This window comes from Haliotis rufescens, unplaced genomic scaffold (genome assembly GCF_023055435.1).
Source record: "Haliotis rufescens isolate VD_foot unplaced genomic scaffold, xgHalRufe1.0.p SCAF_108, whole genome shotgun sequence".
In the NCBI taxonomy this organism is placed as follows: Eukaryota; Metazoa; Mollusca; class Gastropoda; order Lepetellida; family Haliotidae; genus Haliotis; species Haliotis rufescens.
The window spans coordinates 512,429-584,517 of NW_025963789.1; the positions used below are offsets into that span (position 1 = coordinate 512,429).

General features: G+C 40.8%; 1 protein-coding gene across 1 annotated transcript; it reads left to right on the plus strand.

Annotated features, from left to right (window-relative positions):
• Positions 1-16,471: 16,471 nt before the first annotated feature.
• Positions 16,472-45,012, plus strand: LOC124143376. The gene is made up of 16 exons (XM_046512334.2): positions 16,472-17,563; positions 29,696-30,312; positions 30,935-31,100; positions 31,375-31,719; positions 32,111-32,515; positions 32,638-32,816; positions 33,386-33,548; positions 35,409-35,482; positions 35,858-35,876; positions 36,803-36,912; positions 38,474-38,608; positions 41,509-41,715; positions 42,382-42,488; positions 42,783-42,924; positions 43,182-43,342; positions 43,649-45,012. The coding sequence occupies exons 1-16, from the start codon at positions 16,894-16,896 to the stop codon at positions 44,532-44,534; spliced, it is 4,386 nt and encodes a 1,461-aa protein (XP_046368290.2). The 5' UTR covers positions 16,472-16,893; the 3' UTR covers positions 44,535-45,012.
• Positions 45,013-72,089: the final 27,077 nt, after the last annotated feature.

A 72,089-nucleotide genomic window follows, 5' to 3' on the forward strand; every position in this document is an offset into this window, starting at 1 on the left:
ACATGCTTGACCGTGATTCTTTCATCACAAGGGACGCAGAATGGAGGATCTTCACCTTTTAAAATATATTCATGAGTATAACGTGAATGGCCAATACGACATCGTCTTAATATGACCTCTTCAAATCTGGACTGACAACCCAAGTAGGTATAACCGATATTCGCTTTTATTGCATGTAATTTATTTATACCAACTTGGGTGTCCCACTTCTTCTGCATTAGATCTCTGATGTAAGATCTAATGACAGGTTTATAATCACTGTATGGTAAAAGAAGTGGTGTCACAGATTTGTTGAGTGCTGCTTTTGCGGCAGCATCAGCCAGTGTGTTACCAACAATCCCAACATGGCTTGGTAACCAACAAAAAACGATGTCATATTGGCCAGTCGCAAGATCATTAAATAACTCAAGAATTTCAATTAAAAATGGATGTTTACATGACATATTTTTAATAGCCTGAAGGCACGAAAGTGAATCTGAAAAAATAATGAAGTCTTTATATTTTGATTTCTTCTTGATATATTGTAGTGCTGTTAAAATTGCGTGCGCTTCTGCTGTGAATATGGAACTATTATCGGGTAAACGTGAAGATACTGTTCTGGATCCAATGACGGTGGCACTAGCAACTGCGCCACCATCCTTGGATCCATCTGTAAATATAGATTTATATGTGTCATAAGTGTTTCGTAATTGATTGTATTCTTGTTCATAAATAAGTGGATTTGTATCAGATTTCTTAAGTTTTGTTAATGTGAGGTCTACAGTTGGTCTTACCATCTGCCAAGGAGGCGATGAAAAAAGTTTTGTGGGAGCTATATCCTGAAAGGTAATGTTCGCAGCAGAAACGACTGATTTAATTCTTATTCCTAGTGGTGGAACAAGAGATGTTTTCTTATTGTAAATATCTTCGTAAAGAGGATTAAATACGCAATTAAAGGCTGGATTTGACTGATTAGAATATAATTTAGTGATGTATTGTAATGATAGTTTCAGACGGCGTTGTTTAAGAGAAGGCTCATCCGCCTCAACAGACAGACTTGGAATAGGAGAAGTGCGAAAGGCTCCAAGGCAAAGCCTCAGTCCTTGGTGATGGATAGTATCAAGTTTTTTTAAATTACTTTTACATGCTCCACCATAGACGATGGAGCCGTAATCAAGTTTTGAACGGATCAGTGACCTGTATAAGTGTAGGAGGGTTGTCTGATCCCCTCCCCACTTGGAATTGGATACAACTTTCAATAAATCAAGCGCCTTCAGGCATTTAGCTTTAAGTGATTGAATGTGTGGTAAGAAAGTTAAATGGCTATCAAAGATGAGTCCCAAGAATTTGGCCTCCTTTACAACTTTGATAGGGGTGCCATTCAAAAATAATTCAGGGTCTTTATGCGGCTTATATTTTCTGCAGAAGTGTATACAGTTAGTTTTAGACATAGAAAATTTGAACCCGTTTTCTAGAGACCACTTATGAATTTTATTGAGACAGATTTGTAACTGCCTCTCTATGGTATGCATATTTTTACCACAACAAGATGCATTAAAATCATCCACGAACAGTGATCCATCCACTGAATTACTTAAAACCTTGGACAGACTATTAATTTTAATACTAAACAAGGTGACAGACAAAATACTGCCTTGTGGGACACCCTGATCCTGATTATAATGGTCAGACAGGGTGGAACCCACTCGGACTTGAAATTGTCTGTCTGTTAAAAATTGTGATATAAAATGAGGCAAACGGCCTCTCAAACCAAAATCATGTAAATCCTTTAGAATGCCATGCTTCCAAGTAGTATCGTAGGCTTTCTCAAGATCAAAGAAAATTGATACTACGTGTTGTTTGTTGACAATAGCATTTTTCACAAAGGATTCTAATCGTACTAAAAGGTCGATAGTACTTCTATTTTTTCGGAAACCACATTGGATATTTGTTAATAGATTATTGGTTTCCAGATACCAAATTAATCTATTATTAACCATTCGTTCCATGGTTTTACATACGCAGCTTGTTAAGGATATAGGTCGATAGTTCGAGGGATCTGTATGATCCCGGCCAGGCTTCGGTATTGGGACTACAATGGCATTATGCCATGAAGTAGGAAAATTCCCTGATGTCCATATTTGGTCAAATATATCTAAAAGTGTCTCCAGACAAGATTCTGGTAAATGTTTTAAAAGCTGGTAATGAATGTTATCAGCTCCTGTTGCTGTGTCATGAGCTTGCCCAAGGGCGGTATGTAGCTCATGTAATGAGAAGACTTCATTATAGTCTTCACCATTATCAGAAGTGAAATTAACTTTTATCTTTTCCTGTTGTTTCTTAAATTTTTGAAACTCCGGGACATAGTTATATGTTGAAGAATGTTTTGCTAACGTTTCTCCAAGTTTATTGGCAATATCTGTTTTATCCGTTAATAACGTGTCACCTTCCTTAAGATGGTGAACAGACGATCTTGAACCTTTGCCTTTTATTTTCTGCACCATATTCCACACCTTGGATATTGGCGTGCGGGAATTTATTTTGGAGACATAGTTCCTCCAAGACGTACGCTTATTTTGTTTAAAAGCACGTCGTGCCTTGGCATTTGTAATTTTGACTCGATCTAGATTATGGACTGTAGGATGGCGGCGGAAATACTTTTCCGCCTTCTTCCTATATTTTCGTGCCTGTTTGCATTCGTTGTTAAACCATGGTTTACGAATATGAGGAATTGCAGAGGACTGTGGAATTGCTTCATCAGCAATTTCATGCAGCATGTCCGAAAACAACTGTATCGGATCTTGAACATGTTGAAAAATGGCAGGTGTTAATTTTTCAGTGGATAATAATTCATATAAAGACCAATCAGCCTTAGTAAAATTCCACCGAGTTGGTGGACGATCAGTAGGGTTAACAGTTTTAAGGATGGTAGGGAAATGGTCACTCCCACAAAGGTCATCATGAACTGACCATTCAAATTCGTTGTAAAGATCTGAATCTGTGATGGAGAGATCCAGTGCTGAATATGTTCCTGTAGCATGATGTAAATAAGTGTTTGAATCGTCATTAAAAAGGCAGAGATTCTTGTCCGAAATAAAGTCTTCGAGCACTTTTCCCTTTCTGTTTGTAGTTGGACTTCCCCATAGAGGGTTATGCCCATTTAGATCGCCCATGATGATACAGGGCTTTGGTAATTGATCATAAAGATTCTGAAGATCAGCCTGCTGAAGAGTAGTCGAAGGAGGAATATATAAGGAGCACAAAGTAAGTGCAATGTGCAAGGTAAGTCGGACAGCTACAGCTTGAAGATTTGTATTGAGGGGAACAGAGCTATGGATGATACCTTGCCTGATCAATAAAGTAGAGCCTCCAGTAGCTTTATCACCAGGAGGTGAAAACGAATGATAGCAATTATATTGCCGTAAATCAAATATATCGGTGTGCTTAAGATAAGTCTCTTGGAGACACACTGCTGATGGTGTAAAGTCCTGAATGAGCAATTGTATCTCATTAAAAATTTTCCTGAGTCCTCTGCAATTCCACTGAATCAAATGAGGCGTTTGAGTCATGGCGGCTCAATGGGTGACCTCACACGCGAGCGTGAAGAACTCCTAACACTGGCCTCTGAAGACAGAGTTACCTCCATATCCAAAGGTCCAAAGGAGTTATGGACAGGCACCTCTGAAGGAGAGGGTGTCCTAAGATGTTGTCTATTAAGTTTTTTTCTTTCCGTCTTTGAAATGTGAACATTTCCTGGTTTTTCAATTTCTGGTAAACATTGTGAATCAGTCTGTGATTCTGAAGATGATGTAGTGGGCTGACAATCTGATTTCTTGGGCTGAATGACAGATGTTGTTTCTACTGGTTGATCAGAGTGAACCCAGGTCAACGCAGTCTGACATTCGATTGATGAAGTGGAAACAGAGCGTGACACTGCAGCAGAATAAGTTGTAGTTGAAGTTAACTGGTTATGGACTTGGTTACTGACTTGCTTCTTGGCTTCCAGATATGAAATATTGTTGGTGTGTTTCAGTTTCAATATCTGTGACTCAGTTTTCCATACAGGACAGGACTTTGACCAAGCTTCATGTTGGCCACTACAGTTGATACACTTGGCATCTGCCCTACATTCTGTGCTGTCATGTTTACCACCACAACGCTGGCAAACATGAGGTCGATCACAAGACTTGGAACCATGGCCAAACCTTTGGCAAGTATAACATCGGAGTGGATTGGGGACATACACCTCCACCCCGATGTTAACATAACCAGTTTTAATTGAACGAGGAATGGTAGTTCGATCAAAAGTGAACAGATAGGTGTTCAGGGGAGTGATAACACCATTGATTTTTTTTGTAAAACGTTTTACAGCTGTCACTGCTTGATCCTTCAACTCTGTTACGATATCTTGTTCTGACATGTCAGAAAGGCATCGAGCTCTGTCACGAACAATGCCTCGACTGGAGTTTAAAGTCTTATGTGCTGAAACAGCAACCTCAACATTAGCAAACTGACTGATGGACAATAGATTCAGAGATTGCTGCTTCTTCACGCATTCAACAAGAATGGAACCACTACAGAGTCGCGTTACATTTTTTACTTCTCCACAATGTCCGTTAATAGCTTTTGAGATAGCGAATGGGTTGAGTTTTATAGGTTGTTTGTCAGCAGCCTCGATCACCAGGAATCGGGCCCATGAATCATATTTGTTGGGAATGTTCCCAGAATCAACATCTTCAAGACGTCGTTTTTTGTCATTGCGAATTGAACCAGGGTAGACATAGTGAAAGAAAGGTGTTTCAGCATACCTGCTCCCCACCCACCATGGAGTGTCAACAAGGACAGTGTTGTAGCGCATCGGATGTCCAGCATGCAAACACCAGGGATACAGGGATGTAATACTCCAGCAAATATGACTTGAATAGCTATATTTATCTACCAGATGTAGTGCCAGGCAGGTTCAGTCCATGACAAGAAACTGGAGACATACAGAATACAGAGGTCAACATCACCAGATTGGCCCATGAGTCACCGCCTTCTGGCGTAAGACTCTAGGCAATTTATTCCATCAAAAATTGGTAATTCATACAAAGTATGCTTGGCCAAGTCCAAAATATCCATTATAATACAACACAGGAGTGCATATACAATATTACGCACAGGGCCTGGCATGACCAGCCGATTGATAAGACCGGGCCCATCTTACCACCCGTCTAGGCGAAGTAAGGGTCGAAGTAGTGTGTTGGGCAAAGGAACACAGTTCCAGGAACCAGTGCCCTCAACTACCAGACTCCCGTCCTCCGCCGACACAGGGACGCAACCCACGGCAAACGGGCTGCCCACTTTGGTCGCCTCTTACGACCACCAATGGGGTGCTGTGGAAATATTCTACCCCGGTTCCACACGGGGGAAGAGCTATTAGCGCTACCCAGCACTCACCACGAGGAGGTTGCTCTTCACGAGTGCCCTGAAACTAGAGTGTTTATTAAAGTTAAAAACTATGCATGAATGTTCCCTGCTTTGGTGTCTCTCGTGGGTTTGGTTTGGTTTCGTTTGTTGTGATTAATATCATGAGCATCGATCCACGCAATTGGGATCGATGACATGTATTAACCAAGTCAGCGAGCCTGACCACCCGATCCCGTTAGTCGCCTTTTACGACAAGCATAGTCGCCTTTTACGGCAAGCATGGGTTGCAGGAGACCTATTCTACCCCGGAATCTTCACGGGTCCTCGTGGGATAGTGATCACATAAGTTCTATCAGATTCAATACAGAGTAGCCACAGCAATAATAAACTACTCAAAGAAGATAAAGAATAGCCAATTCTTTGAAATTATTGCAGTTAGTATGTCATGTCTTTTGAGTAGTATACCAGGAAAACATTAACAGCATTATATTTCAAAGATTTTTTGGATACTGGTATATCTGAGGAAAATAAAGATATTCATTCATGAACTCCACTGCAATGAATAATGCACAGATGTGAAACACTTGCTTATTGTAAATCATGTCGCTTATTGGAACTTAGACGTGTGTTACCGTAATCCAACATTTGGGTTCAGCACACGACCATTGGTAGTTTATAAGCGACCCGTGAAGGTCCGGTGTAGAGTAGGTCTTCAGCAACCCATGCTTGCCGTAAAAGGCGACTAACGGGATCGGGTGGTCAGGCTCGTTGACTTGGTTGATGCGTGTCATCGGTACCAATGCATTGCGTGGATCGATGCTTATGTTGTCAATCACTTGATTGTCTGGTCCAGACTCGATTATTTACAGACCGCCGTCATATAGCTGGAATATTGCTGAGTGCGGCGTTAAACAACAAACCAAACCAAAAAAACAAAAACATTTGGGTTCAGCACACGACCATGCTAATATGAAGTTACCTTAAACAGCATAGAAGTGGAATTTATTTTAAGAATATGTATAGTCTACAATAGCCAGTGTGAATACTTATTGGCTTTGAATATTATTAGGAGCCTTTTCTACTGCGTTACAAAATTCATTTCTGGTTAGGTAAGTATTGTATGAATGCTGTGCAGTTCTTCAAGCTTCTTCCTCTTAATTGCCATGTTTTCATCATGCATTTTTTAAATGCAGCTAGTCTTGCCTCCTCTTCTTTTCTTTTGAAACCACATGGGTGGGGTTGAGTTTCGTTCACCTGTTTTTCTAATGGCTTTGGAGTGAGTGAGTGAGTTAATGCTTTACGTCACATCGGCAATATTTCAGCCATATCGTGACGAGAAGTTATGCATTTGTAACACATATATTGAAACTAAATTTGGTTGGTTGGTTGGTTCTTTTACGCCGCACTCAGCAATATTCCAGATATATGACGGCGGTCTGTAAATAATCGAGTCTGGACCAGACAATCCAGTAATTGACATCATGAGCATCGATCCACGCAATTGGGATCGATGACATGCATCAAACCAAGTCAGCGAGCCTGACCACCCGATCCCGTTAGTCGCCTTTTACGACAAGCATAGTCGCCTTTTACGGCAAGCATGGGTTGAAACTAAATAAAACATGTCTTTGGAGGAGTAAGTGGGTCTGATTTAAATACAACTGTGTGTGGTATTGTTTGCTGACTTGCATTTTCTTTAAGCTCTGAGCTTAGCTTTTGGGAATCCGACAACCTGGTGCTCTTAAGTGCCCGGGGAAATATGTCATGATCATTTTTCAACAAATCAAACATCTGATCAAAATATTTCCACTTACTCCTGGAATTGTTACGTTCAGCATCCGAAAACAGAACTTTATATTCAAACTCGGGCATTTCACTAGCTATGATACTCCAAACAGATGTTTTCTTCACAGGTTTGTTAAACTTGTCTTTGTTATCCCTATACTTCATTAAATCAAAGCATAACACCAAATTTGAAGTAAAATACTGGTATTTTGTTTGTTTGTTATTTAACTCAGCACTCAGCAATATTGCAGCTATTGACCTTTTTCACACTTCGCTACTTCCGGTTTGAAAGCGAGGCTTGGAGAGCAGAAGGTGAAGGCTGGATAGCACATGAAACACATGGAGATGTCAACAAGGCATGCAATCGGGACAAACTGTGACAATTTAACCATCCAGGTACATTTATCGTAAGTATTGAACATTATTCTTATTGACAAACTATTCTACTGTTATCTTGTCTCCTTACCGATATAAATTTGAGTCTGGCCGTTCTGTTGTGATTTCAATTTAAAATATCCATGACCACCTGGTAACTCTCAGTGCAGTTTATGGTAGCTGAACAGACTTAATACAAATTCTACTGAAATCTTGTAAAAAATAATTCATTGTTTACACACCATTAAGCCAAACTATTTATTGTGAGTTTAAATAACTTTGCAGGTTGTATTTGAAGTCGAAATATTGACCTTTTGACCATATCTAGATATATGTCAGAAACTAACTAAATTGATATGTTGATATAATGTATCAAATTGTAACCTACTGAGAATTTACAATCGTAACAAATCAGAAGTTTGCATCAGTTGTGTATTTGATGTAAATTGTAATGGACTCAAATGCATTCCAATAAAATATTAGACCTCTAGATCTACTTGTGCTGTTGGGATTGTGAACAGTTGTTATTTTGATTGTCAATGTTGACAGATTAGATAGCATGAGGTGTAATATTTCAACTGAATTATTACATAAAGGGTGTGTAAATATTTAAAGTAAAGTACAGTTTGATCTGCAATTTTGGTAACAATTAATATTTCTACCAAAATGATATTTACTTTACTGTACCAATTTAATCATGTCATGAAATGAACAAAAACCTAACTAATAATGTCCAGTAAATGTTCAATCTACATGTGATCTTTATATAATTTACAGAAACAGATAACTCTTTAACAGTTTGTATTCAAATATTTCAAATGCATAAATTGATATTGACATTACTAAAAACTTAAAGTATAAAAAGAATTATTTTTAATTCCCATGCGTATTGCAATCATAACTCATTTATTCCCTTGTTTAATTGTGAAACCCATCTGGTTTTATGTCCACAAACATGTTTTGAAACTTTTAAAACAAAAAGATATTTTTGGGTGCAAGCAATTGCCATGTATTATTGATTATTAATCATATCAATATAAACTGAAGTACAAAAGAAAGTACACCCCAATATTCTGACAGTAAAAGAAGACAGGGCAAACTTTATTGTGATTGTAATGTTTAATGTCATTGTTGAGTCATTTTCAAACATGTTTAGAATGGTTTTAAAGATTTGTGGCCACATAAAACTTTTCAGTTGACAATAACGTCCATAGGCGGTCACTCATCAAAAATCACACTTGTAGAAATGATGACAGTCCCAGGTATGAAGGCCATGCGAGTGGTCTCAGTACCTCGTATGACCCCCATTTGAGTTAATGCAAGCCAGGACACGCCTTCTCATGGAAAAGGTCAACCGTCGGATGACGTCATTAGGGATCCGCTGCCACTCTTCTCGCAGAGCCTGTTCCAGCTGTGGTATGGTGGTTGGTGGCTGTGCACGTCGTCGCAACTGTCTACCGAGATGGTCCCACAGCTGTTCAATGGGTGACAAGTCCGGAGAGCGTGACGGCCAAGGCAAAAGCTGAATGTTCTGACGGTTCAAGAAGTCCATAGTGAGTCTAGCGGTGTGTGGTCGGGCGTTATCTTGCTGAAAAAGAAACCCCTGCCTTTGCCCCTGCACGAAGGGGATCACCACCGGCTGTAACACTTGGTCCCTGTACCTCTGGGCTGTCAGGGTCTGGTGGAGAATGACCAAATCCGTCTTCTGTTCGCCGCAAATGCCTCCCCAAACCATAACGCTGCCCCCGCCAAAAGGATGAACTTGTTGGACACATGCTCCAGCCAGTCGCTCGCCTCTACGTCGGTAGACTCTCACTCTACCGTCAGCATGGTAGAGGTTGAATCGACTTTCATCGGTAAAGAGGACTCGTGACCAGTCACGACGTTGCCAGCGTCTGACTCTTCTTGCCCAGCGAAGACGGCTGATACGGTGTTGAGCAGTCAAGGTCATCCCACGGAATGGTCGATAAGCCCGGATACCGGCAGCTCGTAGTCGTCTCATGACTGTGTTCCTGCTGATGTGGTGACCTAACGCTGTTGATGCCATGGTGAGGAACCTGTTGCGCAGGTGTAATGTGCGTATGTACCGGTCTTCTGCAGGGGTCGTCACTCTCGGTCTCCCTCTTCTTGGGCGGTCGGATGTCTGGCCAGTCTGGTTGACACGACGAAGGAGTCTGATAATGGTTTGCCTGGTGCAGCCAAGGGTCCTTGCGATGTGACTGTTCGACGCCCCCACTTGAGACATTCCCACGGCTCTCTCTCGCTCTGCTGCTGTTAAACGTGGCATTTGTCTTGTGTTTTTTTCGTTGAATGTGTAATGAACGATAGAATCCACTGCCTTTTATGCTGTTTCTACGCACATTGCACGTGCAAATGGAGAAAATTGCCATTTTCACAATGTGGGCTTTTGTTGCCTATTATAATGTCAAGGTTACGTTTCTGCGATATGCTCTCAATGGTTTTGTTCATTACATTACGATAGCGCCAAAAATGTAACAACTGTTTCAACCATATGCGTAATATATGATATTTTAGGGGTGTGTACTTTCTTTTGTACTTCAGTTATATATAAGAATATAGTTGTGCTTACTGTGTCATTTTGCAATAATTATATTGTTATGATGTAATATTTTACTATTGTTAACAATCTTTAGAACTTTAGTTTATTTCACTCACGTCAAGTGGTGTGATCATTTTGATATTTTTTTATAATTCAATCAAAACGAGAAAAATAAAAAAATATAAATACATAGAAGAAATTTGTTTTCCTTGTCAAATTACGATGATAGCATGAATTTATCTCATGCTCCTTGTATAGCATGCTCCTTGTGAAAATTCATTCTATTTCTTCTTCGAATGTACCTTATATGATGATTTTAGGGAGACATTACTGACAGCTTTCGATAATCTTGGAGGACAAAATACTCTACATAGTATTCTTTTTGGTGATTCAAACTTAGATGTTTTCCTGAATACAAAAATATTCTTGTCTGTACACAAATTTATAGAAACGACTAACAGATTCAGTAGCTAGCATATTATTGTTTCCAAACTGTTAATCATTAATATTGTTAAATCTATATTCAACACTAAAATGTATAATATTAGGATATGTATGAGATACACACTGTCTTCACTTTCCAGCACATTGTACATATCCTTCATATGAGCACTGTATATATATTGCGCACTATGTTTCCACAATGTGAAGCTTCAACTGTAAATTGTTCATTTTCATTATGCAATATTATGTATAACTGTATATAGGGAGAAGGCGGTAATAAGTGCTGCCCTTTGTCTTTTTGGACAATAAAATATGTTTAATAATATTTCATCTTGTGATCTGACAAAGTTAATATTTTCAAGTCAAAATATCAACTTTAGTAAACCACATGAAGAGATAAATATTGCATTTGACAAAATAAATTCAAGTCTTATATTTTCTTTGTGATCTTCATGACCTTACTCAGAAAACCATAGTGTCAATGAGACAGACTGACTGTAGGTGTGACAAAACGTGATATTTCACCTGATTTTAATAAAAATCTTATTTTTTTCACTCTAGCGAAAGTATGTTTTCAGCATGGTCATGATTAAATACATACCGGTAATACAAATATCAAAACGTGTTTCATTAAAACAAGAGTGAATTTCTGTGTGACATTGATATAAAGAGCTGTAGTACACTGTCATTAAATTGATGCATCTGTTGAGTTTACCCTTTACACAGAATATACTGTTTGAGTTGTCGACATATCATATGAATTGATGTCTTCAAGATTGTTCTAAAGTACATGTAGCATGTAATGTTACACACTGTGATTAATTTTCCTTAAACTTCTGTATTTCAGAAGAATGTTGTTTTCTAAATAAGCAATATTTTGAGAGAAGGTGAATATGCATTGTTTATAAAAAATGTTATCGAAGTAGGAATATTATTACAATATAATAGAATTATTCATTTCAGGCCAGCGAGTCAACACAATGAAGTACTAGTATCCCGTGACGGATGTCTGGAGGAGCTTTCTGCTGACAGTAACACAATGGTTACAATGTGCATCCTGTCAAAGGACGAGGAAGTGAAAAGCCATATTCATTCAATCAACAAATGTGGTTCCTGTCACATTTCTCGTAAATAGGACGAGGAACTGAAAAGCCTTATTCACTCACAAATCAACATGGCCAATATTTATCGGACACTGAAAAAGCACATTGTACCATTTGTTTACAAGCAAGAAAATTATTTTCTCCTGGATTAGGTGCTTTTGACTGACAAAGACACCCAGTCCATGTTAAGTTTTGAAAACTTATATTCTGAGAAATAAGGATATGAAAGTTTTGGTTTGTTTTTCTTTGTCAAATATGAGAAATCCAGATTGTTCCATCAACATAATTTGTACCGTTACATATATTTTATCTTGGCTTGATTACCAATTGAAGTTGATTCCTTTTTATCTTTTGTTATTTTATCTGTACTCATATCTGATCAAGACATTTTCAAACTATTCAGGATAAATGTATTAGTAGCTTCCTTTTGATATACAATTACCTTTCATCATACAGGATTAGGTGAGGGTGTTCAAGAAGTTGGTAGTTGTATCAATTCTTATATTTCTTCAATTTCATGCATTATTTATATTTATCAATTTTTAGTTTCCTTTTAACTTATCTTAAACAGTTCACACATTATTACTTTTGTAGTGCACGGTGCAATCTCAATCGGCAATAATCAGTTAAGTAAGTGATGTTTGAAGAACAAGTAAAGTATCATCTGTCATTGTACACACTGAATAGGGTTATCGCCCCTTCTGAATATTTATTTTGACACACGAATTATTTTCATAATTAACCTTGTAATATGTTAAAATGAAAATCATAGCAGAAAAGTGTCTTTTGTCAACTGGACTCATGGCAAAACGATAGTGCGTTGTGCAGCAAACACCACTATGAAACGTGAAATAAACATGATCTCAATCTTGATCTAGAGTTCGCCAAGCCACGCATTGACTGAGCAATTTTGCAAAAGTACACTGACGTGTTTCATGTTATGCGGTTTATATACGATAGAAAACTTCTGTCATTGAATGTACTGTCACATTGTACCTATATGCCGACGAGGTTATGATAAAACAATCTATTTCTGAAATACGTATCTCGAAATGCACCTTTCGATTCACTTCCGGGATCCTGACAGCAAAATGCTAATTCCAGTGTATAACAGGCATATTTTAGTTGGACCTCATGATTTAATGTGAAATATCTTCTGTATGATATACAGAGGATACCACTTTGAAATGTCCAACATGCTGTCTATTCCCTATGAGCTGGTGCGACTCTCACTGCATGGAGCTATGCTCTCCAAGCCTCGTTTTCGATCCAAGATGGCGAAAGTGTGAAAAAGGTCAATAGGATGACGGTCTGTAAGTTATCCAGTATGGACCAGACAATCCAGTGACTGACAACATGTGCATCGATCTTTGCAATTGATTTGTTTGTTTGTTGTTTGTTGTTTGTTTGTTGCTTAACGCCGCACTGAAGATCTTAACATTGGGAGACGTCGGACAGGCGAGTGTGTGACCTTCCCAACTTTGAAATGTCACCAAATAAAAGTATAAGAGGTAATACAAATAAACTCAAATGCAGTGTACGATGTAAAATGGATGCTTGCACTTCTTTTCTTTGTTTGTTTGTTGTTTAACGCCGCACTCGGCAATATTCCAGCTATATGACGGCGGCCTGTAAATAATAGGAGGAAGAGGATCGGGTGGTCAGGCCCGCTGACACAGTTGATGCATGCTTTTTTGTTTGTTGTTTAAAGCCGCACTCAGCAATATTCCAGCTATATGACGGCGGTCTGTCAATAATCGAGTCTGGACCAGACAATCCAGTGATTGACATCATGAGCATCGATCCAAGCAATTGCATGTCATCGTATCTTAATTGCAAAGAAACCCGTGAGGATCGGGGTAGAATAGGTCTTCAGCAACCCATGCTTGCCGTAAAAGGTGACTATGCTTGTCGTAAGAGGCGACTAACGGGATCGGGTGGTCAGGCTCGCTGACTTGGTTGATGCATGTCATCGGTCCCAATTGCGTGGATCGATGCTCATGTTGTCAATCACTGGATTGTCTGGTCCAGACTCTATTATTTACAGACCGCCGTCATATATCTGGAATATCGCTGAGTGAGGCGTTAAACAACAAACCAAATATCCATCTCCATATGTTGCCATGTAGATACCTCCATATGATACTTGGTACTCTGGAACTTTTTGACAATGAGAGAGAATAAAATGGTGATCGAAAACTGAACGAGTCTGGTTACCTGCTCGCAACGAAATCGTACTGTAGCTATAAACAACGGAGCGATGAAGATGCGAGTCGTAATTAGTTACAATGCCTGTTTAATATATCTATTCCCGTTTGGATTCCGGTTTTGAATAGGACCCCAATAATCCATGATTGTTCTAGTTCTAGCACCTGCCTAAGGGGCGACAAAATGAAGGTTGATAGTGTGTCATTGTACCCCGATCCGAACGAGGTTGTGGGACGTGGCTTATAATACCAAACACTGGTTTGTATGACTTATAATCCATTCTTTTCAGTATGATATGGAAACAAATTTACTTTAGATCTAGGTGTTTTCTATTTGGGTACTCGCTTAATAATTTAATTACTTATATCTGTAGCCTGAGATATTTCCGAGCCGACGTTACACATGTGGACATTTAATTTACAGTTTTTCCTAATTTTTAGACAATTATACAAAATATGTTATCTTCGGACAAACTATAGACAATATTGAATATAGTTCCAGTTTTGACTGTGTTTTAATGTGGAACATTGCTGTTTTCGCTGAAGCAAAGGCGACAATTGGACACAAGCATTCCTGGAGGTACAATCAGGAATGTTGGATCATTGAGGAATACGCCAAATAAACCATGGGCTGTGAATTATGTTCACGTAAGTACAGTTGTTAAATTGCATTGCCAACCATGTTGTTGGTTTTTTGGCTTTAAATGAATGCTTATAATGTATCGGTATGTATGTATTGTAGTCTGTGCTCGTGTCACATACACTTAGCTTTAGCCAAGATATTATACAGGCTTTATCTAGGTTTTTTTGTTTGTATGTTTGTTTGTTGTTTAACGCCGCACTCAGCAATATTCCAGCTATATGACGGCGGTCTGTAAATAATCGAGTCTGGACCAGACAATCCAGTGATTGACATCATGAGCATCGATCCAAGCAATTGCATGTCATCGTATCTTAATTGCAAAGAAACCCGTGAGGATCGGGGTAGAATAGGTCTTCAGCAACCCATGCTTGCAGTAAAAGATGACTATGCTTGTCGTAAGAGGCGACTAACGGGATCGGGTGGTCAGGCTCGCTGACTTGGTTGATGCATTTCATCGTATCCAAAATGCGTGGATCGATGCTCATGATGTCAATCACTGGATTGTCTGGATTTATTTACAGGCCGCCGTCATATAGCTGGAATATTGCCGAGTGTGGCGTTAAACAACAAACAATTGGGATTGATGACATGTATCAACCAAGTTAGCGAGCCTGACCACCCGATCCTGTTAGTCGCCTTTTACGACAAGCATAGTCGCAATTTACGTCTGTATGTATGTATCTAGATGTTACATACACGAAACTTATGCTCGGTGTTTCATACACGAGGGGGCGGTCGGGTAGCCTAGTGGTTAAAGCGTTCGCTCGCCACGCCGAAAACCCGGGTTCGATTCCCGACATGGGTACAATATGTGAAGCCCATTTCTGGTGTCCCCCGCCGTGATATTGCTTGAATATTGCTAAAAGCGGCGTAAAACCATACTCACTCACTCACTCATACACGAGGCTTATGTAAACGGATGTTGTAAATCAGATAGTAAAAAACACAGCTGTACAAAACTACGATTTTGACTGAGCCAGAATCTTCCCGATACCAACATTATTATGCACAGGAATTCAGCGTTTGCGGTATTTATTCATTGGCGCTTCACACATCCCAAAGTCGCCGGTCTGATGAATAGAATGAGTTCTCTGTATACCATACCCTTGTGGTCGTCCGTCCCACCTACCAAGATATGTATTCTGATACCATGACAAGGCGCATACCAGTCGAAAGGTCTCAAATCATTACTTTCCCATTGAACCGGTTTCCTTTGTAACCACACGATGAGTCAAAGGCTACCATCGGTCATTTAAATTCGTACAGTGTGAGTGTAACGTCGCGCGCTAAAAATTACTATATGAATTAAGGAAATGCAATGTATAGGTCCCAAAATATATTTATGTATATCCCTTTGGCATAATATTTCACAATCTGTCACAGTTAGTCACACAGTGTGAGAGCAAAGCCTTTGGGGTACTGTGTTTACTGAGAATTTCTATCACTGTTATAAATTAATGAAACTTTGCCAGATGCACCCTCTAGAAACACATATACCATTTGTTATCATTTTGTTTTGTTTCACTGTTCGGAATTAGGAGCAAAGAAATACATGAAATATTTCCATCAAATATCGTACATCCCACATTTCGTTCATTGTAGAAGATACTTGTAACACACAGTAGATCATTATTCTTCAATATTATATGTTCAGGCACAAGAAATGCATGATTGCATGTTTGCCGTTCGTGCTTTCTTAATTTTCCTGAATATGCTGTCGCGTTTCTCTGATCATGACCTTCACAGCAACCCAGAAGGAAATGGGAAGAGCCAGTGGGGTGAATGACCAATAATATTTCGTAAGAAAAGCGAATCACGTGATAGTTAAAACTAGAATTGTGGATTACCACATTTCAACCAATGAAAGTAGTTTGCACTAAAACAATGCAAACTGTCAACGATATATCAAAGCGACCGGAACTTAGGAGCGGAGGTCGGCATCAAACCGTATCCGAGGCGGACATTAACTCTTTCAATCTCTCTGTGCCCCTCACTCGGAGATTCCCAGTGTGACAGGTTTAGTCACGTACTTCTCCATGCGACAGGTGGCTGCATGGTTGTATGTGTAACTTTGAAGACCGATATTTATTCATACATCGGATGTTACATCAGTTTTACTTGTTATTTCAAGATTGTGACAGTTGGATGACATGAATACTTTCTGACACATTGAAGTGGTACAGGTTAAAAGGCGAATCTTCAAGGGTCGTGGCTATGCATTTCTTAAAGGCCTAGTATATGTATGGATGAACCTGCTACTCTGTTGTGGACATACATATATGTTTATTAAAGAAGCCTTGTGTCTCGTGGCGATGGTGAATACATGGACTGTTGTCATCAAAAGAGAATATTGTGTACAGTGTGAATACAAATGATTCTACTCCTAAGATGTCGGACGCTCGCGTACATATAGTCACATGCTTGAACGTTGACTGTGAAATACAGTATGCTCGTATGTGTGAGGATCTGGAGACCCGGGGGGTCGTGTGTGTCATGGAAGGGAGGGGGGATTATGGCATCGGGTCTACTTTTGTGAAGAGGTTCAAGGAAATGGTGGACAGCACCCTTGTGACAATAGTACACCTGTGCCCTGACATGATCAGCCGCCTATTGAGTTTAACTGACGTTCTCCGAGATCACCAAACTCAGAAATATTTATTCATACACGTCAAATCTACGCCGAAAGAAGTTCCGGACGTTTACAAAGAAGTTACAAAGATGCTCCTCGTGAATAATTCATACTATAACAAGATCATTGACAAGGTTGTGGAGATTGTCCAACAGCCTCCTAGCTGTGTGTCGGCCGCTACTGAACTGGCCCACACGTCTGCTATAGAATTGTCGTCTGCTACTGAACTGGCCCACACGTCTGCTTCAGATTTGTCGTCTGCTACAAGGAAGGAGGATGGTTATGATTCTGACTCTGGTACTTATTCCAACCCACCGCTTGGAGAGCCTGACGTCTTTGTCAGTCATGTAGAAAATCAGCAGTGTAGAGACACCGGGGTTTACTTTCTGTCCAGCAAGATACAGTACAAGCCTCACCATCTCCTGAAATGTGAGTACATGTGAATATCACGTAAATATGAGTTTGTTTTAATTGACATTCTATGAACTAGATTACGGGATTAGCGAGAATGGTGTACTTCAAAATGAAGCTCACGTCTTGGAAGCATCCGAGGTACAGATAGACGAAATAGTACGATGAATATTATGTTGATTATACATGTCGTTTTATTCCCGTTCCACTCCAAAAGGCTTATGATGAAGGGGTTTCCTCGTCCATATTTGTTTTAATTAGAAACAGCCTCGCAAACCATTTCTATAAGGCATGTGTGGACATGTTCACGTGTTGTTGTGTTTTACAATTTACAGTTCACCTTTTCGCGAACATCTGATATCATAACTATTAGAAAATGCTTCATAAATAAAGCGACAGCACCCTTTCCATAGAAAGTTCTGCATAAGTTGAAGTCGATTGTGCGATGTTTATAAATCACTATAATATAGAGTGAGTGTGTGAGTATGGTTTTACGCCGATTTAGCAATATTCCAGCAATATCACGGCGGGGGACACCAGAAATGGACTTCACACGTCGGGAATCGAACCCGGGTCTTCGGTGTGACGAGCGAACGCTTTAACCACTAGGCTACCCGACCGCCTCTATAATATAGAGATGACACCGGGTGTTCGCGAATCGGCGAGCGTATCCTGCCCCACCAGTGGAACCCGTCACAAACACATGCAAAGACAAGTCACTTGTTCACCTGAAAAAAAACAAGGGAACATATAGTACATGTCAACATGGGAATAGCATGGGACATCATTTTGTTCACTGATGCGTCAAATTTGGAAATGTGCTTCACAAACCACGTCTTTCATTAAACATTTTGAAAGCTTAACTGAGGCCTTGAATGTCAAGTCATTTATTCCGTATAAATGGCCATGAGGCCAACAGTACAACATATGTAAACTATGGGACAATATAATGATACGGCGCCACTAACATGATTCTATTTTATTTCACATTACATTCATATTATTTCTTATTTTAAAGACTTTATCAAGGAAAATACAGAGCTTAAGTAACTTATCATAATCAACCATGTTCAACAAGTTGATAAATTTGTACATATTTTGTTGATAATAATAATAAGTTGGAAGATATTTAACACGTAAATGGTTATAAGCCGGACATACCAACACGACATGGAGTTCATCTTCAACTTGTGCGTTACAATAATGACAAGATGTATCTGGTGTTTGATACCAGAATTGTTTCGTAAGAATTTACACTGAAACCATGAATATTACAACGTAGCTTTGTCAGGCATCTACGTAAACCTGCATTATTGATAAATAAGTATTTCTCGGGATTGTAGTGATGTTTAATCATTGAGTAGAATTTTAAGTATCTTATATATATGGATATTTCATGGCTCCACTCTTGGAAATAAACATCTTTACATCGTTGCTGAAATAATTCTAAGAAGTAGTTTCTGTTATCAATTGACTGGGCTACCCACACATAACCAAAACCATATTTGCAAAGCAGTTTCCGTACTTTCGAGACCCAGTTTTCATCACCCGATTCATCTAATCTTTTTAACATTTCATAACACTTCTTGGTGTATCCTAGTGTTGGTTGACGGAGAAGCCTGATCCAAAATGCAAGTAATCTGACATTTGCAAATAAACATAGCGGATAACGCCCGCACTCAGCTTTGTTTGGGGATCTGGAGCCAATTTGTAAAACATTTTTACAAAAGTTTGTGTGGATTTTTTCAATAGATTTTCGGAATTCCCAATCCCATAGTTCTGCGCCATATAACAAAATTGGCTTAATTTTACCGTCAAATAGTTTGAAGGCAGCATTACCCGGTAGGTTTTTAAATCTATACATAAAGCGTTTGATTAGGAATACTGCTTTTTCAGCCAGTTGGGATAATGTCTCACACGCTTTCGTTAACATGTTCCTGCACGAGAAGACAATACCTAGATATTTATATTATGACGTTACTTCTATTTTTTCCCCATTTATAAACCATTTCTCATATTTAGATAAGGTCCCACCTTTTTTGAAAACTACAATTTTCGTTTTCTTAGAATGTATTTTTAATCCCAATTTCTCACAGTAGGTGCTTAAAATATCTATTTTCTTTTGAAGATTTAAAACAGTATTTGCAAATATTGCTATATCATCTGCGAAAAGCAGTATAGACAATGCTTTAAGAGATTCATCAATAAATATTCCACTGGCATCGGATGTTAATATATCATTTACAAGTTCATCAATGTACATTATAAAAAGTACCGGTGACAATATGCACCCCTGTCGCACTCCACATGCTGTATTTAATACATCAGTCATTGTTTGCTTATTGTACCTTACAGATGCCTTTACATTCTGATATATCCCATTTAGCAAATTATACACTTTTCCATGGATACCTCTTTGTAATAATAATTGTAGCACGGGTTGCAAGCGGTACCTTTGATCCTACCCGTGCTGTATCATGGTAGTAAGAGCACGGTTTGTTAAAGATTATTACCATTGGCTGATGCCAAGATCAGCAAGCCCCGCCTACTGGCTTGAGAAATTTCAAATTTACGAGAATGTTTCTTCAGTGTTGTACAGTGTTCAAGAGTAATAACGTAAATAAACCAAAAAACAATAGAAATGTTTATAACTTTATTAAAAGATTACAATGTAACTGTCAAACATAAAAACAACTGGACACAGAACGCATTTTGCTAAATTCGGAAAATTAATAGTTGAAATTATTAATGTGCCTTTGAAAATTCCAAAGGTTACACTTGATTTAACAATTAGATTAAAAGTTAAAAACGTTTCGAAGGCAGAAAGCATGTGACGTCATATTAACGTCATATTATACGTCACTAAATTTTACACAAACTCGCGCAATTTTGGAATGACCGTCGCAACCCGTGCTACAAGTCACTTACAACACACCCACCTACTCGTTGTTTGGGCAGTAAGAGCACGGATTGGCATGGCATTTGATTGACAGACAAAAGGATCACCTCGGGGCTCCGCCCCTCGGTCCTTTTGTCTGTCAATCAAATGCCATGCCAAACCGTGCTCTTACTGCCCAAACAACTCGTCTTGGTGTGTTGTAACTATAACATACATTTATTCCTGTCAACAGAGTCAAATGCTTTATGGAAGTCAAGAAATATGCAGTAAAATTTACACCTCTTCGTTCTTATATACTTATGAATTACTGAATGTAAGATAAAGGCGTGATCACTAGTGGTAAAACCTTCCCTCAAGCCCATCTGCGCTTTAGAAATAAGATCTTGTGTATCTATCCAGAACTTAATTCTATCATTTATGATAGTTAAAAACACTTTACTGATAACGTCAAGTATTGTTATTCCTCTATAGTTTCCTGGGTCAGTTTTAGCGTCTGCCTTATAAAGCGGTACTATTGACCCTACATTCCAAGATGATGGAAATGATCCGGTTTCAAGGATTTTATTAAATAACTTATTCAATAACGGTAGAATAATAGTGCATACTTCGGCAGGAATACCATCTTCCCCTAGTGCCTTGTCATTTTTTAGGCTCTTGATCGCCCATAACATTTCCTGCTGTGTAATAATGGATGCCAATTCATTATCACTTTCACTACAATATTTACACTCCTCAATATTGTGGTCTGAGAGAAAGTCAATTACATGATCGTTACACTCAGTAATAGATCTTATTTCTGGGTTAAGAAGTTGTTTTAAGTATTCATACCAAGATTGTGGCTCAATATCCTGTCTCATCAAGAATATTTTGACAGTAGCCCTTTATAGTTTTCCAGAATCTAGTGCAATTTTTATCTTTAGCGGCGTCAATAATATCCTCAAGTAGCATTTGTTCATATATTATCTTTTTGTCGTTACAAACTCTTTGGGATTCTTTCTTAGCATCAAGGTATTTTTGACAGTGTTGTTTGTCTTCCTAAATTGAATTGCCTTTACTGTTGCACAGGGCCACGGATAGCCATACTATACTGACTGTACTCTTTTTTTAATGTAATCAGTACAGTCAGTATAGTACGGCTATCCGTGGCCCTGTGGACTGTTGTAACCTTGATCAAACAACTTCTGAGTAAGAGCATGCCCGATTGTATCTCAAAAGTTGTGAAATATAAACACCAAAGGCTGGAGCTCCTGGAACATTACTCGACATAAAGGGTTAGCTGATTATTGGAAAGTATGTTTGAATATTTGTTTCTCAGTAATTATTATTGGCCTAGTCAGTGAATAGCCGATGCGTGTGATTAATGAATAAGCTGTGTAACATATTAAGTAAATTGTTCTGTGAGTACATATTAGTTTTATTGGAAATGGAATAAATCGGGTAATACCATTTAATTAACCCGTTCAGATCCTTGCAAGATTAGGTCTTCAGCAACCCATGTTTGCCGTAAAAGGTATGCTGGTCGTAAGAGGCCACTAACGGGATCGGGTGGTCAGGCTCTCTGACTTGGTTGCATCTTCCCGAGGCAAGAGAGTTAACTGACTTTAAAAGTCCAGTTTCCACCCTTGCCGAACTAGGCTGGCATTCCTGAGCTCGATGGTGGGGCCACCAGTGGCCTCTACGAGTCATGTCCCTTCTATGCCTCTCCTATAAACCAATCACCTCCACCTCTCGTATCACTTGCATTTGCATCAAACAACATGGCGGCGCCAAGTCAAGACGATCTGATCGACAATCAAGATCTGTACTGTGATAAAACGGGTCTTACATCGCGAAGTGCATCAAATCACGTGAGCATCTTGATTAAAAACTTTTGACGACGAGTTGGCTATGCACATGCTGTGCAAATCCTGCAATCTCCCCAACTCTGCGTGACAGTTTACGAACCGGATTTCGATTTCGGTGCGCGACTCGTTAGTCCAGCCAAAATCTAACTCCTTAATACCAGTCTAGTTCGGCAAGGATGGAAACTTGACTTTTATTGTCAGTTAACTCCCTTGTCTCGGAAAGATGACTTGGTTGATGCATGTCATCTTATCCCAATTGCGTGGATCGATGCTCATGATGTCAATCACTGGATTGTCTGGTCCATTATTTACAGGCCGCCGTCATATAGCTGGAATAGTTACAGCCTATATGATATGATATTTAACAATACGGTAATTATTTCATATATATATATACTACCCGTGAAGATTCCGGGGTAGAATAAGTCTTCAGCAACCCATGCTTGGCGTCAGACCCAACTCAATCGCTCACTAATAGGTAAAAGGCGACTAACGGGATCGGGTGGTCAGGCTCGCTGACTTGGTTGATGCATGTCATCGATCCCAATTACGTGGATCGATGCTCATGATATTAATCACTGGATTGTCTGGTCCAGACTCGATTATTTACAGACCGCCGTCATATAGCTGAAATATTGCTGAGTGCGGCGTTAAACAACAAACCAACCAACCAAATCATATATATACATGCTCAATCACGATGTAGAAGCTGCATTTCTCTTGGACATTCCACGTAATTGGGATCGATGACATGCATCAACCAAGTCAGTGAGCCTGACCATCCGATCCCGTTAGTCGCCTCTTTCGACAAGCATAGTCGCCATTTACGGCAAACATGGGTTATTGTATGAAGAATGCCGAAGAGAAATCCAAATTCAACATCCCGATTGAGCATGTGGACAACAGGATACATAATGTAATTTGACCTCCTTTCCGAATATGGCGTGCTCACGGACGGAAGTACACGGGATGTTCAGAGGAAGAGTTTCATCGATGTTGGCTCGTGAATATCAATGAGTCATGGAAGTAATCAGAATTCTCAAATTCCTGTACGACGAATTCAGGGATGTATGTACATGTAGGTATGAAATTTGTATGGTGCATTAGGCAAACGTGCGATGTGGCGTTTTTCACGTTTCATCCTGAAACACAGTAAACGATTCTAAGGTTATTTGACACATTCTCGAATTATTATTGGTATCTTGATAAAGCTCAGACACTCGTGATCACGAATGGGATATTTTTGTAATTGAATTCTGTCCGAGTTACCCGATATTTAGATTGCAAAGCAAAATACAATGTGAAGTGTTTTTTAAAATGTGAAATATCGCGATATTTTCAGTGTACCTAATTTTCCGATGTCGTTTACAAGTCGATTATTTGGGTTCGGCTGCTGCTGATGATATCACAGAACAGAATTTCACACTGTAAAGTTTAACTATTTGCCTGATGCAGCTACAGTTCGCATTGCATTTGATTTCAAAATTAGAGAACAAGAGCAAGGACATATATGTCCCTGTGGCATCCAGTGGATAAAGAACATAAAACATTGTACACAAGTTAGTTGGGTATAATTAATACCATTACCAATGTTGGCTGCCATGTATCAGCAGTTGTAGTTAACTATATAAGTTGAGTGAGTGAGTAAGTTGGGTTTAACGCCGCTTTTAACAGTATTACAGTTATATCGCGGCGTGTCAGCTTAATGTGGGAGGAAAGCCCGAAGTGATGCAGGTCTCAGGCGTTTACCACTTCGGTGAAACCCACGAGCACGGGTATGGTGCTGACAAACCTAGAAACATAATCGGGTCGAACCGGGATTCGAACCCACAATCATAGGTTTCTGACGTGCCCAAGGGACGCAACTCTTCACAGCGAATCGCGGCGCCTTAGACGACTGGGCCAACCGTGCCCCCCTATGGAAGTTGAACATCAAGTAGAAAGTCCGACTTCAAATGAATGTTTGTAAACACAATTAGCCTTTGGGGTATAATCAGACCACATGTCGTCGATATATATTTCTCACCATGTGTGTGTTCAACTTGTATCCTTAATTGTTAAGCTTTGTTTATTGCTTAGCGTTAATTTCTCCTTTAGCTCAGTTATCTTTTCTTTGTCAACGCCCCTTTAGGCAATCGGGATGCCTGTGTATATTCCTTTTTCGACTTCTCACGTGTGTATATTCACGTCTACTCGCTCTTCAGAACTTGTTAACAATTACGAGTCGGCTTTTCTGTGTGTGGGTCGTTACGCTATCGTGGGCGGCGTTAACGTTAGGTAATCACCGTGACAAGGGCGAAAATTGGGGGCTCGTCCGGGATGTTATGGTACTTTTGTTAGGACCAGGTTCCCGTTGTTTGGAAATCACTGTATTTTGGTTTGGTTTGTTGTTTTACGTCGCACTCAGCAATTTTCCAGCTATATGACGGCGGTCTGTAAAATAATCGAGTCTGGACCAGACAATCCAGTGATTGATATCATGAGCATCGATCCACGCAATTGGGATCGATGACATTCATCAACCAAGTCAGCGAGCCTGACCACCCAATCCCGTTAGTCGCTTTTTACGACAAGCACAGTCGCCTTTTACGGCAAGCATGGGTTGCTGAAGACCTATTCTAACTCGGAATCTTCACGGGCTGTAAGCTCACATTGTGAATGTTACTTTGATATGTATTTGACGGCGTTAATTACTCACAATGGCAGAAGTAAACAAACCAGCTTTCAAAGACTTCATTTTTCTTAATGCCGACTGAAGCTCTGGCATACTGGTGATTATACCATCGAGTCCAGTTCTTGTCATGATGTTCGAATCAATCCATTTCCTCTGGATCCTTCGTATTTAGTAGGTTTTGAAAATCGTTGTCTTTCAACTCTAATACTATTTCCGTTTTACTTGAAATCCTGATTGTTGACAAGTATAAACATTTGACATCAAAGAAACTAAACACATCACCAGCACTGGGCGGAATATCGGGAGGGAGATAGCACACATACATTATAGACACACTTCAAAGACTTGTGGCTAAATGATAACCATAAAGTTCCTACGGTATGATTATCAAGAGCGGTTACTTTGTAAGAGTTCAACGTACCAGAAAAACAACTCCAACACAGTAACACGAAGCGTCTATAGGATAAGGCGCGGACGTCAAAGTGGACACCCCCAGATCGGGATGTTTTTGCCCCAAGCGGCCAGCCAAGGCCCTTAAATAGTGGGGCGGTTAAGGCTAAAATTGTGCACTTTGGGTTAAAAGCACCAAACTTGGCACATTTATACATTGAACCATTCCAAACATTTTTGGATATGGATCCACCGCAGCAGAGCCCCCTGGTGGTAGAAAATCCAAGCTGGCCGCCAACATGGCTGAACTCTCTAATGGTATCAATATATATATACTCAATATATCATACTTATCTGATCCATTTATACATATATCCATACTAATGCATGCGGAATGAATTGCAGCAGAGCTGTATATAATTCAAATATAGTTTGCAGCGGCCCCTGGTGGTAGAAAATCCAAGATGGCCGCCAGCATGGCTGAAATCTCTAATGATATCAACCTGTACTCAACACATCATAGTTATCTGGCCAATTTATACAAATTATCATTGTTATGTATTTAGGAGTAATCACAACAATCCTGTATATAATTCAAATCTGGTATGCAGCGCCCCCTGGTGATGACAAAAATCCAAGATGGCCTCCAATATGTTTAGTTTTCAGAAATTGTCTATTTCTAGAGCAGATATAGATATCATTTGATATCTTTGAACTAAGGATAAGTTGATCAGTTTTGATATGATGAAACATTTTAAATGACATTGTATCAATTAATATGTATTGTCTATGATCTATTCTCGGCATATTAATTTATAAATGGTCTACTGGGAAAGGTTCCACCCAGTTTATATTAGATCACCCCAAAATCATTCATCTGGGAATGGATTCATATCTTAAAAACAAGGATGTATGTAAAGGTATTATTGACATAATTGCCATGAACCTATGACATTGACTTACTCCTACTTAAGTAGGACCAGGAATATCGGTTCAATGTATGTGTTTACGGTTCTATAATTCACTTACAGTGAACTCTTTCCTTTAAAGTATCACATAGCACTGTACAGGCAGGCAACGTTAACCCATGGCTACAAGATTCTGTAGTGTGGGACGTTTGTCAAGCACCTATCCCCAAATATGCATTGGTGCTGTCTCAGAGCTGCCTCTTTGGGTTGAAATGTCAATTGTCTGAGATCTTCATGAACAGAGATTTTGCCTTTCATTGACCTTCCAAATAAACCAGTGAGAACGACAAACCGCTCAAGAATCTGCATTGATCAAGAGATATCTGCTGATGATGGGAAAGCATTGGTGACTTCAGGAAATACTTGACACGTATCCCAAGCATATGAACCGGTGAAGGCAGGAAATAGTGACAATATCTTTGAATTCCGTGGGCCTCTAGAAGAAAACTCTCGGCTGTTTCAGTCAACCAAACTGCACCTCCATCTCCTTTCATACGGCTATTGAATTGTTCATGTGTCTGACCTTGTGCCACACAAGAGAATGTCCGTTTAGTCTTTAGTTTAGTGTGTCACGAATTCACCGGAACAATATTCGAGGTACAGCGGTGCTCGTGCTCTACTGTAAGAGGGACATATCTGTGAAACGCAAGCCATTAATATGACAAGTGATGCTGCAAACTTTGGGAAATCTGCTTTTTGAATTGCACCCACCAGGCACAATATACAAAGTTCTTGTTCAAGAACAAGGGGCCAGTTTCCTTATATCGCACATATGTCCGATGTTGTAGTAAGGTGGGTACACATGATGAAGGAATCAACAAATCTGACTGAGGCAATTCCAGCAGCACAAATTGCAGTTTTCCATCTACTTCCTTCGGGACAGTTTCTGAGAATCCTGAAAGCAACTATTTTTATATGCAAATGTACCAAACATGATAAGGAAGTTTATCACATATCATAGCAACAGAGTGTACACATTCTAGAACATTGGCATATGGGCAATTGTTTTTGGAGGCTATGTTTGTCTTATTTTCCCAATACTTCCTTCATGTGATATGACCAGTTTTACTCATGGTCAGGCAGTGTGTTAACATTATCTACATCCTGGGGGAAAGGTAATTTTAATTGAGGCACATAATTACCCATCTTGCTAAAACAGGATGGGGGTACATTAGTAATATACTGTGGGCTGTTTGGAAATTGTTTTTCCTTGTTTGTGTGCATTCTTCAGCCAAAAGAACAACATGTGATGTTCCTTCCTCTTCAGCTTTTGAACGCTGCTGCAATAGTGAAATGTTGGTACCATGAAGTGGATATGTTGCTGTTGTAGAGCAGGGATTATGATAGATGTTATCTTTTGAGAATGTTGGTGGGTATACCACACCTTCTTCTTCATAAACACCACAAACTGTGCTATATCTGTTCAAATACACCATATTTTGAAATGTGTAAACAAGATCACGTTTTCTTGTTTAATACCAAGTAACCTGGGACTTGTATTTCTTGGCCTCAGTGGTGTCTTTGTGTTGATGAGCTAGTGCACCAAGATTTCACGCTTTGAAGATAAGATGTTCTGAGATACAGTAAACTATGTTTATAACGAACACGCTTATAACGAACTGGCGGAACTGGTTTTGTGGTCCAAGCCATTTGCTGTATATATGGTGTATATATGTTTATAACGAACTACGGTTACAACGAACTCAAATTAGTGGTCCCTTTGAGTTCCTAATAAGTGTAGTTTACCGTAGTTTTTTTCATACCTGGTCCTACAAATTTCATCATACTGACTAGAGCTTTCAATGAGGCAGGTACATACTGTTTATGGAAGTCAGAAGGAAATGTTCCTCTGAAAGTTTGTTTCAACCTTAAATCACGTCTGTGGATAAGTGTTGCTCGTTTAGTTAGCCTTAATAATTCAGAATCAAAAAGGCATGTTTCAGTGCTGGTCCAATATTTTTATCACATTCCAAGTTCAGTTACCGAATTTTAACCAAGTTCATGCAGTCCAATTTATTCCCCAGATCTGCCTTACGGAATACAGATCTTGCTTCAAATGAATGAATTTTAGTACCAAAAGCTTATACATTCAGTAAAGCATTACTTGGAAATGTTTTGAAGCCATATTTGATTGAAATGATTGCAATGAGCAAATGATACTGATATTGTGGACAAACATTTGACATATTTTGAAGATTAAGTCATTTTGGCGGCCATCTTGGATTTTCCTCGCCACCAGTGGACGCTGCATACTAAATTTGAATTATATACCACATTTACTCAATTAATTTTATATAAATGACTAAAATTGACAAAATAATGATGATACATTGAATATAATTTGACGTCATAAGAGATTTTAACCATTTTGGCGGCCTTCCTGGATTTTCTACCACCAGGTGGCGCTGCTGCGGTGGATCCATATCCAGAAATGTTCTGAATGTTTCAATGTATAAGTGTGCCAAGTTTGGTGCTTTTAACCCAAAGTGCACAATTATGACTAAAATCCAGCCTTAACCGCCCCACTAAAAGGGACAGGACGCCAATCGTTCTCAAGCATTGTTTGTAAACAATAGCCGCCAGCGCCTGAGCTTACCCTTATGTTTGCCTTATTCCTCAAGAGAATTTTTCTGTTCACACTGCGGGTGTAGGCTTATCTCGTGACTGGATTTTTCTCTTGTTTGTAAACAAACGCACTTATTCTGAAATAAGAACTTACTAATGCTTTACATATTGTTTTGCATAATGACATAGACATACTACTACAACTGCGACAGTACGGCGCATGCCAATATAGCTTTACACAACAAAGTGATCTTATCGCTCGCTTTTCGTTGTTCCTTGACAGCGTGTTGGGGACAAATACGCAAATGGATACCCGTTTTTGACGTTTTAGGATATTTTCACACTGAAACTTATGTTTATCGAAATGTGAAAAAGAGGGAAAATACATGAATGAGCTGTGTAAGATGTGACGATGTGACAGAGGTACTAGGCTGGTCGCATGGAACTCTGGGTACGAGAGTGATGGGCTTCATGTGACCGGGGCATATTTATATTGTAATCTAGGGTTTTCACTGGATACTAATCCACTTTAGCTGGCAATTAGCATTTTGTAACTCATCTATAAGAAAAACACACGAGGTTTCAACCGACATGAATAATAATGCCATAATGATGTATTGCAGGGTTTGAATATGCGAAGAATATGTGTTATATACAGGCCCAAGTGGTTATTTGGCTAAAAACATTTAGCATACATAAGCCATAAAAATACATGGGGGCTTCCCTCAATCTGAAAGTCGTCCCACTAGTCTTTCCTCTTTGGCTGGTGTTATTTGCCTCTGCTCTATATCCAACATTATTACTTATCAGGGTCATCCCAAAGAGAACTTCGAGAGATGTGCCACAAGAATACGCTTTATGACAGAAGCAACAAGTCAAACACAGTTCGTTGTCTTCTGACCAAAGTCCTTCCAGAAATCTTTGCAAAGAAGGATATATCTGCAATAGTGGAACTTCTGGCAGTTCCAGTTCCTGAGATACAGAATAAAGCTCTAACCAAACTCAGGGACATCCTACTTTCAACTAAACCCGACGATATTGATCCGGAGGATCTGCAGCTGGCTGAAGAGGCGTTGTTTAAACGATGTCTCACAATGACTGGTCCCACACAGACACACCCAGAAATCCTGCATAATTTGATTTGCACGTACCTTCTGGCGCTCGTCTATTTAGTGGTGTCCCAAGATATGAGTCATTCACCCTTGGATTCCAGGATCAAACTGTTAAAGCAAAACATTTCACAACCAAGCTTAGGAAACGATTTTCCTCTCAGTGACATCATGTTTTTTGTTGATGACATTCAAAAACGTATTGATGACGTCACCAAAGCAGTGACAGCTTGTGGAAGCAGTTGGAAGCAACTTTCTTCAGTGAAGAAGAAATCTTGGCCTGTTCATTTTTCTATGGTCTTGGGGACACTTATAGAGGTAAAACAGCAACTTACATTTATGTTGAAAGCAAACATTTTAAATCCCAATTCCTAAGTTTAAAAGTCTCTATATACTTTTCAAGTGTTTTAACTGTGAAATTTGTTTCTTCGGATTCTAATTTACCATACATGTTACAATTTACATGTAAGATACAAGGTTAACGTATTTCCAGGTACATTGCAGGTATTCATCTTGAAGTGGACATAAACCTCTTTAACCTGTTTGGCACAGTCATTGTACGGAATCTATATCATTTGTTTCTTTCGCCTATTTAACCGCTCATAAGATGGTGACGAGTCGAGTCGTTTTGACGTCATATTTGAAAAGGGAAGTAACGTAACACTGATATACTTTGAAATGGAAAGTTTTGATCTTGCGCTTTGTTAAATTTCCCAAAGCAAATATAACCCGAAATAGAAAGAGTTTCTATTGTTTTGTTATAGTCGTAACGAACATGTGGACCGCATGCTCATGCTTATTACAATCAACCAATCGGTGTCAGGAAAGCGATGTTACCTTAGGGCTTTATATCAAGAATGCTTAAGTTGCTATAGGAATTTTGTCCACAATTCAGTGGAATTATTTATCTTCAAACGATATGTTTTGTTTTATGAAACAGGTGTTTCATGGCGATCAACAGACTGCCCTCATGGCCTTAGACACACTCCCAGCACTACTGAAGCCAGGGAAACCCAAAGTTCCAAAAGTCTTAAAGAAAACCAAACCACACGAGAGAGTCATACAGTTGGTCACAATTGGGATGGTTGCATACCTGAATGCATTAGGTAAATGGATGCGTGGCTGTCCCAGGATTGTTAAGATTGCAGTCAATATAAATTATTGGAAATATATTATTGTTCAAATAATATCATAAATGCAGATTAATGAGCTATTAAATACGTACTTTCTTTGTTTTGTGATTCGTGATTATTACAAATCAGCAACCTAAGAATCTCAGGTCTTTGTTTCCAGGTTTCTACAAACTAGGAATTACATTAGATCGATTTTGCAAGTTGTGAATGGTGCATTTTAGTTAAATCACTTTAACTTCGTTAATAGGAGATACAGAAGGTGGTGATATAGAGGATCGTGCAAAGTCTGCTTTCCAAGCTCTTGGATTGTCACTAAAGTACTTGGACAGAAGCATATATGGCATGACAAGATGTTTACTGTTTTCCCAAAGTCCAGCGATCAAACAAGGTGCCGTTTCCATGTGGAAAAATGCCAACGTAGATGCAATTCACAGTTTTATTACAAAAGAGGTTCTGACACATCTACATCCAATCAGCATCAACCGCCTGCACAAGCAACCAACCAACCATTCTACAAGCAGCACAAGCTGGAAAGTAGCTTCTACCAAAATGGGATCAGAAGAAATCATGATTCACGTCAATTTACCAACAGGTTTGAAACTAGGAGGTTGTCAGTTGAGTATGAGCACAGCTGAAGGATATGTCCAATAGGTATTTTGTTATTCGGGTCTCGTGTAGGACACTTACACATCTATTGTGTGGGTAGAATGTAAAATGTCAAGTGCTGTTTACAATTAACTGTTCAATTTATACATATACAATGTATGTGCTATCCGTGGATTCTCGGGTAATTGGCTTATGGTTGTACTCCAGCTGATAAGGATAACAAGGTACAACTGGGGCTAAGACCAACTGTAAGATTACCTTTTTCCCGATAAGGTACTGTAATTTATCCTCTATCTTTTACTTAGTCGGACATCAACACTCCACGTTATGCTCTTGCTGCATACAAACTATGGTTTAAGTATTTTCAAACTTTCCAGAGGACGTCCTTGTGGAACATAGCAGAAGTCCATCCAAATCGTCGGATTGTGGTCACCTCACTACAGTCGAGATTCTGAGAGCTCTTTCTACACATAAGGGTATCCTGTCTATGTGGGCGTACAGAATCGACCAGTTCCCTGTTTTCTACATCACTGAGGATTACAGCCAACAGAACTTCCAGAAGGTGCTGTATTACAGTGCCAAGAACAAGGACTGGTTTAAACCTCTTCAGCTCATGGAGTTCCTAATACAAGCTCTGGAAGCAGTTATCGCCCTTCATGAACATGGCACAATACACAGAGATCTTACTGCTGCCAGTTTCGCATATAACAAACAGAGCAAATCTGTCAAGCTGTGTCGCTTTATGTTGGCTCGAAAATGTGGAAGAGGCAAAACTCTTGTTGGTATGTCCATACATGTTCTACTATTGGTAATGCATTATTAAGTACACTCATCTTTAAATACACAAATATGTATTGTATTTGTGCTTGCTATAGCTACGTATAATGACTTATTTTCTTGTTAGACAGAGAATGTTCAACCATTCCCACGAGATGGTCTTCTCCAGAGTCCCTCAAGAAACACCATTTCTCTATGCGGTCTGATTATTGGATGGTTGGGCATCTCATCTATGAAGTCATCACACACGGTTGCCTCCCTTACTCAGATCTCAAAGGACAAAATGAGTCCGCCATTGTAAATCTGGTAAATGTTCCTTAACGCTCACGAACATATAACAATAACTGAATTTGTAGATGTGGTTTTACACTATAACCAACTATTACCACCCTTTACCAGGACATACGGACCTTTACACCCATTCAAGTTGGCAACAGTGGCAGTATGATTGGTTTTAGTTGACCTCACATTCAAAAGCTAAAGTTGGTTAAAATAATCTGGGTATCGCTGTGAATCATTCGGTCTTTCCAAACGTATTAGGTTGTCACATCATGTTGAAATATTGATCAGCGTAGTGATAACCCTCACTCATTCTAACACATTCAATTCTCACTTGCAATAAATTATCAGCATAATGATTGAATAAATTCAAATATTTCATGTTTTGATTATCAAGGTTCTCATGATGATAGCCACATACAAGCCATCTTATCCTAGATCTGTCCGGACATTTTTCATAACAAATGTCTGACTGGATCACAGTCCGTAGAAATTGAAATTACTGGACAGGCAACATAACGTATCGTGTCGTTTGTATGTATGTATTGTGCCCTGCTTGTTTAGAGTGTACAGTCAGTTTGCTTCTCATGCTCCAGATAAAGGAAGACAGAAAGAAGTTGTGCCAAGAAAGGTGCATCCCTACATCCGTGTTTGACGCCATCCAATGCTGCACCCGCTATGATGATACCCATCGCCTGTCCGTGTGTGAGGCAAAGAGCAGGTTGGAGGAGACCTTCGAGGTTTACAACGGCCGCAGGGGTAAACCCATATAACATTTCTTCCTACAGCATAACAAGCTTTCACTGTTTGACCCAATGTTCATCCTTGTTGGATGACACTGTTGCCAAGGAGGTTAATGTTTTAGAATTTCCCGATTGGATAAAATTTCCTGATTGTCGATTAAATAAAGCATTATGCTGTACAATGTCAGCGGGTTATTTCTCACATAGATTATCTGTATAGGTAGCAATTTTTGCTCTCAATATATTTCTTATGCTAGTCTGTGATCTCATTATATGTATTGTGTACTGTTGCCACTGTTAAGCATTTTGTGGCATGTGGTTGTCTTTGTATATATACACGTATTTGCATTATTGATGTTCATTTAAGGCATCAGTGTATGCGCTGGAGGGTAAATCGTTTCGAAGATAGTTCTTGTTACCATTATAGATACCTCACAGGGTGGAAACGTTTGTACATACAGGTTTGTGGTAAAGATGAAGTTAATTACATTCATATTCGTATACATATTTGAAAATGGAAGACACAACTTCACCTACACTAGTTAATATTTCTAAAAATTAATAATAGGGAATGCAGGTGTTTCTCGAAACTAAATTTCAAAGGATAAACTTTAACCCAAAAATTAAAATAAATGGCATCTGAAGTTTACTGAGAAACAATATTGGAAATGCTTGATTTCCTCATTGTTAACACATCTATGTGAAATTTGGTGCTCAGATAATTAGGCAAGAAGTAGGTATCAACAAGAGCACCAATCGTACTAATCTTAATGCATATGAATCGGGTTTTCTGATCGGATAGGAAAAATCAAAACAAGGGTATTCGACCAAGAAATTTAACTTGAGCTTCAGGTATATCGATGATCTGATATAACGGTCGAATAGCGAAGTCCCTTCCATTAGAGTGACAAAAAATGTACAAGACTGTATGACAAGGGCGATGACTTCAACTGTCCAAAAGTCAGCTTTACGTACATGTCAAACAATATTCAAGCATCGCCAGCCTTGTTGTTCACAGTCACAACATTTGAGGTGGCAGGTGAAATTGGGTTTAACGTCGCGTCCAAGATTATTGCACTTATATAGCACGTGTGTGTGTGTGTATGTGGCTGCTTGTACTAGTCCGGACTGATGCCGATTTATAGTGCTAGCTCACTGAGATACCATGCCACAGTTGAACATGAATACCCCACTCAGACACAGTATACTGACTCCGAGCCGACCAGTCCTTGTTTTAGCCCCTTAATATCGAGTACCAAGTACCATCTTTTAACGTCTTTTGGTATGACGCGGCCGGGGATCGAACCACGGACCTTCCGCTCTCCGGGCGGACGCTCTACCACTAGACCACGGAGGCAGCACCACAACATTTGAGGTACAACCGAGTATGATCTTGCTACGGCGTAAACAAAGAGCGTAATACGAAACTTCCTCAAAAAGCTGCGTGATAACGGTTACAACATCACCTTGTTTTATCATATTTTAGCAGATAATTGTTGCCTGTCTGGCGCTCGGCATTAAGGGGCTAAAACAAGGACTGGTCGGCTCGGAGTCGGTATGCTGTGTCTGAGTGGGGTATTCATGTTATACTGCGGCATGGTATCTCAGTGGGCTAGCACTATAAATCGGCATCAGTCCTGAGTAGTACAAGCAGCCACACACACACACACACAGACACACACGTGCATCTTGGACGCGACGTTTAACCCCATTTCTCCTCACCTGGAAATCGAATTCCAAGATTGTGTAGTTAGTTATCTCTAAAATACTTTGAGTTTGACTGCCTTGTTATAATCATACTGAAACGTGTTTATATTGTTTCAATATATACATTTCATTTATTAGAACAATACTTCATCCATGCGATGTGTTATAGAACGACCGCAAAGGACTCCAGACATTTTGTTTCCTGGACTTGACAGAACATCCTATCAAGGTCTCCCAAAAGAAGTAAGTGACCAAGATTTTTTCGTTCTCTCATTAATTATAAACTGCATGGGCGGATACAGGTTTGTTTTTTTTGGAGGGGGGGGGGGGGTGCACAATTAAGATCTATTTATTGTCTTTGGTGGTAATTTATACAGAAATAAAGATTTTTTTCGAAAAAAAAGGGGGGGGGGGGGGGGGGGAATAGAATATCCTTGCGGTTGAGAGTTGTCTCCCTTCGGAAGATATTTTATTTGTGAGTGTGTGCCTTGTGAGGCTCTGAACAAAACTAACCTCATACTAGTATCAGTAACACAAGAAATTATCAAGTCGATCTAAAATGAACCATGAAACACAAGCAAATTAGGAAATTAAGAAGACAATGTTTTGTTTTTTCAGGGTTCAGAAACGGAATATGGTACGTTGTTACTGACATATCATCACATTTAAGTATACACCTTAGAGTGCGAGGGCAGTTTTAAGCTGACAGCGTGCATTAACATCAACAATAAACTAGTATATATTCCTTCGTAAAACCCTTATAATTTCATGTTATAAATTGAACGCTATTGTTGGTATCAATATCCGAAATGCATTTCCGTTTGTTTGTTGAATTTTTCAGATATATAAAACGGGTATTTCTGGTTTAATCCGTATAGGCGACTTTTAGTTTGGCCAAACAAGAATTTGATTTATATTCAACAAATTCATATACATATCATGGAGATTTTCCTTGAACGTTTTTGCGAACACCTGGTGTCACCGCTATTTGATAGTGATGCACACAAGCTTATCATTTAGTCGGAGTCGTACCGTGGACTCAGCTTTTTGTACAGATTTCTTATAATTTCGGACCCGTGAAGATCCGGGGTAGAATAGGCCTTCAGCAACTCATACTTGCCGTAAAAGGCGACTATGCTTGTCGTAAGAGGTGACTAACGGGATCGGGTGGTCAGGCTCGCTGTCGTGGTTAATGCATGTCATCGATCCCAATTGCGTTGATCACTGATATCAATCACTGGATTGTCTGGTCGAGATACAGACCGCCGTCATATAGCTGGAATTTTGCTGAGTGCGGCGTTAAACAACAAACAAACAAACAATCTTGATTTCGGGTTATGTCTAATATTTACAAAGATAAGTTTGCTTCAAAACCACATACCTCCTTTACCTTTATGAGCCATATAAATGGTCAGTCTTCGGCACACCCGTTCACTCATTATCAGGAAAAATCATTTATTTTTAATTTATTTTAATATTTTCACTTGAGGAACTAAATTCATTGTCTGCACATATTGATTACCTGTCGTGTGTAAGTAACTCGCACATAACATGTCTTTTTAGGCCTGATTGATTATTTCGAGTATCAAAATCTCTATGAAAGGGAAACTATTTCAACAAATGATGAGCCGTTGTACGAGGAATTCGGAGTACACGAGGGTGTATATTTTCCGGTAAGGTGTATTTTCGCATCGTTTTTCCCTTCATGTTTAACACGTTGTAATGCATGACCATCTGAGCAGAGTCACCTTGTTCCATGTCTTCACACCCAGAATCCTTTCAATCATCTCAGGGGCGGTCGGGTAGCCAGGTGGTTAAAGCGTTCGCTCGTCACGCCGAAAACCCGGGTTCGATTCCCGACATGGGTACAATGTGTGAAGCCCATTTCTGGTGTCCCCCGCCGTGATATTGCTGGAATATTGCTAAAAGCGGCGTAAAACCACACTCACTCAACCATCTCAAACACAAGCATAATATGTACATACAAGACTCATATACTGCTTCCCGTGAAGATTCCGGGGTAGAATAGGTCTTCAGCAACCCATACTTGCCGAAAAAGGCGAGTATGCTTGTCGTAAAAGGCGACTAACGGGATCTGGTGGTCAGGCTCGCTGACTTGGTTGATGCATGTCATCGATCCCAATTGCGTGGATCGATGCTCATGATATTAATCACTGGATTGTCTGGTTCAGACTCGATTATTTACAGACCGCCGTCATATAGCTGGAATATTGCTGAGTGCGGCGTAAAACAACCAACCAACCAACCAAAGGCGAAACCATTGGTCAATGTACGTTAAAATGCGTGTCTTACTTACCAATATTGGAGATTTTACGTGCGCTTTCCGACTGCAAGCGTATGTCGCACACGGGCCCGCCAGGCCATTTAATGTGTTTCCGAAAGGCGGAAAAGGAAGTGGTGGTGCAACCCAGGAGGGGGGGGGGGGGGGGTGGGGGTGGGGGGGGGGGGGGATTAAGGGTTGCTTATATAGTTATTTTGAGATTTGGAATGAATGCCAAGAGTGGGTAGGGGGTGCATTAAGCGAGTTGTGTGTGGTGGGTGGTCTGTTAGTTTATGTGATTTTGTTTTTATTAGTTTATGTGGGGTTTAAATGCGACTAATTAGTCCTGTTTTAATTAAGTATATGCCTAAGGCTTTTTCTAATTTATTTTGTGGATTTAGGATTGATTCTAGAGTAAGTACAGTATTAAGATTTAGGGTGGTTTGTTGTGTTTTACGATGTGTTTGGTAGTGTGTGCAGTGGATGAGTACGTGTTCTAATGCGTGTCAGTTATGTGACCTATATATACCAGATAGGAACGTTCTGATTCACACGGGCGGTGTGGTAGTCTATTGGTTAAAGCGTTCAATCGTCACGCCGAAGACCAGGGTTTGATTCCCCTTATGGGTACAATGTGTAAACCCCATTTCTCGTGTCCCCGGCTGGAATATTGCTTAAACCTCACTCACTCACTCACTCACTCACTCACTCACTCACTCACTCACTCACTCACTCACTCACTCACTCACTCACTCACTCACTCACTCACTCACTCACTCACTCACTCACTCACTCACTCACTCACTCACCCACCCACCCACCCACTCACTCACTCACTCACTTCCCTAGATCCCTTCCATGCATGGGTATCTTCCCTAATTTGTGGTACCGTAAACCGATTACTTGATACAGAGATCTGAAGATCTCTTATTGTTCCCTAATACGTTTCTTAGCTTTCGTCAGATAATAAGATGGACATACTGTGTCGTCGCCTGACGCAGACAGAAGAATCACAATTGAACACAGAGAGCATCCCAGGAATTCACGGCCATGTGGCTGTTGAGAAAAGGAATGAAACAGAATACCTGGTAAGATTATCATGTAACAAAGGCTGACATAGTAGCTACTATTAATTGCATTGGTTGTGGGTTAGCCTAGTGCATAAAGCGTTCGCTTCCTCGATTCGGGTTCGATTCCTCACACGACAATGTTTATAGGCCATTTTTTGGTGTCGTGATATTGCTAGAATATAACCGAAAGCGGCGTTAGACCCAACTCAATCGCTCACTAATAGGTAAAAGGCGACTAACGGGATCGGGTGGTCAGGCTCACTGACTTGGTTGATACATGTCATCGATCCCGATTGCGTGGATCGATGCTCATGATATCAATCAATAGGTTGTCCTGATATATTGTCTGTCTAGATATAGCTGGAATATTGCTGAGTGCGGCGTTTAACAACAAAACCAACCAACCAAGCTCACTAATAGCATAATGACACTGTCCAAGTATATACGTTCACATTCGCCCTTATTGATATAGTGACCAGGACTCTGTATTTACTATAGAATTGGTCTTCAGCATCCCATGCTTGCCGTAAAAGGCGAGTATGTTTGTCGTAAAAGGCGACTAACGGGATCGGGTGGTCAGGCTCGCTGACTTGGTTGATGCATGTCATCGATCCCAATTGCGTGGCTCGACGCTCATGATATCAATCACTGGATTGTCTGGTCCAGACTCGATTATTTACAGACCGCCGTCATATAGCTGGAATATTGCTGAGTGCGGCGTTAAACAACAAACAACCAACCAACTGTATTTACTAATATACCACTTGGACACAGTATACTGTCTTCGTGCCGATGAATCCCTTGTCCACCCCCCTAATGCCGAGCGCGTGGCAGGATAACAACGAATACCCTCTTTTAACGTCTGATGATGTAACGCGGTCGGGGATCGAACGCCTATTCATTTCAAAACATATACTCATACGATGTAAGTGACTTTGCATTTTAAGCAGTACCTGTTGCATATCATAGAATCAAACATAGACATTTCTTCCTGGAAATAGATTATTGTTATTATTTTTTAAGAATGTTTCTTTTTGTATTTGTTTGTTGCATTTTTTTAATTTTTGCTTATCTAATAGGGTATTATATACCATGCAAAAAAAGTAGGAGATAGTGGAAATCATCAAGACATATCTTCTTATCTATATGGTACTGGAAGATGGAATGGATATGATCATGTCTGCTGGGGAGTAGACGATCGGATCTAATGTGCTCTAATGGTTGGTGTGATGAGATTGAGGCGCACTAGGTCGTTAAAGAGGTCGAGTGTCAAATTCGAAATCTGCCTTTTGCGGCAAACGTCGCCAAAATCGGGTAAAATTACCTCTGTTGGCTAGACACGCACGAATTCTTTGAGGCATGTTTCTGATGAGTCGATCAAGGTTAGCTTGATTCATATTGTTCGACTTATCAGTGAGAGCAACACCGAGTTCAGTGAGAGTGGTGGGTGACGTTGACGTACACGTCTGCCAATGACGTCCCTGATGTGTTCAATGTGTGAAAGGTCATGAGAGAGTGCTGGTCATGGCATGACATAGATATTTTGTTGTTGTCATAGTCCTTGCACGATGAGCAGGTGCATATTTTAGAGATGAAACATTGCCCAACGTGTTGTGCAAATAGCACCATGAGTTGTGCAATGCTGTTGTTCCGTTGTGACTCTGCCATGGACAATGTGGAGCACAGTTCAGCCAGTCATTGCGATACCACCCTATCCAGTATGGACCCACCCCCAAACGATCATGTAACGTAACGCCACGTCCATACAACGCTCATTATGACGTCTCAATTCCTTCGGTCGAGGAAGTCGAGGGTGACAACGATTCGTCAGCCCAACATCGATTATCCGTATGCTGACGTTCCCTCCACTGAGTCCTCTGATTCCAATGACGTGTAGTAAGTTGTGGGAAAACATGTGAGTGAGTGAGTTGGGTTTAACGCCGCTTTTAACAGTATTACAGTTATATCACGGCGTGTCAGCTGAATGTGGGAGGAAAGCCCGAAGTGATGCAGGTCCCAGACGTTTACCACTTCGGTGAAACCCACGAGCACGGGTATGGTGCTGACAAACCTAGAAACATAATCGGGGCGAACCGGGATTCGAACCCACAATCATAGGTTTCTGGCGTGCCTAAGGGACGCAACTCAGCACAGCGAATCGCGGCGCCTTAGACGACTGGGCCACCCGTACCCCCGGAAGACATGTGGACGTCGTGCAGACAAATGCATGGTACATAGCCATATACTCTTACAACTGTTGCCTGTTGCTACCGGCCCTTTATCTGAGTGCCAGTTTGCAACCGATTTCTTGATGCCATCGTTCTTACTAATCTGTTCTGGGCTGCAGTTGCTGCCCTTGGGCGCCAAGAGCGGCAACACGTTATCTGTTTGTTGACCGACAATCTGCTGATGACATTTAGAAACATCAGCTTTAACATGGCTATGGCACGTAAACCTTTAAGCACTTTGCAAACGTTACATGATCAGTGTTATTGATTTTGAATAAATAAATGTGTTTAATAAAGTGTCTTTGAGCGTTTGGCTTCAAGAAAACAATATTCTGAGTGACAATGGCAAATTTGGCATGTGCTGTCCGAGGTCACGTGTTTAATGACTGACACAATGTTGTATTTGGCAGCTTGATGTTTTCGGAAATGTTCTTGCCACATAAATCACTTACTTTTATTGCCAAACATTGTGTATTGTCCTGTAGGTTTACCTCAAAACAAATGTTATGCATGTGACTATAATAAAATGGAAACGTCTTCAGTCTGTGTTCGGCGGTTTTTATTATGTTTCAAACGCTGTGGTGTCCAATGGTGAGCATGTTAAACGTCTTCTTTAAATTCGCCTCTCCTTTAGGATTTGGGTACTTCTCATAACAATCCCATTTGTAGCCAAGGTGCATATATGTACAGGTGTACAAGTTCCCAACTGGAAACTGTTTCTCCCTGAGGAACGTGCCGGATGCTAGGAGGTGCGACTTATGGTCTGTTGATCACATTCGCTGTTTGAGTGCAGTGGCAAAGACGTTGTCTCTTCTACATCAGCAAAACTGGGTCCATGGTTGTCTATGTGCAGATAATATATGGATTGCTGATACTGAAGATAACGGCAATTGCACGGTAAGGTCAGCATATAGACTAAATCTTAATTATGTTTCCTACATATTTTCTCATGTTAAAAACAACAACTGTTTATCACTAAAATCAATTATGTATTTTGTGATATAACTACAATGTGCCCCAGTCGTCAAAGTCACCGCAATAAGCTGCACAGTTTTGTCCCATTTGGCGTGCCAGAAACATATGTTCTTGGGTTCGAGGCCCCCTTCTCTCGGCTTATGTTTCCAGGTTTGTCAGCACATAAGTGGTTGTGCTGGGACTTGCTTCCTCTTGGTCTTTCCTAAAGCTGAAAAGTGATATCAACAAGAGTTTTCCACTAATGTGTCTATATCCCCCGCCCCTGTTGCAGAATATATGACATAATTAAATCTAAACAAACCCTAATCTTTTTTAACCGAGGTGGAACTTGTCGGGGAAATTGTAAAAAAAAAAAGAGTTTGGAACCTAAGTCCATCTTGTTGCCATGGAAACGTAAAAAATAAAAATTTCTAAAATTTCTCATTAGCACAAGGTACCAGTTCAGCATGTACTTGACAGACCTGCAGAGTTTCATGAAAAAATATCAGTTCATCTCTCTCTCTCTCTCTCTCTCTCTCTCTCTCTCTCTCTCTCTCTCTCTCTCTCTCTCTCTCTCTCTCTCATGCATATACTTTCTGTCTGTCACAGGTATACTTCTCAGACCTTGGATATATCCGGAAGTCATGTGACACTGAGGATGGAATGATTGCCGATGACAGTTTTGTTGTACCACAGGATGACCATGTGTACAGAAGGTAATTTCTGGAACTTAATTCACCTGTTCACTTAGGCGCCGGGATTTGCCATGCACTTATTCCAGGTTCCTCTGGTGGCAGGTTCGAATACCAAATTCGTACAGAATATGATCCTTGGTTTGTCATCACCATACCCATGCTCATGGGTTTTATCAAAGTGGTAAACGGTTTTTACCTGCACCTTTTTCCCATCACAGGCAGCTTAAAACCTACTCGTGGCTCACTCGCTCACAACAAGACATACTTTGATGAAGCTTCAACCTTATCGTTACATTATATATTATTTTCTGTCAGATCACCGCCTGAGGTAATACGAGACGGCACCTACTCATGGGCGAGTGACGTCTTCAGTTTTGGCCTGGTATTGTGGAATACGTTCTCCAACTTGAGCACATACCGCAATCAAAACAAAATGGAGACTATACCAAAGGATCAGGTAACGTCTTTGCCGAGCTGTATCGTTATTTTAAAGTTTTTCGTTGCCACGCCCTAAGTTTCTTGGTTCGAATCCGAGGTTGCTCTGTTAATGATGCTTGGTCGTTCTGTACACTTTTTTCGTCGTGTGTTTCAACAAAGTCGCCAACGTTTTGTTTTCCAGAAACGTTAAGTTGACAAACATACATACTAGAATTATCACACGACCTGTATTTAGCCATCCTCCAGATATCTATTGGAGTGTTCCTATGTTTGCAGTTATATGAGTACCTGACCACAACATCTGGACAACAGATTCTTCCCAAACCTCCTGAGTGTCCGGATACAATCTATTCTCTCATGCTCCTCTGCTGGAGCCCAGAACGACATGAAAGGCCACGGATGACAGTTGTTCAACAGAAACTACTGGAACATACAAGGTAATGTTCCTGATTAACGATGGTACACCCCACAGTCATTAGACTCTTAACATTTGCATTTAGACTACGAAATCTAGTCAAGTACAGTAGACAATTAAACCTGCATAATTTCTTTATAAAATACTGTTGAATTATAAATTCGCCTCTCTTCACGAAATTCATCAGAGTTCTCGCCTTGATTTTAAACCAGTGATCAGTCCATGCCCCTCTCCGTTTGAGAGGCTGAAAATAGTATGGTTTTCTTTTGCCCTTTTTACATTTACTATATCTTAAACAAGACATTTAACATTGTAATGCTTCTTTCAGAGATGAAGCCTGTCCCTACAGAAATCCGGATGAGTATGAAACTGTAGAAGAAGAATTATATGAAGATCTTGGTCCTACAGTCACCATAGATTCCGGTGTCTATGATAGTTGCGCTGAATCTTCCTTACAATGTGATGGACCTCGCTCGTCCCTCACATTATCGTCACTGGTCGGCGGTAGCACTGATGTCTTGGTTGACAACGAAATAGGTTTAAGTCAGGCACAATTAAAAGGACAACAAACATTCAAAGTTTCACCGAGTCCCAATAAGCCAAGCCTTAAACCAAAACCTTTGCCAAAGACTAAGAATGACGGAAAAGGCATACAATTACAGAAGTTCCTAGCGGAATCTGTGGAAGTAGCATCGTCAAAACAATCATTTGGGATTTCCTTTCAAAGTTCAGGATCAAGCACATACACCTCACAGAACATGGTGTATGTTCAACTGCCACATTTGGGCAACCAAGCCCATATGCACTGTGTTCCAAAAGACTTGATTTCCATTGGTAGACTCGATACCCAGTATGGCATGTTTAATGATTCAGTGAACATTGTTGAAAAGACGAAAAGGAATGAGAAACCACGTCTCCCTCCAAAGCCAAAATATCTGTCTCGCCATACACCAGATGTACCCACAAGTGATCAACCATGTGGTGATGCATCTTCAAGTGATGATCAACTATATGATGACTGTACGCATCATGTAGATAAAAGCCTCGAATTATCTCCCAGAAATAGACCCGAACCACAGCAACCGACAAACCAAACTGGGCTGAAGCCGAGCACTGTGCCACAACGGGTGGCGAATGTCAATGGACCCCCTTCGCTCGACAGTCCTCCACCTCTACCACCGCATCCTCCCCCACGACGGAACAATGAAAAGTAACAGATGACACAACAGTTCAGGACGACCCTCTGTCAATGACAATGATTCAAATCTGATTGTTGGTCCATGAACTTCATCCTACTGTAATCTCAGACGCTCTCCAGTGAGATTCCGACTTGTATCTGTTCAAGTATACATGGACCAAACGCAATTCTATTTCCGGTTTGCATTGATGAATGAATGGATGGATGGGTGGAAGGGTTTGGGTGAGTGGGAGGATGGATGGATGGATGGATTTAGTTCCTCCTGATAAATCCGAAGATTCAAAATCCGATAAATCAAAACATCAAAAGTGTGTACTTATCTACAAATAACACAAATCACAAAGGTGGGAACATTGTCCCTCAAACATACAAGCTATAAACTGTGAGAAATACTGGTAATATCATTTCAAAGTTTGTTCAAGATATTCTTTATATTCTTTATACTATATAGATACTCAGAGAATTCTATAATAGTAAAATACCACGTTATTTCATCAATATCATTGTTATCAGCACCAAGAATGAATGCTTACATTCCATGGTCTTTTTTCAACATCAAGATTATCAATTACAGACGAAGAGAATACATCTCTCTCTCAATCTGTTATAACATGGTTACCCATAAATGTGGCAACAGGTATCAATCTGTCATAACATGGTTACCCATACATGGGGTACAGGTATCAATCTGTCATAACATGGTTACCCATACATGGGGTACAGGTATCAATCTGTTATAACATGGTTACCCATAAATGTGGCAACAGGTATCAATCTGTTATAACATGGTTACCCATACATGGGGTACAGGTATCAATCTGTCATAACATGGTTACCCATACATGGGGTACAGGTATAAATCTGTTATAACATGTTACCCATACATTGGTTACAGGTATCAATCTGTCATAACATGGTTACCCATAAATGGGGTACAGGTATCAATCTGTCATAACATGGTTACCCATACATGGGGTACAGGTATCAATCTGTTATAACATGTTACCCATACATGGGGTACAGGTATCAATCTGTCATAACATGGTTACCCATACATGGGGTACAGGTATCAATCTGTTATAACATGGTTACCCATATATGGGGTACAGGTATCAATCTGTCATAACATGGTTACCCATACATGGGTTACAGGTGTCAATCTGTCATAACATGGTTACCCATACATGGGGTACAGGTATCAATCTGTTATAACATGGTTACCCATACATGGGGTACAGGTATCAATCTGTTATAACATGGTTACCCATACATGGGGTACAGGTATCAATCTGTCATAACATGGTTACCCATACATGGGGTACAGGTATCAATCTGTTATAACATGGTTACCCATACATGGGGTACAGGTATCAATCTGTCATAACATGGTTACCCATACATGGGGTACAGGTGTATCTGTTAAAACATGGTTACCCATACATGGGGTACAGGTATCAATCTTTCATAACATGGTTACCCATACATGGGGTACAGGTATCAATCTGTCATAACATGGTTACCCATACATGGGGTACAGGTATCAATCTGTCATAACATGGTTACCCATAGATGGGGTTTCAGGTGTCAATCTGTCATAACATGTTACCCATACATTGGGTACAGGTATCAATCTGTCATAACATGGTTACCCATACATGGGGTACAGGTATCAATCTGTCATAACATGGTTACCCATACATGGGGTACAGGTATCAATCTGTCATAACATGGTTACCCATACATGGGGTACAGGTATCAATCTGTCATAACATGGTTACCCATACATGGGGTTTCAGGTGTCAATCTGTCATAACATGGTTACCCATACATGGGGTACAGGTATCAATCTGTCATAACATGGTTACCCATACATGGGGTACAGGTATCAATCTGTCATAACATGGTTACCCATACATGGGGTTTCAGGTGTCAATATGTCATAACATGGTTACCCATAAATGGGGTACAGGTATCAATCTGTCATAACATGGTTACCCATACATGGGGTACAGGTATCAATCTGTCATAACATGGTTACCCATACATGGGGTTTCAGGTGTCAATCTGTCATAACATGGTTACCCATACATGGGTTACAGGTGTCAATCTGTTATAACATGTTACCCATACACGGGGTACAGGTATCAATCTGTTATAACATGGTTACCCATACATGGGGTACAGGTGTCAATCTGTTATGCATACCTTTCATTGCTCACTAAACTTATGCAAAGGTCACGTGATGTATTTTTTAAAGGAACAATGCTTTGTATGTATTTTTGTTTTTGTATATTGTGTGTAGAATTATTTCAGCATAAGTTTGAAATTTATATGTATAGTCTTTACAATAGTCATTATATCGTCCATAATTCATATAACATTGACATCCATGTGTCGTCTTTTAAACAACAGTTGATTAAATTCAATACATCTTAAATCCTCACAAATACTAATAGATTAGTATACTTTGCCTGGTTGATATATATTGTTTGTTTGTTGTTTAACGCCGCACTCAGCAATATTCCAGCTATATGACGGCGGTTAGTAAATAATCGCGTCTGGACCAGACAATCCACTGATTGATATCATGAGCATCGATCCACGCAATTGATATATAATGACATGGAATGACATCGAACATGTGCTTTAGTAGGTAATGATATATGGCGTTATCGACCGTATATTATTCTTGTCTTTTGTATATGAAGGTCACAGTTTTCTACGTTGCGTCCCTTTGGCGCGCCAGAAGCTATGAAATATCTCACAGATTCGCCTGATACTGTTTCTAGATAGTTCAATACTACACCCGTAAAAAGGTTTATGGTAGTTATTTGCAGAACCCATGAAGTTCCGGGGTAGAATAGGTCTTCAGCAACCCATACTTGCCGTAAAGGGCGACTATGCTTGTCGTAAAAAGCTACTAACGGGATCGGGTGGTCAGGCTCGCTGACTTGGTTGATACATGTCATAGATCCCAATTGCGTGGATGGATGCTCATGATATTAATCACTGGATTGTCTGGTCCAGACCGCCGGTATTTACAGACCGCTGTCATATAGCTGTAATATTGCTGAGTGCGGCGTTAAACAACAAACAAACAAACGAAAAAGCCGGCAACTACGTACATTGTATGTCACTGATTAATTACTGTTGTTTATATTTATGAATTAATCCATGTCAGATGACCTTGGCTATATAAGCCTTGGTCCAGAGATGAACATCCGGAGAGATAGGGTCTTAGCCTAGCTAGGGTTAGGCTGGGTGTCCCGGGGCACCACGACAACAACCATTGGCACATGACCTGGCAAATCGTGTTTTCTGTATATATATGTCTACCTGTATAAAGCAAACTTGTATATAACGCAAGTCACCGATTTCATCTTGTCACTTCCTACCGAGAACTGTACCCTGACCCCTTGCATATAGGAATATGAAAATAATCATCAGCAACTTCACGTGTCTCCAACGTGCGTGCAGCTAGCGCGTTGTTAATATGACCTCACAATGAAAGGTCATCACTCCGACGTGCAGAACATTCTACAAATATTTCATAGGCAAATTGTGACAAATCTGTCGAATTCAGTAATACATATGTACTTAAAACCACTAAAATCATCAAGTCATGCATAACCTTTCATTATATGTGCAGTATTTGCATAAACTTAAGAATTTAAAAACAGTTCATTTGTGTATTATTACACCTGAGGCCATTTTCTTTCCAAACAATTCTAGTTATTTGTTATTTATTTCTACACACACACACACACACACACACACACACACACACACACACACACCAGACCCGTGAAATAAGTCATAAGGACGCAACTCTGTCAGAATGTTGAGATCTGATTGGTTCACGTGATGTTAATAAAATAAAACGTATCTCGCCTGTGAGGGAAACACATTTCTGAGCGAAAAAATAAACCGCTTATACCCCGCCAAGAAGAAAACAAACTTTATGTAGATTTCTGAACGGGACGATAAATCTCTTGCAACGAAGCAAAAAGCTCAGCTCAATCGAACAGGTGTTTTCTATCTGTTTTCAGTTTGTTTTAATTCATTTACAGTGGCAGATAGAAAGTGGTCAGCAAGATAAATTCGTTGTAGCCTTATCACTCGGAGTCTCTATGGCTTTATGCGTCCCTCGGTAGGCTTTATACCACTCGCCTAAATCACATATACCCCATGTGATAATGCTGCAACTTATAACATACGTGTACAATTGCGACAGGAATTAGTGTTATCTGTGTATTCGAGGACATTATTGTCGTTTTGCAAGCGGAATATCGTAGCTAACGTTATCGAAGATGGCGAATGACTTGCCTTGCCTATCAAGGCATGAATATCCTGTTCTTAACAAATCCAAATGTATTTTAAGTGAGTGCGTGAGTTAAAATGCCACGTCGCATTTCAGATATATAACGACGAGTTATTATTTGTAGAACTATCCTTGATAAATATCCGGCCATAAAACATCTTCCCGAGGCAAGAGAGTTAACTGACTTTAAAAGTCCAGTTTCCACCCTTGCCGACTCGATCGTAGCGCCACCAGTGGCTATTACCAATTATGTCCCTTCCTAGCCTCTCCTATGGACCAATCAGATTCCACCTGTCGAATCACTTGCATTTGTTTCACACAAAATGGTGGCGCCCAGTCAGGACGATCTGATCGATAATCGAGATCTATATTGTGATAAAACCAGTCTTACATCGCGAAATGCATCAAATCACGTCAGCACCTTGATTAAAAACATGAAAAGATTTGGAAAATATCTGCTGACAGCAGTTGGCGGTGCACATATTTTGCAAATCCTGCAATCGACCGAAATCTGCACGACAGTTTACGAACCGGATTTCGATTTCGGTGCGCGATTTTGATTGGACTATGCATAGACTCGTTAGTCCAGCCAAAATGTAACTCCATAATTCCAGCCTAGTACGGCAAGGGTGGAAACTGGACTTTTATAGTCAGTTAACTCTCTTGCCTCGGGAAGATGGCTGTTACACTACTGTACATTTCCTAGTTTCAGCCAGGTTAAGCTCCTTCGTAGTTCTATGCTGCATTGTGTTCTCACGTGGATCACGGCGCATTGTGTTCTCAGCATCGCACCTTATACATAGGACACCCTCCTACACTTTGTTAACCAATTTATGTAGGAAGACCATAGTTGTTGTTTTTTGTTGTTGTTTGTTTTGTTTGTTTGTTTTTTGGGGGGGTGTCTTTCCTTTTATTGCCTCAATTTGTTATTGTTATTCTCCAACAAATGAGAAGTGCAATCAACAGACAATATACTGTTAAGAACACTCAACATCACTATGTACAACAATGTTCAAAGACAAGCTGTATTCACTCAGCGTCAATATTATTAGGCTATAAAGGGCGCTTCTATTCTCCAGCTGTTTCTTAATTTGAACAGACACTTCAGTGCACATGTATATTCTAATACCTACTTTTCTTTTGCAGATATCACCAAGTCACTTTATATATTGTTTTTCTTCGTAATGATTAAAACCCGCCAAATTTTCACAGGTACCAAACACAGCAAATCACGCAGACCGCAACAAACCGAATGCGGACGAGTGGGCAGTGTCGGGTTTCATTCATTACGATACACACTTTATGGGGAGTGTGTCATGTTTGGAATTTGTGTGGCTGTTACTATTTAAAGTGTATACATATTCCGTAGTTTGGTTGCTCTCTACTGGTTTCATTGGTAGGCCTGTAAACGATATTCACTATTCATAACTTCATATCTGATGTCATGAAACAATATGGTGAACTTTGTACAACTACCCGTTATAGATCTTGATGAACAAACACTTGAAAAAAAATAAAATTTACTATTAATGACCAGCTATACTACTCAAAAGAAGTTAAGAATCACCTGATTCTTTCATATTACTATAGGTAATCTCTCATGTCATGACAGATTTATTTTACCATTATGAAAGAATCGGGTGATCCTTAACTTCTTTTGAGTAGTATATTTTTAGAAAAAAATACTTCTCGAAATTAAAAACAGAAAATTTTATTTCTTCGTTGTTTAACGCCGCACTCAACAAAAACCCGGTGTTACAACCCTTAATGTAAAATTTACCGTTAATGTAAAAGATTTTACATCAAGTGTTACGTGTTAACTCTGAATGTAAAAAAGATGACATTAAGAGGAACAACTGGCAAAGCTTAATATAAAAAATATTTTTTTACATTGAGGGGTTAATGCCGTACATATCGCACCTTATTGTAAAATATTCTTAAAAACAAAGTTTGATTGGAAATATAGGGTACCTGTTGCTTTTTTCACATTTTTATTGATTTTGCTCGGTTTCTTGTAATTATTCGTAATAAGCGACAGCATGAGAAACTGACTTTGCTCAGATCTGAGAACAAGAGGGGCTATTATAAGAATTGCAGGCTCGTTATTGAGGACATGCCAGCTACTACTCTGGAAAGTGATGAGCATCAGATCGCGACTCAAGTGGAACATCGTCAGCTGTGGATCAGGAGCGGGTGCTGCCGTCAAGGTCGAAGGTTAAGTCAGTCTCAGGGTAATAACGGTTTGGCCAGAGCTGTTATAGCGACTCTACAGGCAAAAGCATTTCTTACATTGCAAGGAATATAGAAGATTTAACCAACAAACCGTCCGATATTGGCTTTGTTTCTTTTATATCAGAACATGACATTGTTGCTTTATATGAAACAAAATCAATAGAAAATTACTTTAGTGACATTTTTTGCAGATTATGAACTTTTTTGTTTAGGGCTCAGTCACACATTCAGGATTTTTACTGCCGTCCTTGATAGGACCATTTCCGATTAGAATTTGTCAAAAGTCTGATCAAGGTCCTGTAATTCGTGGCGGGAAATTCACTAACAATCAGATATTGTTCAGGAATCGTCCCGATTCAGCGTTTCCAGCCGAATTCGTCCCGATTCTCCCGTACTCAATCCGAATCTGATCAAATTTGTATCTTCCGCATGGTAAAAAAGACCGAATCTGTCCCAACAGCGTCCCGATTCTCCCGAATGCGATCCAACACAGACGGTTCGCATTCGGCAAGATCTGGACGCAATATGGGCTCAATCGACAAGAAACGGCATGCCCGTTCATTACGACAGCGTTCCGATCCACAGGACACCGTCCAGACTACACAGGACATCGTTACGATTTTGATCCGATACAGCAGAATTTGTCACGAAATAGTCACGATTGTAATCCGACTAGACAAAATCGGCTCAGCTACTCGAATACTGTCGGGAGTGCTTGACCGACCTCTCTGGACCTTTCTCGATCCGTAGGACTCTGTTACGAACGTTCAGACAATGACAGGACATTCCAGATCATTGAGGATAGTAATACTATCCCATGACTTCCTGGCTAGAATAGATCCATACCGCCCCATGTCTCCCGAGCTAGAACAGGTCCATACCGCCCCATGTCTCCCGGGCTATACCAGGTCCATACCGCCCCATGTCTCCCGGGCTAGAACAGGCCCATACAACCCCATGTCTCCCGGGCTAGAACAGGTCCATACCGCCCCATGTCTCCCGGGCTAGAACAGGTCCATACCGCCCCATGTCTACCGGGCTAGAACAGGCCCATACCACCCCATTTCTCCCGGGCTAGAACAGGTCCATACCGCCCCATGTCTCCCGGGCCATACCAGGTCCATACCGCCCCATGTCTCCAGGGCTATACCAGGTCCATACCGCCCCATGTCTCCCGGGCTAGAACAGGCCCATACCACCCCATGTCTCCCGGGCTATACCAGGTCCATACTGCCCCATGTCTCCCGGGCTAGAACAGGTCCATACCGCCCCATGTCTCCCGGGCTATACCAGGTCCATACCGCCCCATGTCTCCCGGGCTAGAACAGGCCCATACCACCCCATGTCTCCCGGGCTAGAACAGGTCCATACCGCCCCATGTCTCCCGGGCTAGAACAGGCCCATACCACCCCATGTCTCCCGGGCTAGAACAGGTCCATACCGCCCCATGTCTCCCGGGCTAGAATAGGTCCATACCACCCCATGTCTCCCGGGCTAGAACAGGTCCATACCGCCCCATGTCTCCCGGGCTAGAATAGGTCCATACCACCCCATGTCTTCCGGGCTAGAACAGGTCCATACCGCCCCATGTCTCCCGGGCTAGAACAGGTCAATACCGCCCCATGTCTCCCGGGCTAGAATAGGTCCATACCACCCCATGTCTCCCGGGCTAGAATAGGTCCATACCACCCCATGTCTCCCGGGATAGAATAGGTAAAGATGTACTTGAATCAGAAATTCTTCAAAGCAGTGTGGTTTATCACAGTTGTCCAGTGGCGTATTCTCTGGGCTACACTTAGAAAGGTTGCAGGTTCGATCCCTGTTAAATATATGTTACATCAGTCGTTTGATTTTTTGTCAGTCCGTACATGTCTTTAAGTTAGAATTGTAAAGTGTGGATGGGGTCCAAATGCAAAATAATTCAAAGGGACTTTCTATATAATACCCCAGGGTCACGGTCAATCCTCAACAAAAACAATAGAATGGTGTCTATAGTGGATTTTCGAAGATATATAAACTTCAAATGACAATGGGCTGACGTCACTGGAGGTGTAAAATAGCAATGTCTTCCGGGCTGGAACAGGTCAATACCACCCCATGTCTTCCGGGCTAGAATAGGTCCATACCATCCCATGTCTTCCGGGCTAGAATAGGTCCATACCGACCCATGTCTTCCGGGCTAGAATAGGTCCATACCATCCCATGTCTTCCGGGCTAGAACAGGTCCATACCACCCCATGTCTTCCGGACAAGAATAGGTCCATACCATCCAATGTCTTCCGGGCTAGAACAGGTCCATACCACCCCAAGTCTTCCGGGCTAGAACAGGTCCATACCACCCCATGTCTTCCGGGCTAGAACAGGTCCATACCACCCCATGTCTTCCGGGCTAGAATAGGTCTCTACCACCCCATGTCTTCCGGGATAGAACAGGTCTCTACCGCCCCATGTCCTCCGGGCTAGAATAGGTCCATACCACCCCATGTCTTCTGGGCTAGAATAGGCCCATACCACCCCATGTCTTCCGGGCTAGAATAGGTCCCTACCAACCCATGTCTTCCGGGTTAGAATAGGTCCACACTACCACGGCCCATGCCTTCTTGGCTAGAACAGGTCTCTACCGCCCAATGTTTTCCGGGCTAGAATAGGTCTATACCACCCCATGTCTTCCGGGCTAGAACAGGTCCACACTACCCCATGTCTTCCGGGTTGGAACAGGCCCATACAACCCCATGTCTTCCGGGCTAGAATAGGCCCATACCACCCCTTGTCTTCCGGGCTAGAATAGGTCCACACTACCCTGGCCCATGCCTTCTGGGCTGGAACAGGTCCCTACCGCCCCATGTCTTCCGGGCTAGAATAGGTCCCTACCAACCCATGTCTTCCGGGTTAGAATAGGTCCACACTACCCCATGTCTCCTGGGCTGGAACAGGTCTCTACCGCCCCATGTCTTCCGGGCTAGAACAGGTCCCTACCACCCCATGTCTTCCGGGCGAGAACAGGTCCATACCACCCCATGTCTTCTAGGCTAGAACAGGTCCATACCACCCCATGTCTTCCGGGTTAGAATAGGTCCACACTACCACGGCCCATGCCTTCTTGGCTAGAACAGGTCTCTACCGCCCAATGTTTTCCGGGCTAGAATAGGTCTATACCACCCCATGTCTTCCGGGCTAACACAGGTCCACACTACCCCATGTCTTCCGGGTTAGAACAGGCCCATACAACACAATGTCTTCCGGGCTAGAATAGGCCCATACCACCTCATGTCTTCCGGGCTAGAATAGGTCCACACTACCCTGGCCCATGCCTTCTGGGCTGGAACAGGTCCCTACCGCCCCGTGTCTTCCGGGCTAGAACAGGTCCATACCACCCATTGTCTTCTGGGGTAGAACAGGCCCATACCAACCCATGTCTTCTGTGCTAGAATAGGTCCCTACCACCCCATGTCTTCTGGGTTAGAATAGGTCCCTACCACCCCATGTCTTCTGGGTTAGAATAGGTCCCTACCACCCCATGTCTCTTCCGGGCTAGAATAGGTCCATACCACCCCATGTCTTCCGGGTTAGAACAGGCCCATACCACCCCATGTCCTCTGGGTAAGAATAGGTTCCTACCACCCCATGTCTTCTTGGTTAGAATTAGGCCCTACCGTCCCATGTCGTCCGGGCTAGAATAGGTCCACACTACCCCGGCCAATGTCTTCCGGGCTAGAACAGGTCTCTACCGCCCCGTGTCTTCCGGGCTAGAATAGGTCTCCACCACCCCATGTTTTCCGGGTTAGAACAAGCCCATACCACCCCATGTCTTCCGGGCTAGAATAGGTCCCTACCAACCCATGTCTTCCGGGTTAGAATAGGTCCACACTACCCCGGTCCATGTCTTCCGGGCTAGAACAGGTCCCTACCACCCCGTGTCTTCCGGGCTAGAATAGGTCTCTACCACCCAATGTCTTCCGGGTTAGAACAGGCCCATACCACCCCATCTCTTTCCGGCTAGAACAGGTCCCTACCACCCCATGTCTTCCGGACTAGAATAGGTCTCTACCAACCCATGTCTTCCGGGCTAGAATAGGTCCACACTACCCCACGTCTTGTAGGCTAGAACAGGCCCATACCATCCCATGTCTTCCGGGCTAGAATAGGTCCCTACCAACCCATGTCTTCCGGGTTAGAATAGGTCCACACTACCCCATGTCTCCTGGGCTGGAACAGGTCTCTACCGCCCCATGTCTTCCGGGCTAGAACAGGTCCCTACCACCCCATGTCTTCCGGGCTAGAACGGGGTCCATACCACCCCATGTGTTCCGGGCTAGAACAGGTCCATACCAACCCATGTCTTCTAGGCTAGAGCAGGTCCATATCACCCCATGTCTTCCGGGCTAGAATAGGTCCATACCACCTCATGTCTTCCGGGCTAGAATAGGTCGACACTATCCCATGCCTTCTGGGCTAGAACAGGTCCCTACCCCCCCAAGCCTTCTGGGCTAGAATAGGTCCCTACCGCCTCAAGCCTTCTAGGCTAGAGCAGGTCCATATCACCCCATGTCTTCCGGGCTAGAACAGGTCGACACTACCCCATGCCTTCTGGGCTGGAACAGGTCTCTACCGCCCCATGTCTTCCGGGCTAGAACAGGTCTCTACCGCCCCATGTCTTCCGGGCTAGAATAGGTCCATACAACCTCATGTCTTCCGGGCTAGAATAGGTCGACACTATCCCATGCCTTCTGGGCTAGAACAGGTCCCTACCACCCCAAGCCTTCTGGGATAGGAATAGGTCTCTACCGCCTCAAGCTTTCTAGGCTAGAGCAGGTCCATATCACCCCATGTCTTCCGGGTTAGAACAGGTCGACACTACCCCATGCCTTCTGGGCTAGAACAGGTCCATACCACCCCATACTTTCCAGGCAAGAATAGCTCTCTACTCCCACATGTCTACTGGGAAACGAATGGTCATGTTGTGTGACATGGCTGGTTGTGTGTCATTGTAACGGTTGGTGTGGATCGTTGCTTGAATTATACTCTTGTTTCCATGACAAAACTCAAATTATACAGGCCATTGACCATTGCAAAATAACATTCGCCAACACCTTGTACAGTAGGACTAGCACTGATATTTGTGTGAGTGGTAGCTAGAACAAACAGTTATCTCACCTTTAAATGATATTTATTCTGAATTAGGATATGTTATCATGAAAGTCTTTACAAATTACATCATATTCATATTCTGCATTAACATATCAGATACAGGTTTTGGAAAAAACAAGAAATATACTTGTCTATTTTCTATAATATTGACAGCTTTTCATTGTCAGAGTGTGTGCGAATCCAGCTGTACACCTAATATAATTCTATTGCAAACATTATTTTTTAACTATAGTGCCTGTGTCATTTCAGCCATACGGAGAGAAATTGAATTTTTTTATAAAAATTGTCGGCATAGGTACAAAGAGAAATATATATTTGATCAGAATAGCAACATAAGCAAAATTGTCCATTATCCTTAAGAAAAGTCCATACAAGCACAATGTGATAAATTCTATTCGAGGGGGCACGGGTAGCCCAGTCGTCTAAGGCGCCGCGATCCGCTGTGCAGAATTGCACGCAAGAAACCTATGGTTGTGGGTTCGAATCCCGGTTCGCCCCGATTTTGTTTCTAGGTTTGTCAGCACTACACCCGTGTTCATGGGTTTCAAGGAAGTGGTAAACGTCTGAGATCACCTCAGGCTTTACTCCCACATTAAGCTGACACGCCGTGATATAATTGGAATACATGTACTGTTAAAAGCGGCGGTAAACCCAACTCACTCCCTCACTATTCGAAATCGTGAGGTTAAAACAAAGAAAGTAAAAGAGAAATTGTTATCTTCCAGTATCAAGCCCCAACGGTAAGATACAAGTCTACATTCGCATGAAAACTTTTGCAGGGACGTCGTCACCTTCTATGTTATGAAACAAAAAGCAAGTCTCGCCAACAAAATCGAAAGCTGCACAAAACACATCAATCCGACAGACTTGCATACAGTCAAGGATGGTGGCTGAGCTGAGCGCCTCCAGGTGACCCAGCGAGAGCCCGGATGATGACATTCGCACAAAGTTCCCGTCGTACCCACAGGTGCCATGAATGCGGTCAGTGAGGTTTTGTTTGAGGAAGGCGGCAGCGACTGAAAGTACAAACCTTTGTACAAACATGCGAAGTGTAAATATTTGGAAGATGATCAAGACAACATTTTTACTGTATTCGAAGCTGAAATAAGATATATTTTGTCATGCCGAATCCGAAAGTCCCAGTCCGAAAGTCCCAAACATAACCGTCATCAGTAACTTTGAGCTTACTTGTCCATGAGGCGTTGAATCCCCGCCTCCCGAATACGCTGTCGCTTGTGAAGTGCACGCGGTAGTAGCTGGACGGCTGCACGACGTACCCAGACTTCCCATTAGTCAGGGACGCAAGGACGTTGCCAGAGGAACTGAACACCTACAATTATGTACACCGCAAGTGTGGGAATAGGCACAAATAGTCAACGGCAAACGTAGCTGTGTCACATTATTTTCTGACGAATGAAAATTTATCATTATAATGATCATATGGACCATGTGGTTTTATATAAATATTGATCTATCTTCTATATATGTACACAACAAACAGTTTGTGAAAACACAACCGCACACGTTCTATGATTGATGCCGGTTAAATGCCAATTGTGAAAAGAACCCACAAACCTGTAGGCGTAATTGATATAAATTTAAATTTTGAAATATGTTTGAATGTTACAAATAAAGTGAAACTAAGACTAAATCCTATTTCAACTGCAGCAAACTAAATATAATTTTACTTTAAAGCTTCAAAGAAATGAAATTAGATATTTGTAAATCTGATGTATCTTTTATAAACAAGACAATAGCGATGACGAAAATGGCAGAACTGGCGTACGGAATACTTATGAGTTCAACTCTCTTTTTTATGCTTTTCCCCACATAAATAGGCCAGTGGCACCAAATGTTCATATCCGAAGCCGCCTATAGCTGTGGAAAGTAGTAGAGGAGCGAAATGTGTCGGGCATCGGGAGAATAATGCGAAGTGGCTGTCGACACAGCTGAAGGAGTTGAGTTACCCGACCGCGACCTTGGTCATTGGTGTTATTTTAGAATTACAGCGCCAGCGTCAGGGCAATATTTTGGTGTAACTGTGCAACTGGTTTCACTCATACAGAGTTGTGCAACTGGTTTCACTCATACAGAGTTGTGCAACTGGTTTCACTCATACAGAGTTGTGCAACTGGTTTCACTCATACTGAGTTGTGCAACTGGTTTCACTCATACTGAGTTGTGCAACTGGTTTCACTCATACTGAGTTGTGCAACTGGTTTCACTCATACTGAGTTGTGCAACTGGTTTCACTCATACAGAGTTGTGCAACTGGTTTCACTCATACTGAGTTGTGCAACTGGTTTCACTCATACAAAGTTGTGCAACTGGTTTCACTCATACAGAGGCGGATCAGGAAAAGGGGTGTATTTTTCCACTCCAGTCTATGTATTTGATCTGGATTATAATGAATAAGCTGTACCTCAGGGTTTTGTGCTATTGTGTACAGTGCATCGTGTTCGTAGCCCACGTGATGTATGTTTAGTTAGTGTCACACGCTGCAGGTGATATGGATTTGACGCTCTCGTCTCCACTCCAACGATTTTGTATTTAAGAATGGGGTATGTTTTTGATTTTGGTAATCGCACATTCCCTTCGAATAATGGCAGTTGTTTTAAAACATAATTATATGGACCTTTGTTGGGTAACTCAGCTGGAGACCGCCTCCGTGGTCTAGTGGTAGAGCGTCCACCCGGAGAGCGGAAGGTTCGGGGTTCGATCCCCGGCCGCGTCATAGCAAAAGACCTTACTGGTGCTTGTTGTTACCCTGTCTGGCGTTCGGCATTAAGGGGCTTAAACAAGGACTGGTCGGCTCGGAGTCAGTATACTGTGTCTGAGTGGGGTATTCATGTTAAATTGCCGCATGGTATCTCCAGACAAGTACAAGCAGCCACATACATACACAGATGCATGCACGTCGCTATATAAGTGTCATAACATTGAACGGGACGTTAAACCTCATTTCGATTCACCACTTTTAGGTGTCCTCCTTACTAGATTTATGATCTATCTACCTTCATTTGTGATCGAAGCTACTCTGTGCTCTCTTACTAATGTTGCATCTTCCTGTTTTGAACCTATTTGTGTCGACAGCTCTCAAATGCATAGAATATTTGTCTTTGGAACTATAATTGTGTCCATCTTTCTGTTCGGCATCTTCTTCGAAAATATTGGATGCTCACCTCGACTTTGTCAAAAGTTTTCTCAACCTTAAAGTCCACGAAAACGAGACGGATCAACGTAGTTCCAGCGTCGATGGTGTAGGTGCAGCTCTGGTTGTTGGGGTAAATGTTGGGGTAAAAAGGGGAGGTAAATGAACCTGATGTTTCCGTCCTGTTCTCGTCACATTCTTGCTGGAAAACAGGAGTAAAACACATGGTTGAAGCACATCTTTAAGTCTGAATAATGAATGTCAGTATGTGTGTTTGATTCGACTCATTCTGTTCACTACAGACTCGAAAGTAAATTGGGACATGAACAATATATAGTTTGTTTGTTTGTTGTTTAACGCCGCACTCAGCAATATTCCAGCTATATGACGGCGGTCTGTAAATAATCGAGTCTGGACTAGACAATCCAGTGATTGACATCACGAGCATCGATCCACGCAATTGGGATACGATGACATGCATCAACCAAGTCAGCAAGCCTGACCACCCGAGTCGCCTTTTACGGCAAGCATGGGTTGCTGAAGACCTATTCTACCCCGGATCTTGACGCGTCCAGCAGCACATTTGGGCAAGAACAATGTTAATTGGTTGTTCTGGAACATACCACGGCAGTAACTTGGGGACATGACAATACTTTGGCTTGGAAGTGAACACAACAGTAAATTGGGACAAAAGCAATAGTTTGGCCGGAGGCGAACACGGCAGTATATTGGGACAAAAACAATGTTCATAGTTTTGGCCGAGAAGAGAACACAGCGGGAAGTTGGGACAAGTCAAAATGTTTGGCTGGGAAGAGAACACAGCAGTATCGCGGAGAAAGATAATGTTAATAATTTGGCCGGGAGAAGAACACAGCAGTAAATCGGGACGAGGACAATGGTTTGGCCGTGAGTGTAAAACAGCAGTGAATTGTGACTAGGTTATTGGTTGGTTGGTTTGTTGTTTTACGCCGCACTCAGCAATATTACAGCTATATGACGGCGGTCTGTAAATAATCGAGTTTGGACCAAACAATCCAGTGATCGGCATCATGAGCATCGATCCACGCAATTGGGATCGATGACATGCATCAACCAAGTCAGCGAGCTTGAACACCCGATCCCGTTAGTCGCCTTTTACGACAAGCATAGTTACCTTTTACGGCAAGCATGGGTTGCTGAAGACCTATTCTACCCCGGATCGCCACGGGTCGAATTGTGATAAGGACACATGGTTAAATTTGTATTACAATGGACGTGATGTGCACAGATCTTTAGGTTCTGACAAAAATGTAATACAAAGTGACATTGATTGATAGATATAGATAGCTAGACGTTTAATTAATTTACAATCAGTTGTAGACATAATGATATTTAATTTTTGTTTGGTCATATATTGACAATATTTCTTTGGTAAGTGATCCACACGTTACTTGTTATAACCGGAGCAAACTAACAAAAAATGATACTTGTCCTCCACATACCCAGTATTACAGACACAGCATTGTCTTCTGTCACATGGGATAATAGCGTATCTCCCAGTTTCAACACATAGCTGGTGCAAAAGAACATATAAACCGGGCAAGCACAACCCTAAATGTATTGACAGTCACCCAGCTACGATACATCTCTGTACCAAACGATACTATGGCAAGCCGTTTTTACATATATTACGGAATTACAGATATCTTCAATTGTTTTAAAGATATCTTGAATTGAATTGAAGATATCGTGAATTGAATTGAAGATATCCTGAATGAGGTGGAAGATATCTTAAATACATATAATTGTAGATATCTGCAATAAAATGTAAGCTATCACGAAACGAATTAAGGATATGGAGATCTTGAAAAGAATTGATATCTTAAATTCGATTAATGATAGCAAAGTCATCTTTTGTTATGTCAGTAATTCAATTCCTGATATCTTGAAACTAAATACAGTAGCAGTAATCAATTATTGATATCTTCAACTGTTGCCATTATTCAAGACTTATTTATAGATATCTTCAAATACTTCCGTCTGTTAAGTACAGTGGGTAATTTTCTAACCATGGCGGAACATTTCATCTCGCTTCGGAGACCATGTTTTCAAATTGATCACTGCTGTCATAGTCAGTCCCCTGAACTCCTCCGTGGATTTCTTGGCGTGCTGTTGAGACTAGTTCCTGCACAAGTTGGGCATGGTTTGCCGCCACTTTGGAACCGGAAGAATTTACGGATATGTAGAGAGACCGGAAGTATTTGAAGATATCTGTAAATCATTCCCCACAATTTGGGGGACCGGAATAATTCTTTTGCCGTTCCTTCGTGTTACTTAATTCATATTACAGATATCAAAAAAATTATATGAAGATATCTTCAAAATTATAAATGATATCTTTAATTTGATTTTTGATATCAATAACGGTCAGACAATCTAGTGATTGACTTCATGAGCATCAATCCACGCAGTTGGGATACGATGACATGCATCAACTAAGGCATCGAGCTTGACCACCCGATGCCATTAGTCGCCTCTCATGACAAGCATAGTTTAGAATTAATGATATCTTGAATTGAATTTAAGATATCTCTAACTGGCTTAAAGATATCTGAAACGAATGAATGATATCTGTAATGCATTTGTGGATATGTATAACAAGATATATTTCAAGATATCTTGAATGTATTTCTAATATGATTAGGTACAGTAGGGTGGTCATTGTTTAATGATATCTTAAATACAGAGATATAAAATTAGAGATATCACAAAATATTTTGTTGATATCACATTAACATTTTAAGATATCAGTAATTGTATTTTGAATAATAGAAATGAATTCAAGATATATTTAATTAGTTTTTGATATCTTAAAAACATCAGTGATATCTGTAAATAGAATACCGATATCTTTAAAAGAATTGAAGATATCAGTAATTCCCTAATGAATGTGAAAACGGCTTGCAATACGATACCTTGAATAGAGAATAAGTGAAAGATTTACGACCCTCTTCGAGAAGACAATGCCAACCCTGTTCATAACTTCATTTCAGACGCGTCATAAATTCTGACAAAAACGAATGAGGATGACCTATACACTTGTTTTCCAAAACGGAGCCAAAACCCAAACCGAACAATAAAGATTTACATTTTGAGACCCAAATTAATTTTACCATAACTTTCTGCCTGAAAAATCATTAAAAAAAACATTTCTTTGGATAGCGACAATCGGACATACTCAATAACTTTATCCAATAACCAATAACTCTTGTGTATGAACAAAGATATAATGAATAACGCCCACATTCACCTCGAACCACGTGTTGGAAGTTGCCGATTTGACACCTAGAAATTTAAAGCGCTTGCATGCCAATGTATGTATGGTTTCTATTTCACGATTCTTGTGTGGACCCCAGACTTCGGAACCATAGACCATATTTTCATATAAAATATTTTGAAATATAAGGATGTAATTTTGTCAATGACTTTAAGACACCAAACTTTGGCTTTTTCCACTGTATACCAGCATTGGAGAAATGACTTGAACAGGACAGGCTTCTCGTAAAAGTAACGCCCAAATACATATTAGATGACACTTAGACCATTATAGCACAAAATCTCTTTTCTTGACTTTAGTTTATCCAAATTGACGTCTAAATCATAATCATTACAAAACTTTCTAGAAGTCCACCTATGGCATCTGAGATTAGGATAATATCGTTTGCAAATAATAACTGGAATATCTCTGTAATATCAGGATGTAGTTGTATTCCTGGTCCAGAATTCTGTTCAACTTCAGCAGCTAATTCGTTAATGAACATCGAGAATACAAGGGAGCTTAACACACAACCCTGGCCTACTCCTCTTGGACACTGAAACATTTCAGAAAATGGAAGTTTAAACATAACGCTAGCCTTAACAGATGTATAAATAGACTGTATAGCTTTCATCATTTTGCAAGAAACACCTCTATTGACTAGTACTGTTCATGATGTCACCCAGTTTACACTGTCAAAGGCTTTTAAAAAGTCGACAAAGACACCATACATCCTACCCTTACGCTTACTGATATATCTATGGATAGTGCACTGTTATATATAGATATTATCTATTGCGGAGTAATCATGATGGAAACTGCCTGGGACTAGTGTACAGGAGTACCATAGACCTCACACAAATACGTGAACCATCTATTCAAAAAAGAAACATACAACTTACTCAGTACACTAAGAACTGATATACCCCTATAGTTGGATGGGGAATGGATGTCTCTTCGATATGTGTTGTGAGGATTCTGCCTTCCGCACAGTATCATTTTTTTACAGTGGAAGAAGAAACTGTTGGATACAATAATGTAGTTAATTACACTGGAGCCTGAGTGACCGATGAAAGTATAATAACCTATATCTAAATCCGTACCACGGCGACCATTTAGAATAGAGAGCGGCACATATATTTACAAGATACTTTCCGGCATTGTTTACAATGCTATCACATGATGTTTATCTATGTTGATACCACAGGACAGAATTGAGATATTCTCGTCACCTAAGACCTCGGCGATATCATCATCATTATGATCAGACAGTGTCCCTGTCTAGGAGTTAAAATCCCCACCCCACCCCACCCAGAATAAAGTCAAACCACACTTGATTTGTCTGTTATTCAACCAACTTGATCCTGACGGATTGACAGATACACAGCAAATAAGAATGTCTTTTTCAAGATTAAATACACATTTATCTAAAAGTAAAAATATAGCATTGTCAATAATTTTGGACAATTTCACATAGACACTGATGGATTTTATCACAATCACGGTAAAGCCTCCTGAGCATCGAAAATATTAATAGTTTGGCCGGGAGGATAAGACGCAAGTAAATTGTGAGAAGAAGAACAGTTTGGCCGGAAAGAGAACACAGCAGTTACTTTGAGAAGGAACAATAGTAATAGTTTGGCCGGGATGATAAGACGGAAGTAAATTGTGAGAAGAAGAACAGTTTGGCCGGAAAGAGAACACAGCAGTTACTTTGAGAAGGAACAATAGTAATAGTTTGGCCGGGATGATAAGACGGAAGTAAATTGTGAGAAGAAGAACAGTTTGGCCGGAAAGAGAACACAGCAGTTACTTTGAGAAGGAACAATAGTAATAGTTTGGCCGGGATAATAAGACGGAAGTAAATTGTGACAAGAAGAACAGTTTGGCCGGAAAGAGAACACAGCAGTTACTTTGAGAAGGAACAATAGTAATAGTTTGGCAGGGATGATAAGACGGAAGTAAATTGTGAGAAGAAGAACAGTTTGGCCGGAAAGAGAACACAGCAGTTACTTTGAGAAGGAACAATAGTAATAGTTTGGCCGGGATGATAAGACGGAAGTAAATTGTGAGAAGAAGAACAGTTTGGCCGGAAAGAGAACACAGCAGTTACTTTGAGAAGAAACAATAGTAATAGTTTGGCAGGGATGATAAGACGGAAGTAAATTGTGACAAGAAGAACAGTTTGGCCGGAAAGAGAACACAGCAGTTACTTTGAGAAGGAACAATATCAATAGTTTGGCCGGGATGATAAGACGGAAGTAAATTGTGACAAGAAGAACAGTTTGGCCGGAAAGAGAACACAGCAGTTACTTTGAGAAGGAACAATAGTAATAGTTTGGCAGGGAGGATAAGACGCAAGTAAATTGTGAGAAGAAGAACAGTTTGGCCGGAAAGAGAACACAGCAGTTACTTTGAGAAGGAACAATATTAATAGTTTGGCCGGGATGATAAGACGGAAGTAAATTGTGAGAAGAAGAACAGTTTGGCCGGAAAGAGAACACAGCAGTTACTTTGAGAAGGAACAATATCAATAGTTTGGCCGGGATGATAAGACGGAAGTAAATTGTGACAAGAAGAACAGTTTGGCCGGAAAGAGAACACAGCAGTTACTTTGAGAAGGAACAATAGTAATAGTTTGGCAGGGAGGATAAGACGCAAGTAAATTGTGAGAAGAAGAACAGTTTGGCCGGAAAGAGAACACAGCAGTTACTTTGAGAAGGAACAATAGTAATAGTTTGGCCGGGATGATAAGACGGAAGTAAATTGTGAGAAGAAGAACAGTTTGGCCGGAAAGAGAACACAGCAGTTACTTTGAGAAGGAACAATAGTAATAGTTTGGCAGGGAGGATAAGACGGAAGTAAATTGTGACAAGAAGAACAGTTTGGCCGGAAAGAGAACACAGCAGTTACTTTGAGAAGGAACAATATTAATAGTTTGGCCGGGATGATAAGACGGAAGTAAATTGTGAGAAGAAGAACAGTTTGGCCGGAAAGAGAACACAGCAGTTACTTTGAGAAGGAACAATATCAATAGTTTGGCCGGGATGATAAGACGGAGGTAAATTGTGACAAGAAGAACAGTTTGGCCGGAAAGAGAACACAGCAGTTACTTTAAGAAGGAACAATATCAATAGTTTGGCCGGGATGATAAGACGGAAGTAAATTGTGACAAGAAGAACAGTTTGGCCAGAAAGAGAACACAGCAGTTACTTTAAGAAGGAACAATATCAATAGTTTGGCAGGGAGGATAAGACGGAAGTAAATTGTGAGAAGAAGAACAGTTTGGCCGGAAAGAGAACACAGCAGTTACTTTAAGAAGGAACAATATCAATAGTTTGGCAGGGAGGATAAGACAGAAGTAAATTGTGACAAAAAGAACAGTTTCGCCAGAAAGAGAACACAGCAGTTACTTTAAGAAGGAACAATATCAATAGTTTGGCCGGGATGATAAGACGGAAGTAAATTGTGACAAGAAGAACAGTTTGGCCGGAAAGAGAACACAGCAGTTACTTTGAGAAGGAACAATAGTAATAGTTTGGCCGGGATGATAAGACGGAAGTAAATTGTGAGAAGAAGAACAGTTTGGCCGGAAAGAGAACACAGCAGTTACTTTGAGAAGGAACAATAGTAATAGTTTGGCCGGGATGATAAGACGGAAGTAAATTGTGACAAGAAGAACAGTTTGGCCGGAAAGAGAACACAGCAGTTACTTTAAGAAGGAACAATATCAATAGTTTGGCAGGGAGGATAAGACGGAAGTAAATTGTGACAAAAAGAACAGTTTCGCCAGAAAGAGAACACAGCAGTTACTTTAAGAAGGAACAATATCAATAGTTTGGCCGGGATGATAAGACGGAAGTAAATTGTGACAAGAAGAACAGTTTGGCCGGAAAGAGAACACAGCAGTTACTTTGAGAAGGAACAATAGTAATAGTTTGGCCGGGATGATAAGACGGAAGTAAATTGTGAGAAGAAGAACAGTTTGGCCGGAAAGAGAACACAGCAGTTACTTTGAGAAGGAACAATAGTAATAGTTTGGCCGGGATGATAAGACGGAAGTAAATTGTGACAAGAAGAACAGTTTGGCCGGAAAGAGAACACAGCAGTTACTTTAAGAAGGAACAATATCAATAGTTTGGCCGGGATGATAAGACGGAAGTAAATTGTGACAAGAAGAACAGTTTGGCCGGAAAGAGAACACAGCAGTTACTTTGAGAAGGAACAATAGTAATAGTTTGGCCGGGATGATAAGACGGAAGTAAATTGTGAGAAGAAGAACAGTTTGGCCGGAAAAAGAACACAGCAGTTACTTTGAGAAGGAACAATAGTAATAGTTTGGCCGGGATGATAAGACGGAAGTAAATTGTGACAAAAAGAACAGTTTCGCCAGAAAGAGAACACAGCAGTTACTTTAAGAAGGAACAATATCAATAGTTTGGCCGGGATGATAAGACGGAAGTAAATTGTGAGAAGAAGAACAGTTTGGCCGGAAAGAGAACACAGCAGTTACTTTGAGAAGGAAAAATAGTAATAGTTTGGCCGGGAGGATAAGACGGAAGTAAATTGTGACAAAAAGAACAGTTTGGCCGGAAAGAGAACACAGCAGTTACTTTAAGAAGGAACAATATCAATAGTTTGGCCGGGATGATAAGACGGAAGTAAATTGTGACAAGAAGAACAGTTTGGCCGGAAAGAGAACACAGCAGTTACTTTGAGAAGGAACAATAGTAATAGTTTGGCAGGGAGGATAAGACGCAAGTAAATTGTGAGAAGAAGAACAGTTTGGCCGGAAAGAGAACACAGCAGTTACTTTGAGAAGGAACAATATTAATAGTTTGGCCGGGATGATAAGACGGAAGTAAATTGTGAGAAGAAGAACAGTTTGGCCGGAAAGAGAACACAGCAGTTACTTTGAGAAGGAACAATATCAATAGTTTGGCCGGGATGATAAGACGGAAGTAAATTGTGACAAGAAGAACAGTTTGGCCGGAAAGAGAACACAGCAGTTACTTTGAGAAGGAACAATAGTAATAGTTTGGCAGGGAGGATAAGACGCAAGTAAATTGTGAGAAGAAGAACAGTTTGGCCGGAAAGAGAACACAGCAGTTACTTTGAGAAGGAACAATAGTAATAGTTTGGCCGGGATGATAAGACGGAAGTAAATTGTGAGAAGAAGAACAGTTTGGCCGGAAAGAGAACACAGCAGTTACTTTGAGAAGGAACAATAGTAATAGTTTGGCAGGGAGGATAAGACGGAAGTAAATTGTGACAAGAAGAACAGTTTGGCCGGAAAGAGAACACAGCAGTTACTTTGAGAAGGAACAATATTAATAGTTTGGCCGGGATGATAAGACGGAAGTAAATTGTGAGAAGAAGAACAGTTTGGCCGGAAAGAGAACACAGCAGTTACTTTGAGAAGGAACAATATCAATAGTTTGGCCGGGATGATAAGACGGAGGTAAATTGTGACAAGAAGAACAGTTTGGCCGGAAAGAGAACACAGCAGTTACTTTAAGAAGGAACAATATCAATAGTTTGGCCGGGATGATAAGACGGAAGTAAATTGTGACAAGAAGAACAGTTTGGCCAGAAAGAGAACACAGCAGTTACTTTAAGAAGGAACAATATCAATAGTTTGGCAGGGAGGATAAGACGGAAGTAAATTGTGAGAAGAAGAACAGTTTGGCCGGAAAGAGAACACAGCAGTTACTTTAAGAAGGAACAATATCAATAGTTTGGCAGGGAGGATAAGACAGAAGTAAATTGTGACAAAAAGAACAGTTTCGCCAGAAAGAGAACACAGCAGTTACTTTAAGAAGGAACAATATCAATAGTTTGGCCGGGATGATAAGACGGAAGTAAATTGTGACAAGAAGAACAGTTTGGCCGGAAAGAGAACACAGCAGTTACTTTGAGAAGGAACAATAGTAATAGTTTGGCCGGGATGATAAGACGGAAGTAAATTGTGAGAAGAAGAACAGTTTGGCCGGAAAGAGAACACAGCAGTTACTTTGAGAAGGAACAATAGTAATAGTTTGGCCGGGATGATAAGACGGAAGTAAATTGTGACAAGAAGAACAGTTTGGCCGGAAAGAGAACACAGCAGTTACTTTAAGAAGGAACAATATCAATAGTTTGGCAGGGAGGATAAGACGGAAGTAAATTGTGACAAAAAGAACAGTTTCGCCAGAAAGAGAACACAGCAGTTACTTTAAGAAGGAACAATATCAATAGTTTGGCCGGGATGATAAGACGGAAGTAAATTGTGACAAGAAGAACAGTTTGGCCGGAAAGAGAACACAGCAGTTACTTTGAGAAGGAACAATAGTAATAGTTTGGCCGGGATGATAAGACGGAAGTAAATTGTGAGAAGAAGAACAGTTTGGCCGGAAAGAGAACACAGCAGTTACTTTGAGAAGGAACAATAGTAATAGTTTGGCCGGGATGATAAGACGGAAGTAAATTGTGACAAGAAGAACAGTTTGGCCGGAAAGAGAACACAGCAGTTACTTTAAGAAGGAACAATATCAATAGTTTGGCCGGGATGATAAGACGGAAGTAAATTGTGACAAGAAGAACAGTTTGGCCGGAAAGAGAACACAGCAGTTACTTTGAGAAGGAACAATAGTAATAGTTTGGCCGGGATGATAAGACGGAAGTAAATTGTGAGAAGAAGAACAGTTTGGCCGGAAAAAGAACACAGCAGTTACTTTGAGAAGGAACAATAGTAATAGTTTGGCCGGGATGATAAGACGGAAGTAAATTGTGACAAAAAGAACAGTTTCGCCAGAAAGAGAACACAGCAGTTACTTTAAGAAGGAACAATATCAATAGTTTGGCCGGGATGATAAGACGGAAGTAAATTGTGAGAAGAAGAACAGTTTGGCCGGAAAGAGAACACAGCAGTTACTTTGAGAAGGAAAAATAGTAATAGTTTGGCCGGGAGGATAAGACGGAAGTAAATTGTGACAAAAAGAACAGTTTGGCCGGAAAGAGAACACAGCAGTTACTTTAAGAAGGAACAATATCAATAGTTTGGCCGGGATGATAAGACGGAAGTAAATTGTGACAAGAAGAACAGTTTGGCCGGAAAGAGAACACAGCAGTTACTTTGAGAAGGAACAATATTAATAGTTTGGCCGGGATGATAAGACGGAAGTAAATTGTGAGAAGAAGAACAGTTTGGCCGGAAAGAGAACACAGCAGTTACTTTGAGAAGGAACAATAGTAATAGTTTGGCAGGGATGATAAGACGGAAGTAAATTGTGACAAGAAGAACAGTTTGGCCGGAAAGAGAACACAGCAGTTACTTTGAGAAGGAAAAATATTAATAGTTTGGCCGGGATGATAAGACGGAAGTAAATTGTGACAAGAAGAACAGTTTGGCCGGAAAGAGAACACAGCAGTTACTTTGAGAAGGAAAAATATTAATAGTTTGGCCGGGATGATAAGACGGAAGTAAATTGTGAGAAGAAGAACAGTTTGGCCGGAAAGAGAACACAGCAGTTACTTTGAGAAGGAACAATAGTAATAGTTTGGCAGGGAGGATAAGACGGAAGTAAATTGTGACAAGGACAATCGTTTGGCCGGAAAGAGAACACAGCAGTTACTTTGAGAAGGAACAATAGTAATAGTTTGGCAGGGAGGATAAGACGGAAGTAAATTGTGATAGGAACAATCGTTTGGCCGGAAAGAGAACACAGCAGTTACTTTGAGAAGGAACAATAGTAATAGTTTGGCAGGGAGGATAAGACGGGATTAAATTGTGACAAGGACAACGGTTAGGCCGGGAAGAGAACACAGCAGTAAATTGTGACAAGAACAATATTAATAGTTTGGCCGGGAAGAGAACACTTCAGTTTACTGGAGCAAAATGGCTAGTTTGGCCGTGATAAGGGCAGTGAGATTAGGGAAAGACACGGTAGTAATCTGAAGGAGAAACACGACAGCCTGGCTTATATACAGAAGGCTGTATATCACAGATGCATTCTAATTCTAATCAAGGCATTCCGACTAGACATAACAATCGCTTTCAACATGGTACGCTCCCAAATTGAAGAACCACATTCAACTTATTCCGGCTTTTATTCACATAATCACTTACAAAATATATAAACGTCAAATATATAACGTCAAATTATCCCCGATCCCTGGACAACCTGTATGGCAAGTCGTATTATCTCTGAAACATGTTACAAAACAGTAGGTGTATTAATTGCAACGTTTACACTTACCTGACACGTAATACCTATCATCGAGTAAAGGATAAAATGAAACTTCATGGATGGTATTAAGGTGGGTTTCATGTTCTCCTCAACAGATGACTGAACTATCAACAGATACGTCTGTGCAACCCAACGTAGTCAAACAAATGTCGGTTCTCAATCTGCTTGTAAAGGAGAAAAGATAATCAATAAAGTCCATTATTACATATTATTATTTTGTTTCCATATAAGAGATGCGTCGTTGAGGGAAGTGATGATTGATTGGATGTCACTTTGGAATGCACCCAGGAGGTATCTCCACAATCGAGAATGGCGCCAGCGTTGACTATACAGTACATAAAAGTGACAAAGCCCTGTCCATATGCATAAGTGAGTGAGTGAGTTGGGTTTAACGCCGCTTTTAACAGTATTCCAGTTATATCACGGCGTGTCAGCTTAATGTGGAGGAAAGCCCGAAGTAATGCAGGTCTCAGACGTTTACCACTTCGGTGAAACCCACGAGCACGGGTATGATGCTGACAAACCTAGAAACATAATCGGGGCGAACCGGGATTCGAACTCACAATCATAGGTGTCTGGCGTGCCCAAGGGACGCAACTCTGCGCAGCGAATCGACTTAGACGAGTGGGCCACCCGTGCCCTCCCCATATGCATAAGAAGTGTCTGCTACCCACATGGGTACAATGTGTAAAGCCCATTTCTGGTGTCCCCGACTGTTATATTGCTCGAATATTGCTTTAAGCCGCGTAAAACAATAATCACTCACTAACCCATGGATTTTATGGGCCAATTTTCTGTTCGATAAAATCCCAGGCCCCCTCCACAATATCAACAGGTCCCTCAGCCTTAATATATACACTTCCAGCCACAAAGAGGCGTCCTCGTGTTTACGTAAATATGCCTTCATTTAATTAATGGACCCGTGAAGATACGGGGAAGAATAGGTCTTCAGCAAACCATCCTTGCCGTAAAGGCGACTATGCTTGTCGTACAAGGCGGCTAACGGGATCGGGTGGTCAGGCTCGCTAACTTGGTTGATGCATTTCATCGTATCCCACTTGAGTGGATCGATGTCATGATCTTCACGGGTAAATTGCCACAGGCCCAAGTACAGTATAGATACATGTATTATATACAAAGTGGTGGTACAATAACAAGAGTTAAAAAGTGCACTTAAAGTTCAATTAGATTTATAA

Bases quoted from the DNA above. Each gene is read 5' to 3' on its own strand.
- LOC124143376 (XM_046512334.2), top strand. From the start codon at position 16,894: ATGTCGGACGCTCGCGTACATATAGTCACATGCTTGAACGTTGACTGT. The intron at 30,313-30,934 runs GTAAAACAGCAA...TTTATGAAACAG, and splicing joins TCTTGGGGACACTTATAGAG to GTGTTTCATGGCGATCAACA. The intron at 43,343-43,648 runs GTAATGTTCCTG...TGCTTCTTTCAG, and splicing joins AAACTACTGGAACATACAAG to AGATGAAGCCTGTCCCTACA.